Source organism: Oreochromis aureus, linkage group 15 (genome assembly GCF_013358895.1).
Source record: "Oreochromis aureus strain Israel breed Guangdong linkage group 15, ZZ_aureus, whole genome shotgun sequence".
Classification (NCBI taxonomy): domain Eukaryota; kingdom Metazoa; phylum Chordata; class Actinopteri; order Cichliformes; family Cichlidae; genus Oreochromis; species Oreochromis aureus.
Genome location: NC_052956.1, coordinates 9,546,149 through 9,613,053, shown reverse-complemented (window position 1 = coordinate 9,613,053; position 66,905 = coordinate 9,546,149). Strand labels below are relative to the sequence as shown.

General features: G+C 40.5%; 1 protein-coding gene across 1 annotated transcript; it reads right to left on the bottom strand.

Annotated features, from left to right (window-relative positions):
• Positions 1-11,672: 11,672 nt before the first annotated feature.
• Positions 11,673-44,660, bottom strand: LOC116314105 (steroid hormone receptor ERR2-like). The gene is made up of 7 exons (XM_031732003.2): positions 44,538-44,660; positions 39,843-40,258; positions 34,914-35,030; positions 25,728-25,838; positions 25,258-25,419; positions 15,288-15,557; positions 11,673-12,480 (listed from the first exon to the last, which is right to left on the bottom strand). The coding sequence occupies exons 1-7, from the start codon at positions 44,645-44,647 to the stop codon at positions 12,236-12,238; spliced, it is 1,431 nt and encodes a 476-aa protein (XP_031587863.2). The 5' UTR covers positions 44,648-44,660; the 3' UTR covers positions 11,673-12,235.
• Positions 44,661-66,905: the final 22,245 nt, after the last annotated feature.

The window sequence follows — 66,905 nt, the reverse complement described above, 5'->3', positions numbered from 1 at the left end:
ACTGGAGGTTATATCAGCTCACATAACACACCCCAGTCTCTGTGGGTCATGTTTACAATGTAATATTTTCCACAATATTTCCTAAATATTTAATTACACTCTGGCTTAAAATGTTCCAAAAAGATGAATAGTTCCTTTAAAGGGCTCAGATCTGTTATTAAGTATATGAGTCTAACGTTGTTCAATCTAAGGTTAAATATAGGAAGACAATAAATCTACACGGCTGAGAAGCTGGACCTGAGGACACGTCAGCATTTTTACTTGATCCCTTGTTCATCCTCAGCGGTAGCAGGAAATAATCTACCAATCGACCACTCAAATATCTGCAGATTTCATGATCATGATGCCCCACTGAGAAGATCTAAAATCTGTCCTGAAAGTACAGACGACAGCCATCAATGCTAGACTTGATCAAATGCTACTGCACTAGTCAGAGGCCATCAGTGGTCAAGGCACCCTCGTTGGCAGGATCTATTGTCTCTGTTTACACAGTCCATCCTCTTTAAACTGTGCTATCGATCTTGGCCTAGGTCATGGGTTTGGCATCAGGGTAGCGAGGAGGTGGAGAGGTTGGATGGAGGAAGGGTGTACGTGGGAGAGTAAGGACAGAGAAGGGAAGAAGAGAATAAGGACACAGAGGAAGACGCTTCCCCAGGGTGTTTCTTGTGCCAGTTCCTCTTATTTAGCATTTGACCCTGGTCTTGGCTTTACAGCTCAATGCAGCAGCCTCATGTTCAGCATATAGTCAATGCCTGCCAATACTTTGAATGAAGACTTGCCACTGCTTGTAACAAAACCTTAAAAATACTTTAAAACAAAAAAATGTTTTTCATCTGAGGCTGGAGGAGTGGGCATGTCTTTTCTTCCCAGGTCAATATATGAATGAAAAGTGAAGAAATTCAGCCATTCTTGTTTTTCACAATAAGGCAGGGGTTTTGTATCTACAAATTTGTTATTTAGTTACAAGATTTTATTGGTGAGGTCTGTTGCTGTTTTACTCCACACTCCAGTCCATTAGCAGCATTGCTGCCAGAGCAGGGCCGATAAACCATCTGGCCAGGCTCCTGAAAGAGATAGCAGTATCTTAATGGAGTGAAAAAGTAAAAGCAATTAATGTCACATTAGCACATCACTAATAAGGCCTGACCCTCAGTATGCTGCAGAGGGAATAATTGGTTTGTTCACAGTGGGCCTAACAACCGTGTTGAAGCTGATGCTGAGTCTTGAAAACGAATTCCACAAACCAATCACTTTCAGCACACTTGATGGACTGGTCCTTATATAGCGCTTTGGTACTTGTTAACACTATAATACAGCCCATGACTAAGGCTGTGATTCCCCTGTAAAAACATGGAATTCCAATGCATTTTATTTGAAATTACAATGTAATTATATTTACAGACAAATACTTAAAGCTAGGCACACTAGAATATGGGGGTAACAAGTCGGGTTTTTACAGGAAACAAATAAATAGTAGAAATACTAATGTTAAGAACTGCATCTGTAATTTTAAGTAGTGCATAATTTCCTGATAAATAAGTGGAAAGACAGACAATATTTCCTCATCTTACACTGTAAGCATGCTTTACTTTCTGGGGGGAGGGCCATATTATGAAATATTATACAAATTGTAAAAAGGCAAGCTTAATCCTCTCCATAATATAACCCGTGGTCCAAAAAGTACAGTGTACTTACAATGTATGATGGGGAAATATTGTTTTTCAACTAAATTACTAGGAAATTTGTTACGCTGTATCTAAAATTACACTCAATATAACTGGTGTCTCCTTTCCTGTAAAATAACTGGAACTTAGGGAAGGCTATGGCACACCATAATATGGTGTATTTGTGATATAAGATTTAAAAATATTGTTTGTTTTTCCAGTAAATTGCCAGGGAAAAATGTAGTTCTTACTTACACATTACTTAAACTTAATTCATAGTATAATCATTTCTTTATTGCCTGACTTGTTACCCACGTGTTCTAGTGTACCTACCTTAATGTATTTGTATATAAATACAATTATGTTGTAAAATCAAATAAAATGTGCCAAAATTTTATTTAATTACAGGGGGATCACACCCTTAGTCTTTGGCCATATTTCAAATTGTTACCTTCTACTCGAGCTTTCAAAGCACGCTGTACAACATGCCTCATTCACACAAGGACTTTTTCCTATTTCCAGGTCTTATCTATCTAAAATTCAAAATTAACTCGGGGTTCAGCATCTTGCCCAAGTACACTTTGGCATGCAGACTGGAGTACCTAGGGATCGAACCCCCAACCATATGATTAGTAGATGTCGTAGTCGACCTCCTAAGCCACAGCCAACAATGTACTGTCGCTGTTATTTACAATATGAACAGCAGCGACTGAGTTTTTGGTTACACAATGGCCTGTCTGACTTTTATTGAGTATTAATGTCTCATGGAGTTTTATTTTGGGTTTAACTAAAATAGATGTAGGTCCTGTGGTTGTCTGTTTGTTGTGCCACAACAGTATCTCGCCATATGGAACATTGAAAAAGTGAAAAAGACAAAATAAATAAATAAAAATAAAAATCAGCATCCAAAGTTTCGGGCAGAAACAATGTGCAGAAACAAAATTGTGAAATTTACAACAGACACCGGTCTGTCCTCTTTAACAAACTGTGTATAACAAACTATAATCCCACGCATTGTTGCCATGACCTCCCTCACTTTCAGCTCCTGTCTTTGAACTGTAATTCAAACTTCACACGGTGGCGGCAGCCGGCCTCATCTCTAGAGCTTTCCCCAAACAAAACATGTCCTTTCTGGCTTGAATGGGATTGGGAGGGTTTAAGATTTGGCTTAATTGTTGTCTTTTCCGGTGTTTAATTATAAAAACACCAAAGCACTGTCATTGCTGCCGTCTAATTCCACCATGTTCCGCTAATTATGCTGTGTTAATGTAGGCTTTTCTGTTACAGCGTCACACTCATTAACTTAGCGGTGACACTGCCCTTAATTGGATAAGAGGCCATTAACTCACTTCTCTTTGATTAAAATGATCGCCTGCTTTGAAACATCAACCTAGAGAGCATGAAACAGCAGCTTCCCTTATAAAATACTTTAAAAAGTTTGACATCTGTCAAATCTCTGAGTATAACTCCTGATTAGAAAATGCTTTCCCTGGAATTGCACATACCTGCAAAGTAAAATGGCCCCATGCATGGGGTGTCACTTGCTGCAGAGCATGTGATTGTTGCAGATCCAACCACTGCTCACAGGTTTAATAAGGATCAGTCTAGTAAGAGAAGCTCTGCAAACCTCCAAAATGTCAGACACTGCGGTATCATAACTCACAGCAAATAGGCTTCTTCCTCCAATTTCCACCTTTGTTTCTTTTTTGTTGTGATCCCCTGGGATCTTGTGCACAGCAGTAATGCTCTGAACTGTCCTGATGTAGAATATAAGACCAGAGGAGCAACAAGCTGATCTGGATTTCTTCTCTTGGGGCAGTTTTATAGAAGCACACTAAATGTATGTAGAATTCAACATACGTTACTTTAATATTAACTGACAACAAGCCAGCTTTCTGCTGCTGGCTGCCATGTTTAAGCAGCTCACAGTTAATATCAAGCAGACCTCCATTTAACTTTAGGCCCGGTAAAGACAAAAAGCAGGATGAGAGCGGCGTTGCTTTCCAATCTTCCGTACCCCTGTTCCCATACCCACACATGCCCTCAATTACCCTATGAGCACCGCATGTGCAACATCATTAATAAGATCCACTAATAATGGTGGCGAGCTCCATTGGCCGTGAGTGAGATTTGACTAATTACTGTAATTGTATTGGAGTCATGCTCATTAAATATGAAAATTGTGTTCTGTGAAATGAATGGGGTTTCATGATCACTCTTGTATGGACAGGCGAGAAATAAATTAGAGAACCGGTTCCCGTTGCACAATTAACCACAGTGCAGACAGCTACCTGCCACACCCCCCGGTCTGGTAATAGAATGTGTATGTGTGACTGTGTGTAACGCGTGGATATTTACCATTACTTGTTGCTAAGATTCTTTTTAATACATGCTATATGCATGACCTGCTTCCTTATGAAACGAGGAGACGTTAATAATTCACAGAGCATATAATTGCAATTGTAATGTTTTTCCCAGAGACGTTTCTCAGCTGGATGATAATTTATGGGGTTTTTTTGTCATTTGATTTGATATTAGCTTTTATCAAGTGCATTCAGTTTTTTGGTATAATTATGCTATGTAAATGTTAAACATGACACCTCCACAGAGTAATTTGCTGTGAATTTTATAAATATAAAAAATATTATGCTGTAATTATGCTCTCAACACATGGAGACCATTATCACCAACTAAGCAGGTATTTTGTGTCCATTTTGAAACACATAAACACATATACCTTTAGAAAAGTAAAACTACGCCCCTCCCCCAAAATTCAAAATTCTTATAAGGTGTTCTGGGTGCATAAATGCTACTAAAAAAACAAGTCATGTTGCTAAGTGGTTGCCAGGGAAAATGATTGTATCAGAATATAACATGGCTAACTGAAGTTTTGTGGATATAAATTAGATGTTACAGCGGTGACATAAAATGCTAGTATGCTATTATAAGGTGCTGCAGGGAAATATTTTAGTCAGTTTGTTAGGCGGTTGCTGGCCAACATGGTAAAATCATAGCATCTGCTATAGATAAGAACCTGCAAGGGACTACGATGTAGAAAAGGAAATACAATGTTAAAGTTTGAAAAAGATCTTTCCTTTTGCCTGTCACCTTTTCATATGGAAAGTAGGATGTTGTCGATGCTTGTAATGTAGATGTGTTACATTTATGGAAGCCATGATAGTGTAGACATAATGTACTTAACATTGCTTGTGTGAATGGCATATTCATATGAATCTTCCCTGCACTTTGTTCTTTCAGTACAAAAACAAAACAAAGAAAGAAAACACCTTTGCAGCTGAAACATTCAAACTTTGGATGACAAATGAGATTTTACAGTTTATGAAATAATTAATGATAAACCTCCTTTAAGAAGCAGGGGCAGTGGCTGCAGATTGCTTGGAGATGGTTGTTGTACCAGCTCGTGTTGAGTGTGTGGAGCTCTCCAAAATCACTCAGAAGAAAAACTCAGTTTCTGTTATAAATGTCTTTGCACACATCATTTCATGCATCTAAAATATATCAACAGTGATTAAACACTGATCGAGGATATGCTTAATTGGTGTTGGAGTTATGTTTGGGTGCGCTTTCCTTCCACTTGGCCCCTAAAAATTAGAGAACCTGAACCAAACCTTTTTTTAAAATCACAGATGTTGTAATATTGATTGGCTGGCAAAGATTAACATGTGCACAAGCATAAACTGCTAAATTCCCTCTTACATCAGAAACGTACAACCCATGAGCAATTAGTGAACCACTTCCACTCTGAGCAGAACAGCCCACTCTTCCCCTCACAAAACAGACTGTGCTGGTGACTCTTTACAGTAACTTTATTTCTTTCCACCCTCTCTTGGGATTTAAACAGCTGTCAGAACTCCAGATCCTTGATGACAGTACCTGGGAGTGGCTACGTCCCCGGGGAGCGGAGCATTTTTTTCACCCCCCTTGTTTCTGCGTGCTCAAGCTGCTTGAGAAATCTTGCAATGCAAATGTGGTGCTTACCTTTACCGCCCAGTAACAAAACTGTGTTACAGTTAGAGGTTTCTGTGAAAGCCCTGATTTTGTCTGAGGAGATATAGAGGTGAGGAGAGGCAGGTAAACAAAGCATAATGTGGAGGTCAAATGCTAATGAGAGCTCCATTTGTTACATCTGGCTCTCTCCAAAGGCAAAGCAACAACGTCAGAGGCACCCAGACATAATAAATCATCCAAATAAATAATAAACTTCAGAGAAGATTCAGAGAAGACATCATGATATTCATTGTGGCTCGTGGAATGAATTCACAGCCAAGTCCTGATTTCTCTCATGTGGCCTTATTTAAATTGTCCCATTTTAAGCTGCATGTACTTGAGACAGCATGATGCTTACAGGTCCATTTTCAGGCCTAACACCCTACCATATAATTTCCATCTGCTCACTGGTTAATAGGGTAAGACCAGCGAGAACCGCATAATGAATTGTAACTTGCTTTAGCAGAGATAGAGGCCGTGAGAGTTGAACAGATGCAGTGCCATGCGGGGCTTGCAGCTGTTGCGAGGCCTTAGAAAACCCACAGCTGTCCCCCTCTCCGTCTGAGTCCTTAAGTAAAAGGAGACTGCGAGACAGATGTGACTGATGAGGCGATGAAAAATCCAAAGAACAGGTGGAGTAACACAGGTAGTACAGCGCACTTGTATAATGTGCATCTAATTCTTTCTGTCTACACTCGTCTTTTCTTCATGTCAATCAGTTACTGTGTCTACCCATAGATGGCGCTCAACTCATTTTGAAAAGCACTGGCCTTCCTCAGGGCTGTCCATCACAAAGTGCCACAGACTGCATGGTGTTGGGGATGAGCTGCAGAGAAAGGCACCCTTACCTGTCCTTGAGCCAGGCGAGTGAGCGGGGGGGTGGATAAAAAAGAGTAGATTCAGCATGTATGTACAATGTAGCCGGGAGCCATAAATCATGACCTTCTTCAATTTACACAGGGAGCATATTGATGGTTTCCTATCTCCTTCACTCACTTTCACCCAGTTACATTGTCTAAGACAACACTGCTCTGAGTAACTGTGACTGACACTTTACAGCCTATTCTCAGTGGACTCTCACCTCAGTCAATGAATAATCTTCACCAGGCAAAGGAAGGAGTCCGGCTGCCCAGCCGTGGAGCTCAAGCATGTGTCGGTGATACACGGTTGCACTAAGAGTGTGATTATAGATTTAATGAAAGACTGAAGCAACAAGACTGGTTGATAAACAGACTACAGTGCGATATTGTGGTGACTTAAGGAGAATAAAACAGGGTTTCCAGGATGGAAAGTCACTGTAAGGACAGTGGGCCATGGCCTAATTCCCTTCTACATGATAGGGGAAAAAAAGATCTGCAAGTTCACAAGACACTTTTTCTGTAGCTTCTTTTACTTTGCTTGTAGTTTTTTTTTATCAGTCAAATGTCAGCGAGGAACACCAACACATAAAACTTCTACACATATAAAAGTCTGTTGATATAAAGTATAGAGCAAGCTACAAGTTAATACACAGTTATGATTTGCAGCAATAATGTGGAGTGGCGAGTGCAGCTTATGCCAGCATAATAAATAAAAAATGAAAAAGTGACAAGCCCATTTATCTGTTTAATTCAATCTTCTGTTGAGACATCTTTTCGCTGGACATCATAGCTGATTTTGTTTAGAGGAATGCTTTGTGGCAGGCTGATTAAACACAGACTTACCCCGACTCCACTCCGCCCCACCCCCACCCCGACTCCCATATTGGCTGAAGTTGAAAGCCCAGTAAATGAAATGACTTCCACAGGATTGCACCACAAAGGAAGAGAGTGCGTCAGATGTGCATTCAGCCGGCGTTGTAGCCAACGCAAGGTCAAAAGGGACGGCGTGTAGACAGTTAACCAACTGACAGCCGGGGGCAGGAGGATGCCGTTACACCCAGAGGCACCGTCTTGCTAAATATCCAAGCGCGCATAGACACATACACACGTGTAGACACTCAACTGGTCTTCCAGGCACTGCACATAAACTACCAGTTTTACTGCTTTACAACTTACCTAAGGACTATTCATTTTGTGTGCATCTGTGTGTAAGTTTGATGCGAATTTCATCTTATATCTAGTGCAGGTTAAGCATAGGCTGCAATTATAATGTTAGTAGGTTGTGGAAATAAAAATGTATATACTGTGATAGTGCAACAAAAGTCATTGTTGCTCATTTTGTAGATGTGGTTGCATCCTCGCTTTAGCAAAGGATGTTACTGTTGCACCCAGAGAGGCAACTTTGTTACAGAAGACATGTGAAAACTTTATAAAGTGCTGGGTGACAATTTGCAAAAAAAAAAAAAAGGAAACAAAGAAAGTTATAAACCACGATAAGCTTACATTATCAGTAAAAAACACTGAAGACCAAAACTAAGCATAGCTATGCAATAAAAATCCTGTGCAGCTGTTACATAAACCATGTGATTTTATTGTCACTGTACATTCAGTGCACTGTTAGACTCACTCCAAAAAAAAAGAAAAAGAAAAAAAGCATATATTTACACATGGATACAGTAGGCATGAACACAACAAACAAAACACAAGAAAATGCCACACAATACTGTCCAGTGAAACCCAGCTGTAGTTGCTTCTAACTTCCAATGTTTTCCCTTTGTCTTCCCAGGACTGTGCGTGCATAGTTAGCCTGTCCTTTCCCAAGCATAAGTGTATAATTAAAATGAACCAAAGTTCCCTTTTATCTTGATTCATATATTACAAATGCTAACATATTGCTTTTGAGTAGGGGAGGGTTAAACCTCTTGGGTAATCACATGTCTGTGGTACATACACCTAGCAGGGTCCTTTATACACCGTGGACCAGAACGGCCAGGGAGGTTCCTCCATGTTTTATGTAAATCTCGTCATCTCAGCGTCCGCGGAGTTAAGGTAAAGTCCGCAAATGGAACAGCGAATAAGCAGCTTTCTCCTCCGAGGAATGTGTTCCCCAACCGCCGTAAGTTCATCTACATTTTTTTAATACCCAGCCAGTGATGTCACTTTATTTCTGTGCCACAGATTCCCAAGAGGAACCCATGGCCCGCTTCCAAACCCAGTGTAATTTTCAAAAAATATGAATTGAGGTATAGGGTCTAGACGACTTTACTCGCTATACGTCCTGCTGTGCTGATAACCAAAATCGATGGTAACGCAGAGTGTGTGTGTGTGTTTCAGCATTGAGATACACAAAGACACAGAAGAAAAAAAAACAGAAAATAAGACAATATCTCACCATAGACTTACTTAAATAATTACCCATTGACTCAATACAGTGACTTGTATTATACAGGTTTTCAGTGGGTTCTAAATTTTGTTGCTAATCCAACATGAAAAACTCCCTAAATTGGCAAATCAAAGGATCATAGTTATAGTAACGAACAGCAGTCGTAGTATAGTGAAATATGCACATAATACATTTGTACAGCATGTCCACAATGTAAACAAAGAACAAATAAATGTCAGTCTGATGCTCCACAACACAAGGAACATAGGGTGGCCATATTTGCCTTGCATAGCCCAGTGATCGCTCTGTTATGAAACTATTACAGAGACCCATGAAATCGTCTTTGTAAAGGTTTAGGCAAACTCTTCCCACCATCAACCAAAGTAAAACGTCTCTCGTCCCCAAGGTAGAGCCAAAGCAGAAATTTAATTGCTCCATTTCTACTGAGAATTTCAGCTTAGGAGACAATTAGAGTTAATTGGATGTAGTCGAACCGTTTTAGAAGTCTGGAAATAAATTAAGCATTTTCTTTTATTTTCTTATATTAATTTGGGAGAAGGGGGGTGGAAGTTGGGAAACAATTAATCTGCTATCAAGTCTTCAAAAAGCATGGAGGAGGTGTGTAAATGAACTCTGATCAGGAGGGAGGGTCAGTTTTCCTGTTTTGGTCGAGCTGGATTGCAGCCATTTTCAGAAACACTCTCCTTAAATTAGTACAAAAAAAAATAGAAAAAGAAAAAAAATCCCTTCACTTTTTAGAGTTGTTTTATCTCAGAGTGAGACTTCACAGAACTAATGATCGATCAATGCCTGTATTGAGCGAACAAAAGAAGATAAAAGATTTCCAGCATGTTTTGCTGTCAGGTTTAGAGGATACAGAGCAGAAAGGGTATGCTCACCATTAACATCTGTATTTATGTGGAAACAGCAGTCAAGTCTGCCTAGTACTGCAGCTTTTATAACGTGTATTAAAAAGACAATAATGCTTTGGTTTGCTACTGTACAGAGGTGATGAATCCCTCATTTCAGCCAGGGACAGAAAAGCTGGTTAACAAGTGAGGAAGTGCATCGTGGGAATTGTATTCTCTAATGTATATGGTTATAATTATCTATGCATTACATTACAGTGAATCAGGAGTGTTCCTGTGGGAATCGTCAATAGTTACTGGCAGCTTGGCTTTATGCTTTATAATTGTTTGGGCAGAAGCTAATGGCACTTGACACTTTAAAGACTACTTTAAGTGTTCACGAGGGACAATATGTGTCTTACTAAAACCCTAAGAGCAGCTGTTTCATTTATTATTAGTATACTATTTTGATCATATGGTAACACGTTCCGTCTAACCTGCTCAGGTCATCAGGACAAGAAATAATATGTTCATAACTCTATCACTTTTATCCTAATTGAGTAATTTGGCAACTGGTTTACCACTGATAGATATTATGCTCCAAAAGACTACCATCACTTCTGGAATATACAGATTTATTACCTTAGTCTGTACTCCTTAATGGGAGTATGTTTGTACACAGTGCCTGTCTGAATATTAGCACCTTTATTAAAAATGAGCTAAAGACCAATAAAAGTACAAAACATCCGAAAGCTGCATCTGGTGGTCAGTGAGATATATAATTTTCCACTACTGTTGCCACTAAGAATGAACTCGGAAAGCCTTTCAGGTTGTTCTCAGACAAACAAGTGTCGTTATTGTGATTTGCATGAAAAGAAAAAGTAAGGAGAAAAAAAAGTGAGGAAAGTAAGGATCATAATGTTTCCTGACACTAGAAAATTTGGGTATAATTTTGCATGTTGCATATAAACTTTTTCCTCCCTTCATCTCACTTGCAATATGATCTTACGGTACAACCACAAATCGCTGTCTAGAAAGAGTCTTTTTTTTTTTTTTATCAGTTATCCTGATAACAAGTCATGTAAAGCATCATTTTTTTAGTTTAACATACCTACATCAAAGCACATGATGACACTTAGTTGAAAAAAAAAAGAGTTCCCAACAAACCAACTGGGGCATTATGACAAGCATGTGAACGCACAAATTAATAATATTAATTGACTGTAGCCTTTATATCGACACAAACGATGTTAGATTAAATAAAACTACCATGACATAAACCTGCAGAAACCCCCAAGGATGTTAGAAACTGTCCATACTTTACACACATATTCAATTATGGGCTATCAATATAGTGACACTTGTTGTATTGAGAACAAACTAAAACAAAGGTGGGCAGGGTTGACACAAGAAAAGGCAAAGCCTGTACAAAATATCACAATCTAGCGCACCATCGTCAACAAAAAGCTTTTGAAACAAACTGAATGATATTGTATAGTTGCTGAAGTCTTCATATTAGGGGTGTCAGTTTGCATTAAAGGGCGTATTACATTGCATTCATTTGTTTAACTTCATTCTTAAATATAGCTTATCGTTATCACGTGCAGGTTTCACAGTACGTTTAGTTGCCAATAGATGTGCATGAGGACAAAGAGAAGCGAAGGAGAAGTTTAGCCTCTAAAAGCAAAAAGGACAGACAGAGTGAGCTGATACAATACTCATTATTGCCACATTATTCATAGCTGTTCAGTGCAAACTCTCAGTGACCTCTGATCACCAGCCAACCACCGTCCTTCTGCAAGCACCAAGTTGACCGAACCACTGAGCTGATGAAGCTTCTACGAGGTAAATATATAATGAAGAAATGGAGAATCTTACTGTGACGAGTACCGCTGTCTTCGATGGTCAATACAAGAATATGTCTAACAGTTCTCCCCCCCCCAACCCCACGTGTCCAGTGCAATTTCACACAATATACAGTACACATATTATATGTAGACCAGTTAGAGACTATTGCTTTAACAACTTGCGATGAGAAAACGTGAGAGAAGGAAATAAAAACATGTAACGTGGCTACGTGGCTGTACAGTTCTTGAGGACATTTATATTATCACATTTCCATTTTGAGATGAAAATAAGATAAGAAACAAATTCACAGAACCTTCAGGTGATATAGAGCAACGGGTCTCTGGTTATAACAAGACCTCGGCTGCCTGATTTCTGTACACAACATCTTTATATACATCATCGTGATCCCCTGTCAATCAGACTGATAATTGCCCACCTTTTAAAACTATTTCAAGTCCCTTTTACCTTTAAGTTTAGTTTTGTTTAAAAGTGTTAAAATGACTCCAAGCTTCATCCTTCCGCTGTCAGTTGGCACCACCTTTATTTATTGATTTATTTTTTAATGGGCTGTCCCTCGCCTCGGACTGGGTGATGCAGCTGCGCGTCAAACACCCGGCCCGGGTGTCAAGCCTTGGCTTCCAGCATCTCGAGGAATAGTTTGTGCATGGGGACTTTGCCCTGCATTTTGATGCTGTAGAAGTGCTGAACGGCCTTGGTGGCAGTCTGACGGAGCAGAGGCAGGGTCATGAGCAGCTTGCCTGCCCGCCGGGGGTCCTCTGGGTGCTGGGAACCCTCAAAATCCTGCAGGGCCTCATGTAGAGAATCCTGGAGCCTTTGGACAGCCTCGATATTCTCTATGTGCATGGAGTCTGGAGCGAGAAGAAGAAAGGCGGAATGACAAAAAAGACAAATCAAATGTTTCATATCTATATTGACAACAACTGCATGTTTTGCAGCTGCATCATCTGGTTTTAAACTCAGTAGCTTGTATATGCAAACATGCAATTTTGCTTCTTAGTGCTTAATGACGCTCCTTAAATAAATGACTATGCATGGCTGGGAGTCTCGGGAGACATAGGCAGAGAGGGAAGTACAGTAGGTATATATAAATATACAGCAGGAGAGGAAAAAAAAGATTCATTTCTTTTGGTATCATGGACCACATACATCCCCCCTGCTAATGAATTCAGATGGCTGCATTACTAGGATATCGTTCAGCTGAATGATGGTGGCAGATGGGCTTCATTTCCATAAGAAAGAGCAGTTGGCCCCCTTATGTATAGGCTCTAAAATAAAACCAGTTGAGACTTATTAAAAACTGCTCTCTACGTATAAGTCTACATGTTGGAGGAAAAAAAAGAGAGAAAAAAAACAGGCTTGTCCTCCGAAGGACGAGCTGACAGCGAGCATTTTAATGGACAAGCAGTGGTTTGCTTTCAGCCAATTTCACTGCACTGACATACTGTGTCAGGTCTAATCTGTGTATGCATCATATCCACAATTCATTAACTCACAGATAAAGCCGTGCACAACGCAAATGCGAATTCAATACAGTATTATAATCAAATCTCACAGAATGAGATAAACTCGTCCTACCCTGGTAGTGATACGGAGTAGCGCTAAAGAGAAGGCAAACACGGCTGCTGATTGAAGTGTAAGTGAATGAGATCAGCTCTGCTATGTGTCATGAAAGTTGTGGCGTGAAGTAAGACCGTGTATGAACATGTAAATGAGGCAGAAAAAAGGGAAAGTACAAGGCTAATTATGTTCCTAACTGACTGATTAAGTCTCTTTTACCAGTCGCCTTCTGTGTAAATTGCATTTCTATCTTGGGAAATTAACTAGGCTATGTGGACCGCACATGTGTTCCAGCACTCTTCATTTGAAACCTTCATGTTAATGCTGATCTGATCCTCATTAGGCTGCACGATCATGTGTGTGCGCGTGCTCAGATGTGAGAAAGAGAGTGGAAAATAAGCAATATGTTTTTAAATGGGTGCACGCGTAAAGCATGAGTGTGTTTGTGCGTGTGTGTTTGTGTGTGTTTAAGGAGGCTGGGGCTGGGGGAGGAATGCAAAACTAACTTTGAAGAAACAATTTCCATGTAATCCGTCAGCAGCCTGGCGTCAATCCCGTCGATACTTTGCTAATTACAAAATCAATGGCCATGAATTTCCACAGCTGTCACACCCAGAGGACCACTGGAGCCGAAGCTCGCCGAGACTGTGTTCAAACGAGCCGAAGTCGCCCCCTCGCCCTCCCAGAGCAACCCCTCTGAACCCTAGCCTTCCTCTCTCTCTCACACGTCTTCCTTATACCTTTACCTCCCTGTCTTTCCAACACCTCCCCTCCTATTTATCCCCCACTTTCCCATGGAGTGTTTGTCATCAGGAGACTAAAGCTCTGGGCTCAGCATTTTTCATTTTTTTCAGTCAGGCAGGAGAAAAGACTCCTAACAGGCATTGATTAGCGGGGGACAGGCCCAGCCTCATGAAAAGCAAACTGTCAATACGGGCGCAGCATCTTCACACTGGAACAAACGAGGCCCGTCGCTCCCCGACGCTCATTCCACTCCACTTAACACATTTTATTGACAGCCCCTGTTTTTCTAATGAAATGCTAAATATATCTCCCTCGGCTGTGGCGCGCTGGCAGCTACTGTTATGGAGATGGAGAGAATGAGAGCGCAATGTGACAGTCACACACACACACGTGCACATGTATCTGCACACAAATTAAAATATAGCTACACACACACACACACACACACACACACAGAGACACGAAGACAAAGTTAAATTAAAAAAAATCTTGATCTTGACCTTTATGTCCTCTCTTATCGGGGATCTTTCATTGTGGGGGTGATGGTGCCACAAGATACCGATAACCACTCGGCATTTTTTTTCCCCGTGTTTTATTTCTTTGTTTGTTTAATTAAATGCCAACTGCCAGGCTTTACTTGAGATTTTATATAAAGATGTACCTTCCTGTCTATGTCATTACTGCGGAGAAAATAAAGGCTATTTGGCAAAAGTGACTAATCTTCCCACTTTATTAGGTACACTTCATTTTAATAAAATCAATAGCTTGACCACAAATATTACATGATTAGTTTTCGATTACTTGATTACAATAATTTAATTTATTTAAATTTTATTTTTTTTGCGATAAATTACAGTCACCTCAAGGTGCTTTATTTTGGAAGGAAAAGAGCCTCCAGAGAAAACCCCAACAATCAGATGATCCCTGTGAAGCAGTTGGCGACAGTGGGAAAGAAAAACTCACTTTTAACAGGAAGAAACCTCCGGCAGAGCCAGGCTCAGGGAGGGGCAACCATCTGCCGTGACTGGGTGGGGATAGTAGTCAACGCAAGTATGCCAATAAGTCACTACTATCTCTGGGAGTTTTAAATAGATGATTTTTGGAAAACTTAAACTGTTCGGAAGCCAAGTACAATAAACAGAACTTGGTTTAGGATGTAATCCCATCATTTTGACTTGCATTCAGCAACACGATCCTGCTCTGCCTCCTTATTGATGCACTATGATGTTTATGAAGATCCAAACCCACTACTCATCCAACATTTCTATGAATTTGAGCCTACAATATTTGTGCTGTTCACAAATTCATAGACTAGGATTGTGAATTTAAGTCCAACAGGTGGATGGAAGATTACCTGAGTTAGAGAGTGCAATGGCTTTGAGCGTAACAAATTCCTCCTTCTCCATGCGTAGCTTCTTGTAGCGTCGGACCAATGGCAAGATGGCAACATGAAGGTCCAGCAGGCCTGAGATCCTCGCCTGCTCCTCATCTACCACGTAGTCCTCCGCATACATTATCTCATCCTCGCAGGGCAGTGAGCGAAACACAATGCTCAGCACCAGGATCTCCATCCAGGCACTCTGCAATAGACTCATCTGGTCTGCCAGCGAGAGTGTGGAAAAGCCTGCAGGAGTATAAAGAAAATATATGTCACATTTGAACATTTTCTAGGTACTGCTGAGCCCTCACACAGAACAACCATGTGACATAGTAAGAGGGCAGCCTATTAACCCCCCTGCTCAGTTGTTGCCTCTTTCAGTCCTCTGTGTGCTTTATGGGCTATGTACAATTGCTGCGCAATCCTCAAAGAAGTCCGACTTGAAACAGAGACCGACCACTGTATGCAGTGGCTTTCAGGGAGCAATATAAATCAGTCAGGAGCAGAGGCCTTTGAAACATGAACCAGGGCTGCCTCAGCCATCAACTCAGTCCTTCTGCAACCCACCGCATAAGCACATGAGACCCTGCTTAGTGAGGACAAATCCAGACTTAACACTGATTATATCGTATCATTGTCAGAGTAAGGACGGGTAAATAGACATTCACTTCTTCTTTACAACAACTTCAAAGTTAATTCTGTCATTTAACACAAACTAAATTAATGTACTGAAAATAGGAAGGAGAAAAAAAGAAGATCGTGTGGATTTATAATTAGACTTCACTATTTTATAGTTTTTCACATTTTCTAAGAGACTTTTCTGGGATTCTTCCACCCTTTTCATAAAAGGGTAAAGAAAAAACTTTCAATCAGCATTCAAAACACTTCTGAATCAAAAACCTCTGTTTGCATCAGAAAGACCATCTGATGATTTTTTTTTCTTTTAAAGGAAGCAACTGAATGTACCTTTTATCTATAGTATAAGATATAGCCTACAGGTTTATAATACTTATATACATAAAACATTTACTACAACAAGAAACTCTAATAGTACATGCCCATGTTACGGTACTTTCTGACCTGGTTTTGCTGTTGGCCATTAAATTAAAATGATCAATGCTTTATATATTGTAGCCCCATAAATGCACAAATTGGGTCATTTCAGCCCACTGCCAGATGGTTGCTATGCAACATGATGATAATATATCATGTGTAATTCCACTTTTGTGGATATAAATGAGATGCTAATGTTGTGAATTGAAAACAATAGGATGATTTCATGCGGTATTGTGGATTGTTGTGCATTAAAGGCTAAAAAGGTAATTTTAGTAATTTGCAATATGGTTGTCATGGAACCTGAAGGTATCGTAGTATATCATACATAACTTAAGTTTTGTGGATGTGTTATTGTTGTGAAACTAAAACTATAAAATCCTTTTATAAGTTGCTGCAGCTTCAGAAATGCTAAAAACAAATCATTTCAACCTGTTGTTAGCTGGTTGTTGGGCAATATGATGACATCAGAATATCTGATATAGATAACAACCTTCAGGTGTATCAGATGAACCTGCGTACCAAGTTTAGTAGCTCAACTCCTGATTATGTAGGAATTGGCAGCAAAGAAACAAACATATGGACAGACATACACAGATTTGTGTATCATAGTAAAATGTCTTTTTTCCTGTGCATGCACAATCATTCCCTGTATATGAACATGGTGTCTCACCCTAATCCGGTTCCTGCCTATCACATTGTTCATATTCTTTGTTGGCATCAACTTTCAACTCTGCTTTTCTGGCTGTGGACTCTGAACTGGTATTTATTGGTTAGTTCATTCACAGGAATTTTGAGCCATCATGATTAAGAAACTGGATCTGCCCTGTGCTCTGTGGTGTAGTTCTCCCAACAGCATTTACCATCATGTATCACAAGTGTATTAATGTGCTGATTTTCAGTGTGTGAGAATTTGTTTAGAGTTTTGCAACTGGAGAAATCAGGTCTGTATATATACTGAATTAACATAATCACTGGGATTGGGATGGAATTATGAAGGGGAATGCTTTAAATGCAGCAATGTTAAGATCCAAAAACAAAGCACACATGCAGGCTCCTTCCTGTGTTGTTCAACCTTTTAAACTTGGTGTGGCAATTCATCCAGATCTGGAGGTCGACCCATCAACTTTCACCTCTAACATTCACACACACCACATCAAACACCTGAAAGGACCTCAATGGCCACAATACCTTTCACTACTCTATGGTGAATAGGAAGGTGATTGGGGGGTATTGACCAGGGCCTTGAACTCACCACGCTGCTTACTTAAATCTTGAAACTTGTATGGATCGGAATCGGACAGGTTGACTTAAAAGGGGTCCTCCCGATGTTTCTTATCAAGCAAATAGAGGAACGACGGGAAGCGAGAGAATGAAGCAGAGAGAAAAGAGTGGTGGGGGTGTCATTGATTAGTAGATTGTAATCAGTCCACCAAATGCGAAAGGGTATCGATCCAAGCCTCAGATCTGACAAACAGACATTTGATGGAGGACATCCGGTACATGTTTAGTGGGGGGAAGAGAGGACCACAGGATCACTGAATGTAGATATCAATGCTGTGTCAGGAATTCATGAGTTTACTCCAGATTCTCCAAAGACACTTCTGCAAGAGAAATGAATGGCCTAAATTTGGTGAAGCTTATTTAGAATAGTGAGGCAGGACAAAATAAGTCTGACAGTTAGAAAAAAGTAGCATAGTTACATACAGAAACAACCTGTTTAAATAACTGTAAAGCAAGAATACTTCAGGCTAAAAATCATGCTTAGCTGCGTTTAATGTAGCATACCTTTAATATACTGCCTCAACATAAAGCCACCAATTGTGCAGAATGCCCTCCCTTTGTGATGCCAAAAGCTTAGTTATCATGGGCATCCTGTAGTTTTAGGCATCAGGACATTGGCAACAAATGCTTTGAGTCTTGGGAGCTGCTGGGTGTGGCCTTCGTGAACCTGGACTGTTTTTGCATGTGGGACAGATGCTCAACTGGACTTTGTAGTCAAGATAAAGTCTTTGAGCTCTTTGTAAAATTCCTCCAGCTGCTCCTGTGCAATTTTGGAACTTGCGACATGTCAAAGTAACACCTGCACAGAGGCCAGGACTAAAGGTTTTCCCAGCAGAACATTGCACTGTGCTTTTTCATTTTGTGACTCATTGGTGAAGACATGCATACATTTCCCTTATTTTCCCCCAGCACCCCTGGCCCCCTTTTTCTTTTCTTTTTTTCAAACACTCAATTTACTGAAGCAATTTAGTGACTTCCTGGTTTCCCTGGGGTTAGCCTGGAGCTGGAAGTGCGTCACCTGGAGGTGGCTGAGTTAAGTGTCACTGTGGAGGATGAATCCCCCTGATGAAATATCAATATTTCACCCTAGTGATTTGATGCCGTTTGACCAAACATGACACAATACTGAGCAAACCAGGCGATGTCAGTATCTCTGTGTTTGCAGTCTCTCTGTATGGAGATGAAAAACATGAACAGCGATGCTGTTCTGCTAAACTACAGGGTTTTTAGAGTATTTATGGTTTACTTGTTAGCTGAATAAATCAAAATCCTTAATTTTACATCCTATAGGCTTTACCGTTATGCGTCTTCATAGTGTAGTGACTTAGACATCTACTTCACAAACAAAAGGTTGCTGGTTCCATTCCAGTTGAGACAGAAATGCCCTTTAGGGTTGCATCAGAAAAAAAAAAAGCTGAATTAAACATGGCGAGTGACCCTTGTGAACAAAGAAGCATCCGAAAGTAGGTTTAGGTAAAATTATTTTAAATTTAAAGTGATTTCTTTAAATGATTGAATGAATCTAGACTATTGGAAAATGTCTAAAATACACTTTCAGTGCAAGAGAATGATAAATACAAATTATACTACTTATAGGGCTTAATGAAGCCTAATTTTTGGAGGTTACAGTTCACTTCAATTCAATTACATTTTATATATATAGTGGCAAAAAACAACAACTATCATCTCAAGGTGCTTTATGTAAGAAGACCCTACAATATTTCATCAAAAACCCAACAACCCAACAATCAGACAAACTGCTATGAGCAAGCTCTTGGTGACAGTGGGAAAGAAAAAAACCCTTTTAACAAGAAGAAACCGCCGACAGAACCAGGGTCAGGGAGAGGCAGCCGTCTGTCATGACTGGTTGGGGGTGAGGGGAGGGAGACACGACAAAAGATATTATTAGTCTCTGGCTCTCTTCCAAAGCATAACTAATAATTAAATGCAGAGTGGTGTATAAACACAGAGTAAGTGAAAAAAGGTGAGTGAAGAAGAAACAGTGGTTCATGGAAATCCCCCAGCACCCTAGGCCTACAGCATAACTATGGGAGGATACAGGGTCACCTGATGTTAATACTAATCTCAAAAGTATAGAGGGCCGTTGAAAAAAAACATGTAAAAAAAAGTATTTAAGACTGAATACATGTAAATAGAGGGTTACTCAAATACCCATAAATGCCTAAAACTCAGAAGTTACTGCTAACTCTTTTAAGTTAAGTTTTGCTAACAAGGCCATTTTTGACCAAAGTATGTCTTTTACCTCTTCACTCTGTGCATTATTGCCAAAATTAGGAACACCCTGTCTCAGATACTAGAAGAACTAGTCCAAACATTTTTCATTTCCAGGCTGGACTCCTTGTTACAAAAATGCCACAGCAAGTATACCAACAGGGACTGGAAAGAGACACATTCTCTACTTTTATGACTAAGCTTGACAATTTTCTTTTTGATAATTAAACTGGCTCAGTGACCCAGAACACTCCATGCATTTATCTGCCTCTACTGCATGCCATTAAATTTGAATCTTCTCTCTCCTCTAGCTTGTGCTTTGTACTCTCTCTTTGCACCTCTCTGCACAAGCTACACATTTATGATCTGTAGTTACGAGCCCAACTAACCTGCTCAGTGTTTATAGTGTGTTATTGCTCAGCGCTCATCTCTTCTCTCGCCACTCCCCACAGCTGACTGAGGCAGATGGCTGCCCCTCCCCGTCCCCCTAGTTCTGTCTGAGGTTTCTTCCTGTTAAAAGGGAGTTTTTTCTTCCCATTGCCAAGTGCATGGCTACAGGGAATAGTAAGGTTTGTAACACTGAAAAATTTTGATCCAACTATGTAAACTGCTGTTTTTTTTTAGTGATCAAATACATTTTAATGTTAATAGTTAAAACAAGATTTACTAAGCTGACAAAATGTAATCAAAATGAATATTTTTAGCCTTAAAGAGAGAGACAGTAAGTATATAAGAAAATGCATTTAGCATTAAAATAAATCAGGACTATTTTTTTGCTAACTTTAAAATCAAAATTAGAAGTATTTTTGTTGCTTCTACATTCATCACACTGTCCACTGTTTTATAACCATGTTGTGCTCCGGAAACTGTGGAGCAGTTTTTGTAGTAGTGCATTGACCTGCAGGGGGAGGCTGTTGTTGTGCGTGTGTGTTTGTGTGTCTGTGTGGAGAGGGGTGTTGCCGTTTCACCAAACACATTACAGTTCTGTCACACTGTAAAAACCCATATTTAGCCAATGTAGCATGTGAGTCAGCAATATGTCTATTTCTTTAAAGGTCCCCAGGTCCCCAAAAAAGAACTATTTGGCAGGGTTCTGGTAATGCAACAAAAAAGTACAGGTGCGTGTAAGATAACTGAGGCCCTGCTCAGTACAGTGAGGAGACTGAGTGGTTGGCAGTGAAGCTTGAAGCTGTCATTGAGAGCGAGGTCTAAAACAGACAGCAGTTCACTCTCTATTCATTTAGTATCATTACAGGCCTCCTAAGAGCCCTAATGGGCCTAATAAAAAGACAGAGGTAATAATGAGACTTGAGGGCCCTATATGAGCAGGAGGAGTAGGAGAGGGAGAGCCAGGGGAACAGGAGAACAAGGAAGCCAGAGAGTGTGTGAAAGATATTATGGCAGAGGGTGCGCGGGACAGAAACAGAGAAAAAGAAAGGAAAAAGAACGAGCATTAGATAAAGTGAATAGAGGGCGCTGTACGCTGTTGGCTTGAATGTAGTCTACGCTTTGTGAGGTGGTCTGTGTGTGTGGTTATAAATCAAGGGCCACAATAACATGTCTCCTATCATGTTCTTGAAGCCAAAATGTGTGTTTTTGGTTTTATTTTTAAAAACTTCAATATTTTTAATTGGCTCATTTGCACACAAAAAAACCTAAACCAAACTAAACTGTGAGGATTAAAGATTGATCAAATTACTTCTTTCCAGCTGTAAAACACAAATATTTAAGCCTTTACAATGAACACATGTACCACAAAACCTAAGGAGTATTACATGTTTCTTCCCAGCTCTCCACATGTGGATGCTGAAGGACTTTTACATTAATGGAGCGATCTGCGCTAATGACTCCTATTACCTCATCGTTAAGGCCATTTGCGCAGTGGGCTATGAGTGTAATGGAGGGAGTGGACTGTTAAACTGTAGGGACCCCTTTTGTCTTAATCGTTACTTGGTGACACTTTGACCCAGTGGCCGCGGGTAAAATGTCTCCAGAGTGTCACGTGCCGGCTTTAATAACTCTGACAGATCTGGATTTAGATCTTCACACCATACAGGATCAATACTTTATATATATATACACAAATGTAACAGAGAATAAGGCAAAAAACATTACAGTAAAATTCATTACAGGCCCCATGGGGCTCCATTAAATTGAGGAATTTGACTGTAGTTACCCTATTTGGCTTTTTTTTGAAAAATACACCTGAATTAGATTTTTTCCCTTGTTCTCAAGATGTTGGATGGAAAAGAGGTCAGGAGCAAAAAAAAAACCAAAAAAAAAAAACTGTGCATTTGGGTCAGGGAAGCTCCTTTTGTTCCTGTTAACGCTTGTTTCTCGATGTAAACTCTAGAGTGGTGAGACAGCACGTCTGTCTCAAACCAAAGCAACTCTCCGCGGGCTAATCGTTTAATCAGGCTTCTCTTTTCGTTTGTAAAAACATTCATCTAAAGTTCAAAGGGCTGGTTTGGGCTCAGCTCATTTTGGCAAACATCAAATTGCCAAGTCCAAACAGATGACTTTCCCCAACAGGTAACTTCCTTCATGTTACTCCACTATGCAATTGATGCTGTTTTGAGACGGTTGTCCACATGGCTGACTGTAGATGAGGTGGCTAGGTGCCCCACAAGTGGAACACAACATATATTTGAGAACCACTCGTCTACAGCAAATTGACACATAATGTGGAGGAGTTGTCTCCTATTGTCATTCTCCATTCCTAAACTTTTCTTACCACTTGGGCCTCAGTTACACAGGACTGTCGACGACCATCTGGCAAACACAGGTCATAAGGTTGCTAGGTAAGGTCCCTAGTTAGTTGCCATGGCTGTCAGTAGTTTGCATGGAAGTTGTTGTCAATTTATCTGCAAATGCTTGCAGACATCTCTCTGAGCTTTGGTTAAACTTAAAAAAGTACATCGCAAACCAGAAATAAAAAATATTTACCTTTAGAGTAAATTTTCCAGCATCAGCCAGTACATTTCAAAAGCGGCAACTTTTACTTTGAAGGCAAACAACAAAATGACATATAAGTGTCATTATTTATTAAACAAAGCCAAAATGCAAAATAAATACGCCCCATGATGCAGTAGTTAGTAGAACCAGCTTTAGTGACAATAACTTGAAGTAACTGTTTTCTGTATGACTTCATCAAATCATTGTAACCTTCTTTATGGTACTGATTTAGCCCATTGAGACTTGTTTGCTCTCTTAAGGTCCCCTGCATGTCAATGAGATTGAGGTCTGGACTTTTACTGGGCCATTGCAACACCTTGATCCTTTTTCCATCTGTGAATGAGCTTTCTCACTGGAGTTCAATTTTTTTTTTAAATTACTTTAACTCTTACCAGACTGATGAGCAAGAACATTCCTATGGACTCAAGCTGGGGTCATAAATATTTTGTACTTGTAAATCAAATGCGTAGTTGTGAACTGACTTTGTAACCTTTTATGTAATTTTATGTTTGTGCATCTATAGATGAGAATTTGTGTGTGTGTGTAAAAAAGATTTGTGTTTGTAAAAAATATTTACACAAGTTACAATTTTTTTTGTTAAGGTCTGCTTACAGATACAAAATAAAAAACCTTGTGTAAAACTCTGCGCTCAAGTTTCCTGGCTGTGTGTGAGTTTCAACGTACAAGTACGAATTTTGACCCAATTTTTCTTCCTTTCAGCTGATTGGTCAATGTCATGTCAATCACAAATTTAACAATCCAATCAGAGAACAGACGGGTTTGGCTGTCGGTGGGGTGCTATACTGAGCTTTAGGTCCTGGAATTGACAATTTGAGCCCATACATTCCTGATATCTTTGCTCCTTGGCATACTACTGGATAGTACAGACCAGCAAACTGCCAAAACCTCAGCTTTCACAGAGGTGCTCACCCTCACTGATGATCAATTAATTAACTTGATAAGTAGCAGCTTGCTGCCACTTATCTTTCTGTTTCCTACGGAAGCAGTAAGGATGTATTTTGTTTACACACTTCTACATCTTTTGAGTTTTTGTCAAATAAATAATGACACGGGTTACAGGTCATGTGCATTTCATTTGAGGCTGTATTTACTTAATTTTAACCAGATAATTTTTATTATGTCTTGATATGTAAAGCCGCAAAATTAAAAGAGGCTGTACTTTCTTTTTCCCATGACTGTATTTGCCATCGTCTTATAATTACTCTGGGCCACTGCTCAGCAAACGATTCATAGTCTTGCTTTAAGTGTGGACGATGAGCCAGGGACAAATAGGACAGCACTGTGCCAGCCCAAAAGGAGACAGTGAAAAAAAACAAAACTCAATTGTTTTGGCAAAAATTCATTTTTTATTTACTCTGAATGAATGCATTTTTGTTTTTTTTTTACAACTAATTAATTGTGTTTAAGCAAGCACGAGACCTTTTTTGGTTCCTTACTCTGACGTAAGGATTTGCTCTTTCTTTGTTATCACTGTGAAGTAAATGCACAACAAAAGACAACTGAAGATAAAATTTGTGTCCTGACTGTTGCCATTTATTTCAATTAATTAGGAAACCCATTAAGAAATGCATCAGTGAAGAATATTGCTTTAATTGAATAACAATTGAATTGACAACACGTGTATCTTTTACATGCTTTATTTAACCAGATCAATGGCTTGCATATACGTTGAAACCAGCCAGTGCCCCTTATGAACACGCGGAGGTCCAAAGTGTCTCCTTCAGCCGATAAAGATGAGAAGAACGGAAGATCTAAGAACATTTGCATAACAAGTCTTATTTAAGAATTCATCAACAAGGAGAAGGGAAATCCATCAGTATTTCCCTAAATAAATCAATTTCACCACAGGCCCTGTGTAGTCTCCTTAAGTAAGTAAGAGGATTGCTTTCTTTAAGTCTGGGATTGAAATGGAATACATTGACATAGGGGCGGGTCCCCCCCACAGACTCTCCCACCCCACTCCACCCCACCCCAGTCAAATCAAAGGTTTCAGCTGCTCTTTATTGATTAGATTTTAGAATATGGGACTAGCTTCTCCCTTAGGTGCAGATGAGTAGCAGATGTTAATTATCCTGTGTGTGTGCATGCGTATGAGCGGGAGGGGGTGGTGTGTTATGTACAGCAGTCGGTGAAGTACTCCAGTAATCTCACACTGTAACATTTCAACAAATCAAAGAGCAAACGGGAGCAGTTTCTCCTCCGCTTTACTAACAGCAGAAGACCACACGTTAACCTCTTTTTTTTTTAGCAACTTAATAGATGACCCTACTTCTGTTTCTATTTCACTGTAGAGCAAATCTGTATAAAAAGCACCTATGTCTGAAATTTCACATTAAGACAAGTGTTTGGAAAGCCAGAGCCCTGATGACAGGTTCAGTCAAGAGCAGTCACATGTGTCTACCTGGGATATGTTTGGCCCAGCCAATGATGACCACCAGCTCGCGGTCAGCCAAGTCACACAGCGTTGTCAGAGCCTTGATGTCTCCGTCCGGCATGGTGGGGTCAGGCATGGCATAGATCTTCTCTGGCTCCACCACCAGCAGATGAGAGACGATCTTTGTCACTAAGAGGGGGAAGAGAAAGAGACAGACGGAGGGCGTGAGAGGATATAAATGTACTGTGGTGTGTGACGGTTTTAGGCAACACTGTTTGCCTAAAATATGATCATATTGTGCCACATGAATCTCATCTTTGGATGTAGATAACAATGCTCTCGCCATATTCCTCAACGGGATTCATTTCACAGCTTTATGTCCCATCACATTAACTAATAAAGTTAATGCTTTCTGTAATGCTCAGGTAATATGCACATTTTCACTGAGTGAGATTTTTAAATTAAAAAAAGAAAAAAGCAACAAAAAAGCGACTCACGTGGTTTTTTGGCTGGAGGGGGGAGGGTGAGGCCGAGGTAGGCGCCGTTTTCAGCATCCAACCGCCGCTTGTACTTCTGACGCCCCCCTCTCACTCGATCCAGACGCACGCCTGCAAAAAGAATATCACATATGCATAAAATAAACCAAAGCCACTCTGACAAATCCACAAAACTTAATGATTACATAGCAAAATAAAATAAAAGGGAACTTTTCACTTGTTATGTTTGGAAGTAGGCGTTGCTGCTGACTTTCTCACTTTCTTTTTATATGCTTAATTTTTGAAAGTTAGATTCAGTTATAACGACCTATTTTATGGCATCGTATTTGCTACTATTCTTCATATAATATACATTCCAAAAATTGGAATTGCAGCATTTTTCTGTCATGCATCTACATAAACAGTTATTTTTAACCTTTCGACCATCAAGCAGGACTTCCGAGTGGAAGTTTAAGCGTTCACATGTGGGATTATCTTCAAAGCCATCACAGAGGACGCGGGCTGGATGCACCTTGTCTCCTGAATTGATACGTTTGCATTAAAAGTTGTTTGAGCACTGAGGGAGAGCAAACAGATTTTACATGGTCAAGTGGAATTAAGTCGTGTGAGATTTCCCAGTGACTCATATAAATTCCTTTGATTCCCCTGGAAACAAAAGAATCCGATTAGGATGGTCTTTCAATTTCCTGACACCGACTATCCACTAACCTAATTACCCACCGTGCCCAGAGGGAGCTCATTCTTCCCAGCAAACACAGTGAGATCATTTTATGCCTGGCAGATTGAAGCTAAATCGAGAGCCCCTCTCCTAACACAGCTTTCCATTTGTACGCCTTAAAGTAATCAATAAGGCTTGCAAATAGACTTCTTGTTCTTTGAACACATGTGGATGCGGTTTTAATTAGTCAGTTAGGCAGGCAGGAGCTGGGTTTGCGATAGATGGAGCTTTAGTGGTTGTTTTTAGCATTACTCTTGGTTAAGTTAAATTTAAAATGATAAATTGGGCTTCAGGAAACTGTGTGCATGTACTCCAGATATTAAATCAGTTCAGGAGCCCCTCTCTCTCTATTTAATGGTACACAGAGGCCTAATAAAGGGTTATGCAGTTAGTTAAGCCTTTCACAATAATAAGCTTGTTTAATGCATAAATATATTAAGAAGGTACCAACTCCAAATTCATGCAGCATGTTCTTGTCAGGCTAACTGACAGTGAATTGTTGCTGCTTTTGCCCCTAACATTATCAAGACACACACACACTGACACACACACACTAGTTTCCCTGCCGTGGGCTGCTAGGTCATGTAGCTACGACAAGCGACAAGTGACCAAACAGCCAGAGTTAGAATTCCAAGATCCGCGGGGGCTGTTTGAACTCGAACATCCAACTGGCCCATAATTAATAGACGCTGACAAGAATTAAGAGCTCAGCGCTAACCAGTTTCAGTTTACAGCTTAGCGGCGCTGCAAACAGCAGAGACCCGAGGCAGGAGGGCAGGGACAATGACGAGGGAAAAAAACAAGGGTTAGATAAGGCTGAAGAGTGGGAGGGTTGGAAAATCAAACAGAACAATCTGCTGTGCTTGGATGAATATATCTGTTTTCTGATGGTTTCTTCTTTCTCAGCTTGTACATCCTCTCCCTGTCGGCCCTGCCTGTTCCAGTGACCACCTGATCTCACCAGTGCGGGATTATCTCCTCCCCATGTGATATGGAACAGTACTGAGAATATGACCACAACAAGACAGCTGAATGAGGCCCCTGGAAGAGGGCCGGAGAGGGTGGGAGGGGGGCTGGTGTGTCATCGTCAGCACCACATTCCTAACCTCAGGCCCAAAACCACATCGGCCTCCGCGCTTCAAGACAATGCGGGTCCAGACGAGAGCCTCTGACATGGGTTGGGGGGCAGCGGGTGCCAGGCGGGTCCACAGATCATCTTAAAGGCATCCAGATCCTTTTTTATGGTTGCTGGCCTTTCATAAAGTGTGACAGGCAAAGTATGGATGCATGGGTGAGGTTATGGGGTAAAAGAAATATGTGTGCTGGATAATATGAATTCACATACTACAGCACGCTCATAACTTTGTGCTGACTGCGAGAAAGACGGGCTGAGATACTTGGCTGAAAGTCTATTCTTGCTATGTGAGTGTGTTTGTGTGTGTTTGTGTGCATGCACATGTGTGTGGACAGACGATGAGGCATATTTACATTGGAGCAATCTTTACAGCCACCTGATCTGTTTCCCTTTCACATACACTACATTTATTGACCTGTTAAAACGTTAAGGCAAATTTCTCATTAAAGTGACAGTGTTTCGCTTTATGCGCTGGCCACGGGTGCACCGGGTGTGTCCTGCGGATTATTTTGTTCTGCTATGCATTTATTATTTGCACATAAAATCAACAGACATCTATTTCACCATAGCAGCTGCCAAAATATTCATTTTATCCCCACAATGAAAAAAATGACAAAAAAATTACACAGTAAGTAAAACGGCCCTTAAGAATACATAATAACATTTTTAAAGTCCACCTTAAAACATAAACATCAAAATGAAATCTGAGTTAAGTATGTGATTACATTTTCTGCCTAAACCCCCCACCCAAATTGTCTAAATCCACATTCTTCGCAATGCGGTCAGAGACATCGGTCTATATGCTGAAAAACACCCACGTCAGCAGTGTCTTCAATGTAAAACTGATGCCAGAAAAACAGAAATACACAAAGGAAGACAGAAGGTCGAGCAAAAACAAAAAAGTGTCCAAATAAAACATTGATGATATAAGTGAGAGTCATTCTTCTGGTGCAAAAAGAAGCTCTACAGAGCAGCTATCATCACTGAAAGGTGCATGTGTCTCATATCGAGACTGTGTGTTACTATGTGAACATGTGCTCGTGTGTACATGCGTGTTTAAGCTTCTCACTCTCAACTATTTTCAGCCTTTCACCTGTCAGAGGCGCTTCTTTCGAGAGAATGTGTCAGAATTGGCTGGCTGGCTAACGCTGCCAAAGGGAGATTAGGAGCTCCCTATTTTAGCTGGGAAAAATCAGAGGGATGCGGCGTGCAGCCCCCTCCGACGCGGCCCGCTCACCCTTTGCAAAGCGCAGCCGCTCTGCCCTTCCAGGGCTGCCTCTGAACGTCTGATCTGGAAAGTTAGAAAGAGCTACAGTAAAGGCTGTCATCTGGTTTTTTTCTTAAGTCTGGGTGGGCTGAAAATAAGAAGGGAAAGGAGAAGAAAAGACGACACAAAAAGTTGAAGGGGGCTGGGTTGGGTTGGGTATTAACATGGCGCACCATCTGCTGCAACCCCCTCCCGGTGGCCTGGCAATGCTGGCACTGCTTAACCGTAACTGCTATGGCACTTGTATCACTCTTTATCATGTTTTACACTTTACATAAATCTGAGCCAGCGTGTCCGCAAAGGGCTATTATTTTGTCTCGCAGTGCCGCCCTAACCACAGATGCAGCTCTAATCAAAAACATCTGCAAGGCTCGAGAAGGGCCGGGATCATTCATGAAGTTGAAGCTGGTGCAGTGGACAAAATAAAATAAAATAAAAAACCTAGAACGGTGTCGGTGACAACCACGGGACCTCAAGGAGCGATTCTGAGCCCCTTGTCAGGGGTGATATACATTTTGACATGTGTGTCGGGAAGCGAGGGCATGTATAGAAGGGTTGTTATGAGGTCAGCGCTTCGCTAAATCCTCTTCTTCGGAGGAACACGTGTTAGCCTCCGTGTCTGATCTATCACCTGCCAGACAGTGAGGACAGGCCAGTGCAGAGCCTCTGGGTGGGCGCTGACTCTCAGCTGCATTCTGCCAGCTACTCTGACACCCTAAAGAGCAAACAAGCCCACACACATGTGCTGTTAGATAGACAAGTTTATGGTACAAGAAAAACAAGTGGCAAGGAGGGAGAGGTCCTTCTGACTTACAGTTTAAGTACTTTGAATAGTGCAGAGCAACACACGCTAAAAATTCTGGTTCTGAAGACGCCCACAGAGTACAGACTTTGGGTATATCTTTATTATGATGATGTAATCTTAGCATATAGATTGGTTTCTGATTTAAGCCTATTGATTGGGAAGGGACCTGACAGTCTGTGATATTGGATATGGCTTTACTAATCTTTTGTGTATGTGGCCGGAGGAAAATAAGGCTGTAACATTACCCTGGTAGCCACGTTCGCTCAGGAAAGACTGCTGATCCCTATCTGTGGTTAGGAGAGGGCGAGACAGCGGTGTAGGTTGCCAAAATAGTCTGGCAGCTTGTGTTCATCCACCACATTACAGCGATGTCAGAAAATCCCCGCAAGCAAAGAATAAACCACAGAAACACAGAGCTAACATCACTGAACTAGAACCACCAGTACTGACTAAAAGAGCAAACTGTAAGCACCTTTTATGCTCGGACCTGTTTCTTCCAGGACGGTATGCTTCTGTTCCAGTGGGACTTGGTTTTTGAACACGATAATTTGTTAACATGATGATCGGACACCTGTTCAAGGACCAACATAGATACCCATGCTTACTGGCACAAAAAAAGAAAAAGAAAAAAAGAATCCATCTCTCTTCTTCAGCAGGATGTGACTCAAAGCGGAAATTGAAAAATGCACACGCGGTAGATTCTTGCATCATTTAACACCGTACAGTAATGCTATGGGATATTAGCGCTGCTATTAGCTGGGGGCACTGACTCCTGGCAGTTGTGACTGACACCATACCTTCCGTGAGTTGTAATTACGTGAGAGTTTTTCCACTGACCTGTGACCTTTCATCAGTCTCAGCTGGACATTTGAGGGGTCAGTGAATGAGGCCGGCTTCCTCGAACAGCTGCCTGTCGCTGCCGTCCACCCGGCTCATCCAGGTGCTCGGCTGTGACATAGCAGTAAAGCCGAACCAGGAGAGAGGCCTGTCATCTATAATATTTCTTTGATTTTCTTGGAAAAATAATAATCTTCTACATCTTAAACAGACAGCTTAGCTCAACGCACCCTTAAGCATAATCCATAAATTCCCTTTGCATTATGTTGGCACTGGCCACAGCTAGAATACCTGATTTATTTAGACCCCTAACACACCTGAAGCCACCAAACCAAGTTCGAAGAAGTAAAGTCAGCTGATTAGTGGCAGGTGGCACACAGCAGAAGGGTTTTCCCCACCCACTAATGGGGCTCAAAATCCCTGGCAGCTACCCTTTAAAAGTCAGGATGGCATGACTGGCACGAGGAAGAGAAATATTGGAAACTTCTAGAGCGACTCATCACAATATATAACTCTCACAGCACGCGAGGGAGGCGTTTCTTAGTAAGCAACTGCCAAAACGTGAGGGAAATTTGCAATGGGAACAAATGAATAAATTGGAAAAAAACCCAAACAATATCCAGTTTTTATGTATTTATCACTGTTTACCTGTTAATAGCTGAAGATTATAATATTTAGAATAGAAACGTATCTGGACACATTTTATTAACTAAAAAGTCACAATGGTTTCATTTCAAAGGAAAGAAGTAAAAAAACCCACAAGCCTGCTTAATATTGACAAGGATTGCTACGAAAAACGAAATTTGCTTAAATAATAAAATCAAATCTGTAAACCTTCAACATAAAACCATTTTTCTATTTGAACACCGCAATCATGACCTCACACCTTAAAGATCTGTTTTTAAGCTGGAAAAGCTTTCAGTTAGTCAGCTATTTTTTATGTCAAAGACCAAGGTTTAAGATCACCGTGATCTCACAAAACATATTTGGGCCAAATTGATTAGGTCTGGCTTGGATATGGATATAAGATACAAGTTAAATGGTTTCTGGTTTCTCTGTAAATCTTGTATTTATCACTACAATTGTGGGTGTCTTCAAAATATCCCAGTAGACGCTCAAACATTCATCTCTGTTGGTTTAAAAGATTTTGTGTTTTAAATCTGAGTCTGGATAATTGTGAAGATATTAGAAACCTTCTTTATTAAGCTAATACTTTAACACTACACTTCCTTATTCTTTTCAGTGTATCAATCTCCTGTTTGTGGAGTGTGCTGCTGTCTTTAAGTCCTCTGGATTCATTCCATGCTGCATTAGTTATTATTAATCTCTGGCTTTCTTCCACAGTGTATCTTTTGTCCTGTCTGCCCCCCCCTTAACTCAAACCAGTTGCAACAGAGTCCGCAATTTTTTAACTGTTAGTTTTTCCTTCCTGTCGCCGAGTGCTTGCTCATAGGGAGTCGTCTGATTGTTGGGGTTTTATCTGTATTATTGTAGGATCTTTATTTTACAGTAAAGCGCCTTGAGGTGACAGTTGTTGGGATTTGGCGCTATGTAAATAAAATAGAATAGAACTGAACTGGATCTATGAAATAATCCTTGCTAGTGTTTTCTAGATTTTACCCACAATGTCAATCCGCTGCTCGTAGTTCAGGGTCTGCATGTGTGCCTTCTGTTACTAGTCCTCCGTGTTTGAACCTGTTGATGATATAACTAACCTTGCAGGATATTAGAGTGTTAAACACCATTCAAGTTAACATTTTAAGAAATTACACAATGTAATTATTCCTTGTCGGTGACCAGCCCTTGGTCACTTGTTGCAGGGTGATCTCATAGCATGAAGCGAGGCTAGCCGCTGTCCCCTCCCCCCTACTGCTTCCCTGATCAAAGTCCCCCTTAAATCTGTAAGAGGCCACGCCACTGCAGTATGCCATGATTAAGTGTCCTTTTTACTCTTAATTGAACACCATCACTTTTAGAAAATCGCCTACTGTGCCACATATTGCGGTGGCTGTGACGCTGCGCCTCGCACACACACTGGCCGGCTTAGCTTGGCTCTCCGCTGACAATACCCCACAGTTTTCCTTTAAGCATGCACTAATAGTTTCAGCTTTATTTCTGAAGCAAATGTGTTGCTTTTTTTTTTCTTCTGGCCAAGAGTCAAAGGCTCACTGTGAGATATTTTGGCCAGGATTAAGACATAAAAAGTGGCTGCATGTATAAATAGTAGCGTTATGCCAAACAGAACGGACGGCCCCTCTGTCTGAGAGGAACAAACGCAGCTACGTCACAGTGAAGCTGGGTCAGTGAAAGTGAACTAAAAGAGACACAGTCTTGTGTTACTGGGACAAATTGCAGTCAACTTGTACAGGCTGCTATTACGAGACGTGTACAAAACTATATGGCCATGGTTTTATCTTTAGGAAACTGTTATTTTTCTCTATTTGGAGATCATAAATAAATTTATAAATCATGTGTTTCTTTAATTTAGGATTCAGCATGGACTATGAAACACATACACACACATACACACATTAATGCTATCAGAGCACACATTAAGTCCTAATAAAATGTACTATGCAGTTATTCCTCTAATCAATTACACTTAAACTTAATGTTGGTAGAAATAAAGAAATCCTAATGTGTGAAAGAAATATTTTAAAAATTCCTTTGCTTCTTTTTCTCTAAATCTTTATTTTCTTATATATTTTATGCCATTAACACCTATAGAAAGCCTACACTTCTGCCTTATTTCAGCACATTATTCAGTTAATTTACTGTTACTGTCAGTGTGCAGTTATTCTTCTATGCAGCATTCGTTACACAGTTGCCCAAAAATTATTCTTTGTTTCAGTATAAGACAAAGAAATGTAAATAAAATAGGCTGTATTTCAGCAATTTTGAGATTTTGTTTCTCATGGACATCTGTCCAGAAATGTTCACTGAAGTCCAAGCTCAGCACATTAGGTTTGAAAGCCCTCTGTGTATAAATAGCATGATTTAGACTTTTCATAGACTTTGCATTGGTGTAGGATAGTTCTTCTCGCTCTACAAACTGAAAAGATAAAAAAAAGTCCTCTTCCCGTGGAAAGAAAAAAGAAAAAAAGAAAATCTATCGGCTAGATTTTCCCTCTGTACTCCCAGAGGACTCACACTGGAGGAAAAACAACACGTGCAGGAAGTGAGGTGGGATATTCGGAAAGCATTTAGTGGATCAATACGGCAGGCAAGAGAGGGGAAGGGAGACAGACAGACAGGCAGAGTGGGAGATGGAGAGAGAGACACCCAGAGCCCAGGGGAGAGGGAAGTCTTGGGGGAACAGCCTGTGCTTTTTAAGAGTACTGTTACACATCTCAGTCGGTCTTGGTAAGAACATCCAGCTCAGCAGCTTTTTCCACCCGGCTGAGTTAAACACTCAGAGGCTCGGCAGTGTGAGGAGAAGTAAGTAAGGCTTGTGGGTGATGTCACCGGTGTCTCCCTGAGGCCACAGCTGGCTTTAATATCACGGACCATTCCTCTAGACCGGAGTGACCATCACAGATCCACAAACATTGAAAAACAGACAGCTTACTCTAACATATAGGCGAACCTCCTGATTTAAGCTTGATCATAAAAACTTTACACCATCTAATGCATTTTAAAAGATAGAATCACAAGACAATTTGGTGCCATAGAGGAGAATCTAAAGTTTATATACTAATAAACAGAGAAAGCCGCCTAAGAAGAATATGATCTTTACGATTTTGATGTGACAGTTAATTAATCTAGACAGATGCTATTAGCACCAAGGTGTCAATAGCCAACAATGCTATTTGCACCAGTGGGTGGAAAAGTTAATGTGGCTATTTACACCAGGGAGTATATAGCATGGCATATACGGCATCACAGACACAAGCACCGCGGTGTCCGTAGCCAAAAGTGTTACTTGAACCCAAGCACTCATTGCCAGAAAGGCGTTCTAACACCTCAACTATAACCTTTTCCTGCACATAAAGAGCTAGTTTTGTTACCCAAGCTTAGCCACAGTGTGACTGAAACAGAAAAAAAATATCAAGAGAAAATAATTAAGTCTAAAAAATACATGCGTGTGGTTTTATAAGGGACACAGACTCCAGACTCCTGGACAAAAGTCTTTAAAGCATTCATCCACTGCAGCCCTCGCCACTCTGCGAACTGTGAACTGTACTGCTTCACGCTGCTTCCTATGTGATATACAACCATGCATACAACAGTACTTAGATTTTTTTGTAGTGCTGAGGAGCAGCACTGAGTGTGAGCACTGACTATCAACAGGATTTAAACAGACACCCCAAATAATACAGCTTTGCACAAGGGGTGGAGTAAAAATAAAAGGATAAAGCAAACACAGACACACACACACATATATATATCTGTTGTGTGAGCTTGTGTGAAAAACCAGTACTCACCCTCTTTTAGCATGCCAACTTTAAGACATTTCATAAAGCGGCAGGCCTGGCAAGACTTTCGTCTCCTTTTGGTGATCTCACATTCATTGGTAGCTGGACAGCTGTACTCGATATTCCCTGGAAAAGGATTCGAAAAAAAAGACTCCATTATTCTGTGTGCTTAACAGATATACATCAGCAATTAGGAATAATTTGTTTTGGAATTATTGCGCTGGAAAGAAGATCAAATCACACCAGGCACGGAGTGACAACACTGCAAAATACACAACACGTGTGTGCATGTGTGTGCCTGTGAACGCACACACACCTGTCCCAAGGTGACCCCGTGTGACACTCCTGAAGGAGAGGAGGGTTTAGTGGCATTTTGATGGGGCATGTAAAAAGCACCTACCCGCCCCGGAGTCACACTCCCATTTTGATTCACAGATAAATTAGCTTCATTAATGCAGAGCGTCCTCTCTGCAATGCTCACCACGACCCTTTCCAGCCCATCCTTCTTCACCTAAAGGATGATGGGAAAGCTGCCCTCCCTCAACAGCACGGGGCTAAGAGACGGACGCACAGCTGAGCACTCTGCATAATGTTCTCCAGCAAAGACCAGGAGCTGCTGCTAGACTGGACAATCTAAGACTGCGATATCATGTAGCAAAGCTCAATGTATTATTCAAGTCGTCTTGACGGTTGTTGGCTCACTATGGAAATATTTCCTATGCAATTTAATCACTCAGATCCAAAAACAGCCAGAAAATGCAGACATATTGAATCTGCTGGAATTTAAGCGCTGCCCGTCTTTCTCACCTGATTCCGGTTAAGAATTTTTTAATTTATTTTCCCCCAAATCATTACGCACACACTTCAAGAGTTGACACGACACCAAGAATCCAGTGACAAATCCTCTTTCCCAAGTATCCGTGACCCCATGATTGACTGTTTGAACAATGTCCCGTAAGTCCAGAGATGTATTAATGGTACCTAAAAACAGCAAACCAGGTGTTGTCTGTTGCAGGTCTGCCAGAGGAGCACACAAACACATGCACACACACACACACACACACACACACACACACACACACACACACACACACACACACACACACACACACACACACACACACACACACACACACACACACACAACCCCCTGTTGGTCAAGGAGAAGGTGCCAACATTTGTCAGGATCCCTGGCATCGAAAGTGCCAGCAGGGTCACACGCACAGTTAGGGGCCGAGGGCACCACGCCAGCATGTTGGCAGAGGCTGCTGCTGGATTCGGGGTAGGTAAAGTCTGTTAAACTGAGAGGCATTAGCAGAGGGGAAATAAAGTACACTGCAGCGCTCATGTGCAGAGATGCACGCCATGTACCTTACTGCACACTATACTGCGACCTAACTGCATGCAGCAAGAGCGTTATAATATTTGCTGTATTAATATATAGTACTTTAGTTTTATTCTCAGTGCGAATACTAGAGGTTAAATTCTTATGGTAAAAATTACATAATCTAATGAGTACACTTAATACTTTTTAATGCACAGTAATGTCCCACAATTCACACTAGAGACATTTAAGAATAAATGAACAACTAAAAGAAAAAAAATATATATATACATTACTCTCACAGATATATGATGAGATTTTATATATGATGCATGTTGTATACATAAAGGAAATCTAATGTTAAATGTTAAATCACATAACCGCTGCTCTATTTTGCACGAGCACAAAATGATGAAAATGATGTGATACGTTGAAAGACATTAATAAATCTCTAAGTATTTTCATACTTAGAGATTTATTCCAGTTTTACAAAATGAAACAAAATAGTTTTAATTTTTTTCATCTTTCTTCAGCTGCCTCCTTGACATCTGCTGTTTGTTCTATTGTTGTAGAGCACTGAGCAATATGTTATTTTTCACTAACTGAAGGCAGTGATTCTGAGCTTTGCCTCAACAAGCAGACAACATCACATTTTGCTGCATGCCTGAAATGTTGAACTTATTCTCTGTACTACATACATGCAATATTTTATGACCTTCTGAGGTTGAAGAACTTGCTTGGATATCAAATTTTCTTCCCTCAAAACCAAACAATAATCCAAAAAATAATAGGATAGGTCAAATATGACCTGCATGTGTATGTTTTTTGTTGGGTGTGGGTGGGTAGGTGGGTGGGTGAGAGGGGGGTCCACAATAGACTTAAATTGCCTACCTCTAAAAGCTCACTGTCGGCATACCCTCTTAGTTAATCAGGTCTTGTGTCCACCTTTATTTCTCAAAGGACATTTCAACCACTCTAATATCCTTCCTTAACCTCTCTTATTTTCCCTCTAAATTTTGATATATTATTATGCTATGCTATTATCCATGTGCTCATCTCCACTCAAGTTGGACCTCTCCTTGTCCTCCTCCTTTACCGAGGCCGGGACCCCCCTTCCTGATTACCATTCCATTAAAGTTGCTTCTCCTCTATGTGAATGACCACCTACCCCGTCCCTCGTCCCACCGCCTTTATTTAGAGGACTCTTCAGCGTCTCCGTCTCACTGTTCCCGTCCTCTGTTATTGCCACCACAACACGTGCCTCTGCTTCTAATTGGACCCCATCTCCTTCCCCTTGGGTGAGGGCTAGAGGGGCCTAGGGGCAAGGAATGGATGCACACCTCCCACCCTCCTTTCTTGACTTTCTCCCAATGAAATGCCTGGTTCTTAATTACAGTCACCCAACACTGATTGTTATTGACTGAAACTCCCGTGGCTCAGGACGAATGACGGACAGATTAAGCTCATTACAGGCCTGTCCTCCAAGAAGGAGAGTGAAAAGAAGAAGAAGAAGAAGAAGAAGAAGACTACAGTGACGAGGAAGAAGATGAGAAGGAGAGAGAGAGATCTCAGCAAGACAATGCAAAGTCACACATCAGCATTACTGGGGCATGAGCAGCCTTTTAACTACCAATGACTGGTCATAAATGGGCATGCAGGATTTGGACAGAAGGCCAAAAACATTCAGTAAAACCCAACAAAGTGTAGCATGCGGACTGAACAACAGATCATGTGTTGATGACTTGAAAGAAAGTAGGGGTTTCCTACATTTTCTGATGCTCCCAATCCAAAGATGTTTTAGCCTCTTGTACAAGAAATGTGAAAATGCTCTTATGATAAAACAATCCAGCCATTTTCATATAGGCTAATTAAGCCAGGAAAAGCCTTCATAAAAATGGGCAGCCAAAAAATACGTAAATAAATAAATAATAAGTTTAGGAAAATATGTCTTTGCTGTGTCTATTTTTTTGCGTGTTTTTTTCTTTTAGAAATGTCTGATAATCAATAATGAGAAATAGGACGTGTGAAATACCCCGGCTACCCCCGAGCCGTATCCAAACATTTCTGAAAAAAAAAAAAAAAAAAATCCTCGCTGCCAAAGAAAAATAAAAATGATATACATCAGGATCAGACTTGGTATATTTGTCACCATCACGTTAAGAATTATTAGAAAAAGTCCGAATTTTGTAAACATGTGAAGCAATTAGAGAGAGTGCCGAAGAGCTTCACTCTTAAGACCAAGTGAGGTAACCAGCTCTCACATCAGTCCCACGTTTTCCATCTTTATTCTGACAGTAATGTGCTGTTTTGGATTTTAACAAAAGCTAATAAAATAAAAGGAAAAAACAGTGCCGAAAGATGCTTGGCTGTTTCTTCGTGCTTGGTAATTGAGAGGGATTTAGGCAGAATACTTTTCAAATTTGCCTGCCTTAATGTGCCCTCACTCTGACTCCATGTATCCAGACACAAATGCTACAAATCAAATTCAAAAAATCTGCATCTCGGCTTGTGGCGCATTATCTCTGTCCAAAAGATTACTCTGGAACGGATCCCACACATGGCAGATTCAGTGCCAGATGTATGATTCGCACGCAAAGACATCAAAAATCACAAACTAGAGCAGATTTGCAGTCTGGGCCTAATGCCTGCTGTAGACACCACATCGTATTAGCCCCATGAAAGCACTGAGGAACCTGTGACACGCACGGCCACGTATTCAAGTGAACGTAAAGTATTTACAATCATTAAAAAGTAGCACTTGTCTATTGTGACAAGAGTGAAAGTACACCTTGCTTAAAAGTACTGGTGGAAAGTCAAGAATTTATTGTTTTAAGTATAATTTTATTTTTGATTAAAATTCAGTTTCACTACATTTCACTGAAAAATATTAATCTCTTTACTTCAATGCTTTCATCTAACAAGCTTAGCAATAATGTACTTTTTAGAATAAAATATTAATAAATGCAAATCATTGTTTGTTTATGGCCACTTCAAGGGAAAAAAAAGATAACAATGTAACATTTTTATCTGGCGCAGTTCACCTGTCGCTGTTTTGATATCTGTGAGTTGGTAACACCTATCAACAAGTGGTTTTCTTTTTTGCTACTTATTTTGAAAAACAAAAAAACAAAACAAAAAACAGAGGCCGTCAATATAGATTGATCTGATAATCCACAGAAAAAACCCATAAAAAATTAAATGAAAACTGTATAATTTTTAAAGTGTGTGGGTTCTTCATTTCTCTTCTATCAATCAGTTCTCCACATCCTCTGATTTATCTGGTTATCTGTGGTGTTGTAAATGAATGTTATTGTGTCTAATGTAGTTAAAATAAACCAGTACTTAAACAGCTACGAACGCAAAGATGCATAAATGCAGTGCATGGTCTGAGCAGTAAATGGGAGCACCACAGAGCATTTTTCTAAGTATTCATAAGTTATAGTTAATCCAAACAGCAGACATTTTTACTCATATTTTCTATTGCTGCGGTTGTACTTTTACTTGTCTCCATTTGTTTCAAAAATACAAATAACCCACCACCTAAAACACAGTTTTACTGACAGCTCAGGTGAGTCAGTGAAATGTGAAAGGAAAAGTGGGAAAGAAAAAAGTACCTTGTATCGTTCTTTTGAAAAAGGCTTTGCAGGCCTCACAGGAGGCCACCCCGTAGTGATACCCCGAGGCAGTGTCGCCACACACCAGGCACAGCCTCTTGGGAATTCCATTGAGCATGTACTCGCACTTGATTGGCGAGTCATCAGCCATGCCGCCGGAGCACTCCTCGTAGCGGCGTAAGCAGGCGCTGCCGCCTCCCAGCATTCCTGGGTTGAACATTGGGGGGGAGTCCAGGGTGTGCGACCGTCCGCTGCCAACGTTAACGTAGCCGCCACTGGCGTCAGAGTTGCCGCTGGGACTGTGGTGACTGCCAGTGTCTATGAGCGAGGAGGAAGGACTGGAAGGCTCAGTTTTGACATAAGAACCACAGCTCGAGGATAGGTGCCGGTCCTCGGAGGGCATTCTGGTTAGTAACCTGGAGAAACACAAACAGAGTCGGAACGTTAGTCAGTTTTGAGACCGAATTTACAGGGAACACAATGGTTTTCCAAATTTTTGGAAAGAAATGAATGTTTAATTCAGTTCAACTCTTTTTTATGTCACCGCAAAGTGCTTTATACTGTACAGTAAAGACCCCACAGTATTAGAGCGAAAAACTCAACAATCAGACAACCCCCCTATGAGCAAGCACTTTGCGACAGTGGGAAGGAAAAACTCCCTTTTAAATTGGAGAAACCTTGAGGAGAAACAAGGTTAGGAGAAGGGCAGCCATCTGCTTTGACTGACTGTGTGTGAGGAAAAAGAGAAAAGAAAAGGAGAGCATGTGGTGATATGTTGGAGTTTAAACCACTTGTTTTAAAGCACATATATAAGTAGGCAGATGGACACCATGGTTTGTATTGTTTTTAACTTTTGTTTCCACGAGTTGTTTGGTTGGATTTAGGAAAAAAATTGTGATTTGGATTCAGAAAAAACAAAACAAAAAAACCGTCATATTGGCATAGAAACCACATTAGGGGACACTGAGCTTTGGCATAAAAATAATATTTTATTACACAAACTAATAACATAAATGCAACATATCTCAGTATTAATAATTAGCAAACTTTTTAAAAATATTAACTGTTTTACCCCATTTTCTTCACACATTTTTAAAACTTTTTCTTTAAATAAAAAGAACGCAAAGGCTCACAAATACCCCCAAGTGAAAAAACTAGAGGACCAAACAACAGAGCACAAAAGCTTCGGATGAAATCATCGCCGTGACTGTACCGAGTCTTGCCTGCTACCATCATCCGCCACTCATTCTGCGAGAAATTCATCAGCCCGTTCACCTGAGTTTGATAGATTGCCTTACACACACAACCATTAATGCGCCAGAATGCCAAGTGATATAGTGCAGTAGCTCATTCCTCTCAGGCAAAATGGTAACTAACGACCATGTCAACAGATGCCCCATACATCTTGCAAACAATGCCCACAATTGGTTGGCTGCCAGAAGTAAATGAATGAATGAAACTTCAGAAGGCTGTTAATGGACAAAGAGAGGTGTTACACTCAGCATATGGAGGATTGCGGGTAATACATGACCCGATCAATAGTCCCGGTTATTTTGCCAGTGGAGGTGTTGGGTTACAGCTGGCAGAGGAAGTGCCTTATTCCAAAAATTTCATCATAAAGATTACGAAGGCAGGATTAAAGAAAAAATATATTGCTAAAAAATCCTCCTAATGCTGGGTAGAAGCTAAAGAGAGTATTCTTTATTTGCCGTGTTGGGCTTTATAAGAAATTATACACTTTGCTTAAAGGTGTTATGTTATAACTCCATGAGTATGCTTGTTTACTTAACGACTACTGCTACTGGTGGGTAGTCATTTCTCTTTGAGGCCGCAAAGCCAGTGCATGTTGCGCTCCTTGCTGTAATTCAATAATATTCTCTCAAACGAAGCATGAAATGAGGCCCGGGTCGGTCTTAGAACTGCTGGCTCTGTCTGTCACAGTTGGTGTTGATCTTACAGAACTTCAGCCCTTAAATTCTTATGAGTCATAAATATGCGGTGAGAGTGGCGGAAAGGCGTGATGGGAATGTCTGAAACTAATAGCAAGCTAATGCTGCTTTACAGTCTGAACTTTTTGGCTTTTTTTACTGCCAGGAGCTGTCTCCATTTTTTTTAAAAATATGGTGTTGTGTTTCAGAATGCATTTTCCTTCTTTTGCCTCCTTTGCACAAGTGTTTATTTAAAGCCAAGAAACCTCTGTTTTTTTCTTTTTTAACTGCAAACGGGTAGTGAGAAGAAGAGAGAAGGAGGAGGAGATAGCCTGTACCCCTGGGCCCAGATCAGATCTATTGATCCTCGGCTTCCTTCCTGTTCCAGATGAGGCATGAAAAAATAAACCCTCCTCTTACGGGCCCCAGACATTCCTTATGCATTTTTAATCAGTCGAGACTGTTAACATAGTGCGAGATTGAGAGATACAGCATTATGTTAGCCTTCATTCTGAGGATATTGTGGCTTATAAAAGACTCAGATGACTCATGTTAAATCTTGTTAGCAATCAGCATTCACCTAGAGTCAATTGGACGATATATTTTCTCCAAGCTGAAGTGGAGAGAGACCAGCGTGGTAATAGTTAATACATCATTGCAGCCAGATAGGGGGGGATTCCCTATGGAATAGCACATTGTGGCATACGTAAAAAGTAGTTCATTCCACACTTAGCACACGGCAACGCTGGGGAGATGTTTTTTGTTAGGTTTAATGGAAATTTCTAATGGGCCCTTTCAAATCTGTCGAAATGAAATAATGGCACGAACCACCAATTCGCGCAGACAGAAATAGCTTCATAGTTTCATAATTTGGTCCCCCCCCCCCCACGCCCCAATATAAAGAGACATAGAGTTTTCAAACCACAGCCTGACTCTCCTCAACCTGTCCCACTCCCTTGGCAAAACACACACACACATGCACTGCACCTAATACCTAATGGGGTAGTGTTTGCTCCGCCGCGCAGAAAAATGGTACAAACGGAGCAGACAAGCAGGACTCATCAGACAGACGTGAAGGTCACCTGCCTTCTCTGTTCTGAGAGGCCCACACAGTCCCACAATGGACACCACGGAGCAGCAGATGCACGCGTTCCAGTCTGTCCACCACACGTCAAGAGACTACTCTGTACGAAAAACCATGTTTAACGCGACGGGAATGTGATGCACGCTCAGATCATTGACCACTTTTTCTTTTTTGAAGCTAACATGAGATAGGTGCGGAAAATGTCCCGACAGAGCAGCTGAAATCTCAGATGTTTGCATGTGCATGTGTGTATTTTGGCATGCCTCCTCATGCTGGCAGAGCCGCATATCCCCAGCTTCCCAACATAAATCCCGAATCCATCCACCTCTTCTCCATGAAATATGTTGTCTAGCCTCCCGAATTTCAGCACGATAAATTTACACCGCCACTCAAACACGAAAAAAAAAAAAATGAAGCATATTTAAAACAGTTCTCCATAAATGACCTCATGCTGTCCTTGTCTTGGGTGAAGGAGTGAATATATACGGCTCTCCAAATTTTTACAGCGCACTTTTCCGCATAAAGGAAATATTATTGTTGAGCTTGGGGTTAAGCTTGTAGCAGGGAACACAGCGTAAATCACGGTGCTGAACACACAGTCGAACATGGAAGCACAGAAGGACAGAGGCAAGGAGCCATGCATGAAATTAGTTCATTAATCTTTCTATGATAGGCTGTCCTTGTTTGGGGCAAACTCTATCAGCTTTAAACGGAGTGCCCCTTCCCGCCTGACACATAGATTACACTGTTAGTCAGTGGCCGCGGTGTCTGGGAAATGAATGGTCATGCGAGTGGGAAAATGGGGGTAGCGTGTGTCTCCAAGTGTTAAGTGGTAACAACAACATGCGGGTGACACAAATGAAGGTCATCAAAAATGTGTGTTCTTAAATTTCGCTGCTGCGAATATCGCTTTTTTTTCTCATATATTTATAATGAATACACATTTAAAAGAGCTATCCCTGTAATATGCTGATTTAATAGAAGCAAACACATGAAACAGGATTTCTAATAATCTTCTGCTACAACCTTGCAGATTCAGTCAAGAGAACACAAACCAACACTTAAACGTTGAAAAAAAAAAAAAAAAATCTACTAACTACTTAAGTAGCCTCACATTGTAATGCTGCAACAAGATTGCACTTTTAATTCATTTAGGTTTAACCTTAAGAAGTATTTTCTGTATTTGCCTCTAAAGGGTGAAGGTTTCTTCTTTTCGGAGCATCTTATTCCTGAAGTTGTTCAGATTTTCTTGCATTGTTGTGTGACTTATTTATCTATTCCCTCATTTTCTGATAGATTTGAGCTTATGTTTATGTGCATGTGTATTTAATATGTGTTTATGCTTATGTTCCACCATGTGCATTCCCCACACAGACTTGTACATAATACTGAGTTATTCTGGTTTAAAGTGTATCAGATTTTATTCCTTTGCGACTGCTTTAAAACCACAGTTTAAAGCTTGACGATAAGTTTGTGGAACCAAGCATATCCTTCACTTGTGCTGCAAAGGTGCTGCAAAGTCATTCTCTAAGTTATTTTGTTCTGACATCTTCATTTTAAAAAATATTTGTTTTAACGTAGTTTTATCTCAGGTAGTAAGTCCCAGCACTAGTTTTGCATCACATAGATATACTTTGTTTCTTTTTCTCTATCTCTCTAACACACTCACACACATGCACATACCATACAGAGAATTTCCAGCACATGGCCTCTTCAATGTCACTGCCACGAGGAGAGACTGCATAGATTTCCCACATGGATGATGTCTCCTTACCTGGAGTATCAACCCCCATCTACATACACATCCAGCACCTCTAGGAAATTGCTCTCTCTGCAAAGTCAAACACACCCCTAACTGCCTTTTAAAAAGAGACAGAAGAAGGAGGTTACGGGGGAGAAAGAATAAACGAGCAGAGACTTAAGCCGTCATTGGGAATCAGAGAAGGACTCATGAGGGACAGTTACGATATTGATTTCATAAATAAACAGAGATGGCCATCGATCCTAATGTTATTTTGCATTTCAATTACTGCCCAGAAACATAACCTTCAAACGTCTGCTTCTCCACAGTAATAACATCCACTGATAATCACAAGCGAGTCTTGTTCGGCACAAATTGGCTTTTCTCTCACCCTCCTACCCCCCCCTTTTTTTCTCCCCCAAATGTGTAAATGACACAACTTTGCATTTGCCTAATGGTATTAGAGCATGGACTGAATTTCAAGTGAGACTCAAGCTGATACAGTAAGCGCTCCGGTCAATTGACACAATGCAAATTAACGTGGTGAAGAGGAATTAAGTTCACAATGTGAGACCTCGTGAAGCTACGATGAGGCCCATTAAATTAAACATGCCGGCTGACCCGCACTCCATGATTAGATGCACACTGCTTCTTTCCGCGTGTGTGTGTGTGTGTTAATTTCATTTGATCAATAAAACAAACTCCTTCTAAGAAGTCCTCTCTCTGCTGCTTACACTCAGCCTGAGCACTTGAAAGGCACATTCATGTTTGATTGAACAGCATGTGAAGAAAAAAAAAGGTGTCCATCTCCAGCCTGATGAATTCAGAGTCCTTGACAGGCTACCTAAAGGATATATCTATATCAAGAGGGGCGGTCATGACGTGTGATGAAGCTATTTCTCCCCTCATGCCATCACACAGAACCAACAAAGCTCGGCTCGTAAGGAGTAGCCACTGCTAACAGTGAACGCGACAGTCATGAGAAAACACAGCAGCGACTTCACACGTTCAGAGCTGTTTTTATCTCAGCCAGTTTTTGTCAACTTTATGAAAACTCAAAGCTGGTGGTGAAGTTGGAAGGAAGCAGATTTTTTTCCCTCCCTCACCACAGTTTCAACACAATGCAGCACTTTCCCACCACCTGCTCCCTCCATCCGTCAGTGGATTCTTTTGGCTTTCCAGTCAGTTCTGCTGGTCAGATCAGCCAACTATCAAACAAAGTTGGTAGAGATCACAGCCCTCGTGTAAGATTTGGATCCTTTTCAAGCAGTCTGACACGAACCAAACGGTGACTGGTGAAGTGCGAAAAGGTGGCCGGGAGCTGTGAGTACACATCAAGTGAAATATTTAAACTCCAATTTACTCTTTCGAACCTTGGACAACGCACGAAAGAAGCAATGAGAGCAAGATCGATCAGGAATGGATGGAAATAAATCCGCCACTACATGTTCTATGTTGCAAAAAACACTGATTGCAGATGGCGAACTCCACTCACTGCAAATTTGTAATGCTTGAATTGCCCTAAACAACAGGCAACTTCAGGAACTATTTTCCTTACGCTCAGGGTTTTAAATACTCCGTTGCAATCAAATTAATTTAACTCAAGCATCCGTACGTGACGCCAAGTGTTTAAAAAAAAACAAATAAAGAATAAATGGTGGGTGCAATCACAGCAAGACCTGTGTGTTAAGCGTAACAAATTACAGATACAATGTATGATAACATGATGTGCTCCTCTTTAACAGACACAGTCAGGTGTTTCCATGTATTGGACGGCTAAAATTAGATCCCAGGTCAGTGTGTGATTCTTTGGTCTACATGAGTGTGCATATGTCTGTCTATCTGTGTCCGCATACATTTGGTCGCTTATGCATTCCTGTTTGTTTACTTGGGGAGGACACCTGTGGGAACAGCAGGTAAAACAAGTTGAAAAAAAAATTTGAGCAAGCAGAATATTTAATCTTAATAAGTATTAGAATTTCTATAATTAAAAAAATAAAGTTATTTTAAAAGAAGAATAAAGCAATATGTTTACTTTACATGAAAAAAAAACATGTAAAATTACACCATGTCTGACACGACTTTTAATTCAAAACTGCCTCCTTTAATTTTAAAGCAGATGGTTCTGACTGACATGAAAAAGTGGAGAGCACCTGTGGAGGCTGATGGAAATAGTAGGTCATATACAGTTATGTACAGCTGTATGTTATTTTGATTTTGGTTCACAAAATCTCAACACGATCCCAACGTGCACATTTTCATAAAGAATAAATCACAAGATGTAACTAATTTTTTGGTCTCTTGACAGAGCAGGTATTTGCTTTAGCATCAGAGATGTGGTTTGACAGCTGGGCACTAAAATCCTTTGACCTTTCACCTCGGGCCAGTATGATAGTTGTAAGGCAACAGTCTCCAAGGGTTTAAAAGCAGAGGCAAACCTAACTAATCACAAATATATGTGACACTGAGCACACAGATTTTCAGCGTGCGACTGCTCGATGTGGGAAAATGTAGGACAACATGGTTAATGCAACTTTAACGCTGACAAATACATTTTTAAATAAAAAATTCTATGTGTAAAATCATTCATCTCAAGCAGAAGTTGGTTTTAACCAGTAAAAATATGTAGAGTTGTGGTGTTAGTGTAGTGCTGGCCTATCAAATATGACCTAACAAGTATTTAAGGGTGCAGGTATAGCATGCATAACCAGCTACTCACTTGTCAGCACACGCATGCATATTTTTATGTGCATACATAAATGCAGACACACACACACACATAGATGGACACAGACACAGTCTGGGGTCATGATGGGTTAATAGCATCATATTGTAGGATTTGTCATTTTTAATCATTTCTATTTGGCATATTTTTTTTTCTTTAAAGATGTAATTAAAACTTCAGAGTTTGTGTAAAAATGAAAGGCTTGCGATTGCGTGTCTTTTAAAAGCCCCACGAATTAACTGTGATATTAAAAGTTAGAGCCTTCAGAGACGATGCTTGAAACAGATGTATTTAATTGAGATCTGTTACTTTTATGTAAAATATCAAAACAATTGACAAAACTGTGGTTGAAGATTCCAGCCTGGAAATAATTTGCATCCTTTTTAAAAAGGAATTTTATGTGATTCATTTGATTACAATGAATAAATCAAATTTATGCACATCTTTCAAGGTGTGCACGACACCTTTGACTGAAGTGTTGAAGCGCTTTGAATCATCAGCAGCAGCAGCAGCAGCAGTGTAGACATTTTATTTTGTGAGTGATAGAACTACATAGATTTAACGCCCAAATTAGCTTTTTTTTATGCATATGCAAAGTGCATAAAAACTACACGCATTTTTACTGAGTGAACAGCTTCTAACCAAAGCTGCTTTTTCTGAATACAAACACGTTTTGTCATTTCGCTTGCTCAACCAATACAAACTGATAGGATCTCATTTATTCTGATTATGTGCAGTGGCAGCTCTGATGCAGTTACAGCAAACACTTATTTAACACTTCGGGAGATGCTCCCCCTTTTTTTCTTAATCGCAGTCCTGTAAAAAGTGCTTAGCAGATTAAACCTTTCCAATCCCATCTACAGATTAACATTAAGAGGATCCCAGTGAATGCAGTGAACGGTTTCCACTGTCCACTCACATTTGGATATAAGATAACTATCTTTCCAGGTATCCAAGAACTGCAACAATGATAAAGACTGGAGCTCCAAATGAGATTTAAGAGTTTCTTTAACTTTTCATTTGTTAGGAAAAAAGCTGCTTGATCCCTGCCTTTGTGCTAAGAAAATGCACAATAACCATATATAAGAAAAAAGAAAAAAAAGTTTTACAGTGCACATTTTGTTATTTGTATTAACTGCATTTTACTCACATACTGTGCCACATTTGGAGGTGATCAAATTTACTAAACACTCTGTGTTATTTAACTATAACCACCAATTTTATATCAAAAACTATAAATGACAATAAAACAAGACGAGCTGTATCAATAACACAGACATGTATCTACTTCTTCAGTTACACACTTTTCTGTGTCACTCTTACACAGTACAGTCACAGCTAACTTTTCCTGGGACACCGGCTGCTGCTGGAGGACAGTGTACAGGATACTGGCTGCATTAATCTGCCTGTGACTCTCTTCTATGAGCTGAGTTTAAACCCTGGATCCTGATGCAGAAGTAGACAGCTGTACAGAGACCAGCTCCCCGGTCTCCCTGCGGGCTACGCCACAGCAGCCACCGCTCAGCTCTGATGTCCCGTACATGAATGAGCGCAACTCCCTGTCTTTGGAAATAGTTTAGTTTGCTTTTTAAAAAAAAAAATTATAACATTTTTAAACAATTTTTATCAACTTTGAGTGACAGAAAAGTTTAGATGAAAAGCTAACCAAGAAGGGAAAAAAAAGAGATTTGTATAAAGAAGCACCTACTGGTTGTGGTAGCAGAGAGGGTCAGGGATGCACAGTTCGGAAACATCCATCAGTCCTCGTTAAGCATTCCAGATGTTGCAATTTAAAAAAAATTCAAAAACAACAACAGATAAACAGCTGGGGAAAAGCTGAAGCAGGAGATCAGTTCCTAAATCTCCTCATATTCTCAATAAATATTGGTCAGGTGGTCCCGGGTGTTGCTTCCCCTCCCTCCTGTGTTCAACACGCACACTTAAAATTAATAAAAAAGGAGAAGAAAAAGAAAAAAGAAAAACCTTCTGCCTCGGCCCAACAAACTCCAGTCTGCACAGGTGCCGCACGCTCGGGCTCAAGAGTACGGCCGGTGAGAAGAAAAGTGGTGGTCCGAGAAAGAGGAGAGAGGAAAAAACAAAAAAAGAACCTCAGGAAGAGATGAAGAGAGGAAACGGTGATCAACGAGAGGAGGTAGAACACAGATGATGGGATTGGCGGACAGAGAAAGAGAATAAAAGATAAGAGGGATGGATGGAGAGCAGCAGCACTGAGAGCGCACTCAGGCTGCGTAAGTCGGCGAGGGGGGATTGAGTCTCCATTGAAGACAAGGGGGCTCTTTAAGAACAGGAGGGAGTGGTTTAGGTGCATATGGAGCGACTGTCATTGGCTGGATTCAGGAAGGTTGTCCTGCCAGCAGCCAATGGTGATGAAAGATTACTGAGATGAGACGGGCTAATGGGCCACTAGTCGGCCTCCATTCACAAGGGAGCGCTGCAAAACAGAGAAAGAAAGAATAGATAGATAGATAGATAGATAGATAGATAGATAGATAGATAGATAGATAGATAGATAGATAGATAGATTTTCAAAGTAATGAGGTAAACAAAAGTGGACAGCAGTAACTGACAAGCAACAGAAGTAGCAGCACGTTCACTGAGGGTGATTTGAACAGGTCTGTTTACGGTGCTTTAAAGGGCTCAGTGCCAGATTATGGAGCTAAACGGTTCCCTTTAGTCTTTTATCCTCTCCACCATGGATCTGGCTTTCCACAGCCTGCCCTCCTTTAAAGTAATGACAGCTGCTTCCCACAGCATTCCACCAGTCACGCTGTGAAGAGAGGGGATCTACCCGTCCTTAGCGAGGCAGGATGTAGGAAAACTGAGAGTGATAATGACCTCGGCAGGAATGATAATAATGATGACGACGACAGAGAAGTTTGAGTGGATCTTTACCACGTACGTGAAATGTGGCAGCCCATCGGAGGAAACCCAAAGCCCCGCCACCCACCCCTCCAGCCCACTTCATCAACCCACATTTTCCCGATCGATACAAAACCCATCACACGCTCCTATTGATCACAGCGTTGCCGTGTCGCCACAAGCCTCAGGACAGACTCCCGTTTCCCAACCGTCTTTTAAATGAAAAGGAATTATACATTTGAACGTTTTCTTTTCATGTCAGTCCATATCAGAGTCACAGGAGCAAAAGGCTGATTGCTTTATTAAAGCAGCTGTGCATTCTCCATTACATTTTTGATCAATATTTTGGCATTTAATGTACTTTCCTGCGAAGGAAAATCCGGCTATTCCCGCTGATCCGATTAAGACATCCAGACATAATCAATAGGGGGGATATGTTTATGTTTTTAATGAGACCGAGAAGACGAGAACTGATGTTCAGATGACATGTAGGATTTCACATGCAGATAATAGAGCCAATGCCAGTCAAACCAAAAAAAAGTGGTCTTTTGGTATTTTTAAGACTGAATAACTTTATGCAAAATTTAAAGTGGATGTCAGACTACCTTAAAAAAAAAGACATTTTTATTTGGCAATGCTAAATTCCAAATTTTTTGCACTTTCCCGCTCCGCTCTTGTGTTGCCAGTTTTCGGAGGTGGGTACATACTTGCGTCCAGACCTCATTTGTCTCCATTCCTCTGCGCAGGCCTGCTCACACAGAGTAGAGACACAGGGTTTCGTGGCATCTGACAGGAAATCTATTGAGCGCACAGTCTGTGTAATCCCACCATCACGTTATCTTCAGACGAAGAAACCGTAATCCAATCATTAAATCTGTATTTAAGCAAAAACAGATTTTCGGCTCTATGACCGTGACTGTGTCTCTTTAAGGAGATCAGTGCAGACCAGCCTCGCACCACCCTGCATTTTCAGGCAGCAGTTTAGGCTCTCATTATAGTTTTGCTCTCATTTGCCGTTTTACATTCTCAGTGCTGTAAACTCCCAGCACGGCTGTAATTTAGAGGAGAACAGCTGAGTAGGAAAGGGAATTGGGGTTTATTTTTGGAGTGAAATCTGGACTAGTGTAAACAGTGAGTGCTAATGAATGAAAACAAAGACGAGAAGGATTGTGAGAGAACATTTTCTGTGGAGGACCAGAAATTTGCAGATTTCTCAAAAGTGCAGAAAAGACAAAATCGTTACGTGTCAATAAATAGTAATGACATATTGTAGTGGGCTGAGGGACATGGTCTTCCTGTCACGCTGCTTGTATGTAATTAAATTCTTGATTCACGAGCAAACTGCCTGTTATGTCTGACCTTCTGACCTCGCCATGAAGAAAGTGTATCAGCAAGAGGAAGTTCACTTTGTACGCCTTCCTAAATGTTCTGGGCATTCAATTCAGTCTCCAGAAGCTGGTACAGATGAAACTGTTTCTTATTGGTTCATTTATGCAGGCAACACGAGACAATAACTTCAGTTTTCGGAGCCGGTGTTTGTAAAGTTTCACTTCGCCACACGCCACTCTAACAGCGGCCACTTTGATGAACTCATCGCGTTGCCTACAATCATCAGTTGCTTTAATCAAATTACTGACATAATAAGAAATCAGTGACACGGAAAATAATCAAGCTGCATGAAGGAAGAACCAAAAAACTTGTGGTTTTCTTTTAAAATATAGAATTATTATATTTATTTTTGCATTACCATTACATTTGAGATTTGTGCATTTTCATGCATTTGATTGTTGTCATCAAGCACTTTGTGATTGTTATCAGGAATAGTGCAATAAACTGTATATACATGTGACTTACCTTTTGATCATGTTGTAAAGCTGCTTTATCAGTGTAACCACATTTCATATAAATCTGATAAAATAATAATTTAGTGTTGCATTTAAGTGCATATAATTATTTTTTCACTTTACACTAGTTAAAAGTTTGTTGTACGTTGCTGTCTGAAAACACACATACTGTTATCTCTTTCATCTACATGCAATAAATCGATACATTTATTTTCATCTATTTAAACCCACGAGGAATTTGTAACTCAATCCAGACAGACATTAAACTGCTGACATTAAACTTCTGCAAGTGCAAAAGCTTCAACTCCACTGCCACAGCAAAACTGACTCAACAAACCCCGTGTCAACATTCGACTTCTTACACAAAGCTCACGAAACAGACACCGAGTCCCACAAATCCATCATTTGCACATTTTCCTTTCGCTGCCGCGTACTTGTTTGGCTCGTCTGCCGGAGGAGTGTGGAGAGGGATAATTACTATAGCCACAGGGCTGCATTAATCAGCTGGGTGCATTTGTTGGGCTTTATTATGTTCCACTCCCCTCTCTGGGCTGCGCCGACTGAACCACGAGGACGAGACAGGGCTGGTGGAGGACCGCTGTCGCCCCGCTGCCCGCTCACGCTGGGTTAATAAATGCTATTACCCTCTATCTCTTGCCTCTTAATTTCTCATTTAACTGAGGACGGTTAAAATAAAACTACGTGAGCGCTTGTGTAAATGAGAGACTTGTTGCAGGGCTCCGATATCGTTGATTGCGAGAGCCGGACTCCAACAATGTGACTGGATTCACTTTTTTTCTGCTGGTTCGTGCTGTTAAAATCAAAATGTCCATGCAGTCAACTCAAAATTCATCATTTACTATTGTGGGCTATTGATGTGACATCACTGATAGTAAGCAACAGGCTGAGTGTGACCAAATGTGAGCATACAGCTTCTCCAAAAACATCTTTTAAGGTCCTGCAGGAGTTTATATTGTGAGCAGATGTATTATAAATATGTAAGGCTGAGAGGGATGACACCCAAATTAGCTAAGCAGCCTCCATCAGACCTTTGACTAAGTATTCAGTGCAGAGTCTGCATCATAATTAGAGAAATCCGTTGTTATGAACTCTTAAATCACTGGCTTCTTGGTGCTGTTACGTATTGTGCTCTTTGTTAAATGTTTTCACTCATCAGAAGTCACTTTGGTTAAAGGCAATCACCAAATGGCATATATTAACTTAAGGACATTTCTCCAACCTGCACTGCATCTTTGAAAGCCGCGATTGTGATTCCAGCGACAGCAAACGGTCTCCGCTGTGTTTAATCACATCACATATAAACAAAATCAATTTTACCCCCCACGCTCTAATTTTAAACGACTCCTTGACACCGCTCGAATCCTCTGCGACTCGCCCACGTCAACTGCATAACACAAGAGGCTCTGGGATGGAGTCACCTTTGAAGCAAAGCCAGGTTGTGTCATTGCCGGATCAATACATTCATCTCAAGTTCATTCCAATATGGAAGCTGGCAAAAAAGGGGAGCCTGGTGCCATCAGCTTTTTAAAGCCTTACGATGCTTGCGCGCATGTCCGCGTCTAGACCCTGCCGATAAAAACGGCTAGCCCAAAGAGAAGTGGGTAACGCAACTGATTGGACAAAAATAAAACACACAGGAATGCATACGAGCATCTAGATCTGCATGATAACAAATGTGCACATTAGTCAGCCTCACTGAAAGTGTCTGAAGGAAGAAAAATATAGCACGTTCTCAAATTCATGTCACGGAGCTGCCATTTGGGCTCATACCGACTTGAACGTCTCAGAACACCCACAGGGCACTAGTGACTCTTCAATTACGAGCTTCCCTCTGAGGAACGGTTAACTTAAGTGCGAAACTTTCTGTTTTAAATGAGTGCGTTTGATAGGGAAATTATCCTCTTCGTTCGTCCCAAACCCACAAGGAAAGAAGCTCTTTGTGTGAATGAATTACCTCCATGGGCGAGAGAATTATCAAAACAGTTAAGCGGAGAGTCGGTGGCGTAGCCTGTTAAAGAAGCTTCTGAATATTAGTTTAGCTGCCGAGAAATCATCAAGTTAAAAAAATAAATAAATAAAAGCAAACATTTATGCAAAGCAGCCTCATTGGCAGCAAATCTCATTTCGGAGAGAGAGGCTTGGTATTCCAGGCTCGGCTGCCCCAAGATCCAGGGATGACTTTCATTTAGTCTCACCTCTCCCTCCAACTGGGGTCACCCCTGTTGGTATAGCAAGCACAGCAGTCACATTGCTCCACCATGCACACAGATTGCTTACTAGACCCGCCTGGAACCTTTCATATTTCCCAGTCAGCATTTTTACAGGATAATTTTGGCAGCCTTTAAGGATATCGCTGCCTTAATAGAGGATAAAAATAAACGGGTGGTGGAAGGGCTATATCAGGCCGGTATAATCTTGTATTCTACACTGTGTGGAGCTAAACGTCTGGCTTTGGCTCCATTCAATGAGATTAAACTTCTCCCCAGCTGATTCCAAAAGACCATTTGTCCTATTTTTAAAACTATAAAGAGCATTTTGAGCCAAGTATATCTAAAAAGGCCAGTTAAATTGATTAAAATACTATGGTGTAAATGGCATTATAGAGCAACTTCTAAGAATGTCTTTGGTCTATATCCCATTGAGCGACTCTGGTCAGCAGATTTCTACAGATGGTTTGTCAGATTCAGTTTGCATTTGTAGACGTGTGCAATCTTTAATGTGCGCTGTCTGTGCATATACATATACAAACAGTGGTGAGCATGTGTGTGTGTGCTGTATGTGCCTATAGCTTTGGGCGTTTGTGTAGTTATAGCAGTGACTGGCTGCGGTATAAGAAAGCTAGTCAAAGTGTCTCAAAGAAGGAAATAGCTTAATTCAATCAACGCTACCGCTTTCAAGACCACAGGGGAGCTGGCTAATGGTGTTAGAAACTTGAAAAGTTGGAAAAATAAGCTTGAGGAAGTTCTGACTACCTGGGAAAGAAGTCTGTTCCTTGAGGCTTTCCTATGCTGTATGATAGTAAAAGCTCCACTCTTCAGGGCCTTGTTGCTTCTCTGTGAGCTCAAATGCTGGATTTTAGCTTGTGCTCCTCCCATGAGGGGCAAAGCTTTGCAGAAGTTGGAGGAGGGTTATGTGAAGTTCAGTGGAAATGTTTTTCGAGTACTCAGCCAACTTTTTAATAAAAGACAAGAATATGGATCAAGATGTTCTGCACAAGCTTGTTTGGAAGAGAGTGGATAGGGAGTTGGAAAATATAGAGGTTCGGTTGAGTGAAAAAAAAAAAGTAACCCTTCTTCTAAATAGGCATCCTGTGGGCATTGCCTTATAGAATTATGAGAAAGAGACAAATATTATTGCAGAATCCTGAGAAAACATGACAGCCTGCGTCTAAGACTGTGCAGTGCAGGAGAAAAGCCGTGGCTCGATAAGGCGTGCACCTGGTTTGTTTTGTGCGCCCTTCCCCCTTCTCCGACATTCACCCGCATTAATTCTGTGATTGTGTCTTCCTCTCATTTTCTCCCTCGTTATGCATTTAATGTTTCCAATTTGCCATCATCACAGAAAAACGCCACAAGAAGCAATAAATTCTTTTCTAATTCAAAATAATTAGGATTACACGGACCAGTGGTTTTCAATCAGTGAGATCATCTCGGTGATAGATGGCAGGATAACTGGTCATTGCCGAGACATAAATATTGTGTCGTTCAATTAATCTGGTCTAATGAGGTGTCAAAGCTGCCACTCATCCATCAAATACAATTAGGAATAAACACATATGCATGGAGATGGGTAATTAATAATTAGCAAAGCAAAGAAAACAGTATTGGTTTCAGCAGCCACATTCGCAGAGCAATTTACCACAGCTCTGTCTTCATCTGATTTTTCAAGTGACTGAGACAACGCCACATCAAAGGAATTTGAATCAGTTTTTTTATGCATTTTCGTGTCCCATGTTTGCCCTGTGATTTTGCTAGGACGTATGTCAGTTTGCAAAACAGCGTCAAACCTTTAATGGGCTTTAAATGACAGTTTAACCTTAGAAAAATCCACTTACCTTTCAGCCAAATGAGCAACATCTAGCCCTGGAAATAAGAGCATGTTTTCTGTAGGCGTGCTCTGAAAACTCGATGATGGATAGAGGTCTATTTTTTTTTCTGGACCAAAAAGAAAAGGGAAAAACATTTATTCTAGATCTTGGGAATTAGGGGCTGTCATCAACAGTTTGTCTTCATATTTCTCTAAAGCCCACAAGGCTCATTGTCCTAAAAAAAGACATTTCATACAGAGGGCTCATCGTCTTCCATTTTCAAAAGGCAGCCAAGCATCCTGACAGAATTAAAGTGTACTGACGAGTCCTCAAGTATGAAAATAGCGGTTTATTCTGCTCTGTTCAAACACAGTGTGAAACTTTTTATCACCAATATCCGAGACATAAAAGGCAAAACTATTTGTGACCTGAGCATGTCACCTCTCAGGGAAAAGGTCCCGCTCATTAAATCTGTCTGTAGCACCAAAAGCTGGCACCTGTCAAACAGGAGCAGTGAGGCAGTGTGCTTCAGACACATCGCAATTATCGGGCTTCACCTCCAGACTTTTACTCATGCTTGTTAAAACCACTGAAAAACATGACAGTTACATGACACGTAAGTTACTGTGAAGCACTGATCTCAAAACACAAAATAAAAATTTAGATTTTATCTCCACGTTTAATGCATTTTTTTTTTTTGCCTAAGATTGTTTATTATCTCAAGAGTTTCAGGTGGAAATCACATTTTATCCTCAGCAGAAATGATGTGTTTATATTAATTTTTTTTAACTTATGTTCTGCATCTGAAAAGTGGCAAAGTATCCATAATAAAAAATAAAGCTCAGTCGAGGAATAGCTGACCAGAAAATCAAATGTACAAATTTCTCTAAAGTTGCCCGCGGTGCTATTTATTCATCTAAATTATTTCACCGTGTTGCCTGACTTTTGGAAACAACTGCTATAAAAATATTGGCCTTCTCTTTAATATCCTGACACCAAGTAACCATTAACCTAGTACTAAATAAATGATAAATAAATAAATTAGTTTTGAACTATCGGCAGCAATTCTTTCCAAAAATCACGACCTCAACAACATCACTTTGTGGTGAGTGATTTAATGCTGGTGTTCTGACAAACCATCCTACTTTGGCAAACCGTCCTACCCGTAGGATAATTTTATGGTGATGTCTGACAAACCATCCTACTTAGCTGCAAATTCGATAGTTTTGTGCAAAAAGCAGATGGCATTTTTCACTTGAAAATTAACAAACATTCACAATGGCGTACGAAAATCAAGTATCCACGTCAATAAAGTGCTAATACTTAGCTATTTTCCAAATATGAAAAAGGAGTAGCGCTAAATCACAGGCGGATGCTATCAACTTGCGTTTTTGTGTTGTGCACATGCGCAGAAGCAATAACTTGAAACTAGACTTGACCAAAGCTGGAAATTCGATTTTGATAGTTTTCTGCATTAAACAGATAGCTTTTCACTGTACAATTAACATTCACGGTGGCTTAAAAAAATCTAGTGTCCATGTCAGTAAAGTGCTAATACTTCTAAAGATGATAACGGAGTAGCGTTAAATCACAGCCGGATGCTAGCAACTTGGGTTTTTGTGTTCTGCGCATGTGCACACATATGTAGAAACAAGGGGAAGGATGGTTTGTGGGGTAGGATGTATTTCCAGAACACCGGGGCAATTTTCTTTTTACTAGCCATAAGAAATGTGCAGGTCATCAATGTAACAGCTCAGCCAAGCTGATTGGTGGTGCCACAAAGTGACGTTGTCATACTGTCACGAGCCTCTCTTTATGGGTTGAGAGACCCTTACTTCTGCAAAGTGATAAGACAAGTGTAGCTTGTGATAAAGAAAATAGTTTCTACATAAAACTGTAGGCATCTGTACAGCTGTCGATCTCCAAACTAGATGGCTCAAAGGCACAAAAAAAACCCAGAGGAAAAACATACATACGATTTTGAGGTTTTTCTTTAAAGGGATGTTATCAGTTGTTATTACTCTCACTGTTATAGCTAACAGGGTTTCTCTTCTACTGTTTACTGGGCTAAGCTTACTGAATGGAGATGGCAGCACAGATCACACATATATGTTTGCTGAAGTAGCAAAAAATGAAACCTTAGATGGTGGTGTTGGTGGTGGTATATGTCACCAGATGGAGTTGTACTCATAGTTTCTTGTCCAGGTTTTCAAAGTTGTCAGTAACTGTTTAGTTTTAGCAAAAAAAAAAAAAAAAGAAAACGTTTAGGGAAAGATCATACTTTGGGTTCAAGTTGTTGATCAAAACCTCTTTTTCACAGCAATACAAGCTCAAAACACAACACAGGGTACTCTAGTGAACCAGTAGGATACTCAACAAACGCTTTTCCATGATAGTACGGTGGACAACACTGGACATGTTATGCGCACTTGTGCTCCCCTTATGTGATTGTCAATGACAGAATGAATGATAGACACCTCCTGGCTCAGGCCTCAATCATACAGGCCTAGACACTGCCAACTGACCCCCTGGAAACCAGCTGATGAGTGGTTGGTGTCTGTCTGTGGGTGAAATCGGTCACTGCAAAAACCTCATCGTGAGTGTTTTGGTTGGTAGCACATTGGTGATTGTACTTGTGGCTTGAATGGAAGAGGCTGGAACAATACAAAAAAATACATATATACTATTTATACACTATTTACATGAAATAACAGAACAACAACCTATCCTCCAACCACAATCCCAGAGATTAGCTCCTTAAAGACAGTCACAGTTGACCTTTGTATGAGGTCACTTGGGAGATCGTTGCAGAGTGCATCGTGCAAACCCCTTTTGAAATAAGCTTCCCAATCGCTCTTCACCATTACAGGATCTTTAAGAGTTATTGGGGACCTTGTTGTTGTTAAGAGAGTCTATGGACGCAGCATATGTAACGTGTAGGTGCAAGACCATTTAAGCCTTTAAACACTAACAGTGCCACTTTATACTAGATTCTGTGATGCACAGGGACTCGGTGCAAGGCTGCCAACACTGGAGCAATATGATCTCTCTTCTTTTGATCCAGTCAGTAATCTGGCCAGAGGACTTTGGACTAATTTCAAATAAGTAAGAGATGATTGATTAAGTCCAGTGTACAGTGCATTACAGTAGTCCAGTCTAGATGTAACAAAAGTATGCATTATGCTTTCCAAATTTAAAGGTTTTGAAAAAGATATTAGTCTAGAAATCGCAATTATTCTGGCCTCTCTGATGCATGATTATGGGAGCAAAAGCAACAGTTATTTACTGGGCTGATCACACTCAAAAGAGGTGGCAAAAGCAGGTTTCCATCCACAAGTTATTCATTTTATAGAAATGAATAAAAGTTGCATTGATGAAAGAAATATCTTGGCCAATAAATTAAAATTTAGAAAAAAAAATTATTCTCAATATTTGCTGGTATTAGATGAAAAAGTGCAAGAATTGTATATATTTTTTTTAAAAATATACAAAATATACAAGCTAAAATTTGTATCAGAATTGGACTGAAACTATAGGCCATATTCAGAAAACACTTTGTTTTAAAAATAGGACCAAAATAAGGAAAAAATCTAAAGATGTTTCTGATCTGAAAGTAAGGAAAAAAATCTAAGAGATGATTGAAGAAGCCTCCCGGAGTCCTGGGACTGTAGGTTGCACTTGCAGTCCGTCCAACTGTGCAGGAAACTTAAGTGTTTTGGATAAATATGGAAATAAAATCAACACTATAAAAAGAAAATAACTCAATGTTAGAACGTGATCTGATCTACTTTGTCATCTATACAACAGATTCAACCCCATTCATTATTTAGCGAAGTTAGTAAATTTAGTAACTATTTAGTAAAAGTTTCATGCAGCATGATTAAAAATAAAATGACAATTAATAACTAAAACTATTCAAATACAAACATATAAACCGGCTCCTAATGGATTGATATTATACCAACAAACAATTTCAAGGTTTCATCTTTTAAATGTATTGTTTTATAAATAACATTAACATTTTTATTCCATTTATAGAATCTGAAATGTTTCCTAATGTTTAAGTTAAAGAGAGATCTGCAGTGGTCCAGCTGATGGTGGTGAAGACACGTAAGCAACGTGAAGTTGTCGGGGTTGTCTTCCACGAGTCTACATAACGGGCCAGAGACACTGAGACACCCTGATGGTTCAGTTCAGCTGTAGCAGCAGCAAAGAGGCAATTACCCAGAGTCATCGAAGCGAAAGACAGGAGGAAAATCAATACATAATTTCAGCATTTCAGAGGGTGTTTCCTTCAACTGAATCAATGTCTCAATTCACCACTCTGACTTAGTTGTTTTGTGAGTTAGGCTCTTTTTGTGTTTCTTATTGTACAATGAAAATAGTTAGTAATAAATAATGATTTTCCTCTACTTCCTGTTGTGGGTTATATAAAGTCACCTTAAAGCTGCTGGATGCAAATAGAGTTTGAATTTGAAACTGCTAAATGTGAGGTCTAGCATTACTAAGAACTGACAGCACACTGCCGTGAATTTTTAGTCTAAAGTCACAAAAAAAGGTTAAACAGACACTTCTGTGCATCCTCTAAGTGGCCCAGCCGAGAGAAATTCACTTTACCCGACCCGGGGTTAAATGTCCAAGAGGAGTTTCATCCAGTCCTTATGGCGCAGGAGCGTGGTGTAAGTTCACGCAAAGTTTACGGCTTCCACGCTGTACCATTTTATTACACTGTCACACTGTATTATGGAGGGCGGGCAGATGGGCAACCCCTGCTTACACCGAACCAAGATGCAATGGTTAAGTGACAGCAGCCAGACACAAAAATGAAACAAATCAATAGTGGCGTCTCTCATGGAGAAGACCAAACCATGGCACAACATGATAATGACCACAAAGCCACTGAAGCGTTGAGGCTACCCTCAGAGAGGCACTTGTTTAAATGAATCTAGGTTAGTATGATTGACTAATCGCCGAGTAAATTAGAAAAGACAATATCATACAGCTCTGTGCTGTATATCAGAGCTTTGTTCTGCTCTTAGCACCCATGGCCCACAATGGTTGTCTAACATAATGGTACACCTTCCTCCATAACCTGGCAATTATGCTGCTTGCAAAAACTTCAGGCATTATCTCCTTACAAAACAGTAAAAGACCCATTTTTAGGATTAGATATGGCTAACTTTTATGTTGTGAATTTGAATATGAAAAGGAGACTGGTGGGGCGCACAGGGAGCCCATGGGACCCAAACACAGACTTCCTCTAAAATGTTAATCGTTTAGCTAATTGAAGGTATGTTCTTTGTCGGCGCTGCGTTTTGGAGGGTCCCTTCTATGGACCGAGCGAGCACAAGGTAGCAGCGCTTTTAGATGTTATTGTATTTGACTGCTGCTGCACCAGGGTGCCAGTGGATTTAGGTGCTTTTAAGATAAGTTACGGGAAAAACGCACCCATACCCACAGATGTGAATGAAGACACACAAAAACCTGCACGTATACTCACCCACACACCCACCCGTGCAGCGACACAGGCACGCACACACACTCGCACATGGGCATGCCATCATTTGCATTTCAAAAGAGCATAATTGCCCAGGGCGGCGACAGGGGGAGTGTGGCCTCAGGATTCCCCGAGAGCGCCTGTGAAGTTAACGAATCATAAGTCGAGATTCAGCCGAAGCTCCTCTTTCATACAAGCACATCCACACCAGCGTCCTCCGGAGTAATAGGCTGGTAGAGCAGCCGTATACCGTTATTCAGGCAACACATTTAGTGCCTTTTGCAGTTCAGGTAAAAACCTTGAAGTGATCCTTTTTTTTGTAAAAAAATATATATAAAAAGCTTTTTTTAAACATAATTTTAAGTTGTCTAAAATGTTGAGCCCAGTTTATATTGAGCTGACCAGCACAATAAATACATGTAAAATGAGACATGCATTAAATTATTGCATTTTTTTTCTGTTAAACACGATATTTTTTTTAAATGAGGCTCATTTTTAAGGGTTGCTTTATTTTATAAGTAATAACATGACAAATTTACTTGCAAAATTTTATAACCAGTCTTCTGTTCAGCTTTAGAAACATGCTGCATTCATTTCAGTTTACATCAGATGTGAATCGCTCTGGATACAGCTCTGAGTAATGGTCTCCCATTTCATCCCTCAGCACTGCTGTCAGCGAGGCATTTTCTGTGCGGTTCCCATGGTTTATTGTATACGCCTCTGCACACATTCATTTTAATGGTTCCGTACAAGGTAAAATGTGTAGTAGAGCCAGTCTTGAGCCAAAGTTTGTTTATCTTATGTTATGTTCTGCACGATGAGACCGCGAGAGTTATGACACAAGAAATATATACGCTAGTTTTAATGATTTTATTATAATTTTAGTCACATGCAACCCAACTGTGCGTAAAACTGTCAATTTTAGTGAGTTTTTATCCAGTGTGGAGAATCAAATGTGAGACAGCTCCCGAACAAAAGGAAGAAATTGCACATTTTTAAGTTGTAGAAGTTTTAGGAAGGCCACGGAAAAATGGCAGATCATGTTCTGGGGATGTTTTAGGTGCGAAAGGAGGTGTCATGTATGGTATGTGCTCATATTTTTGCACTCAAAAAATGATTCTTCATGCTTATAAACATAAAGTGATCAATCTAAATAAAATGCAACTGAAATATATAAAATCAAAAATCATCCATCCATTCATCTTCTGCTTATCCGGGGCTGGGTTGCAGGGGCAGCAGCCCAAGGAGAGAAGCCCAGACCTCCCTCTTCCCAGCCATCTCCTCCAGCTTGTCTGGGGGAACACCAAGACGTTCCCCGGCCAGCCGAGAGATATAATCCAGCGTGTCCTGGATCTGCCCGGGGGCCTTCTCCCAGTGGGACATGCCCGGAACACCTCATCCAGGAGGTGCCCAGGAGCATCCTTGTCAGATGTCCGAACCACCTCAACTGGCTCCATGTAAAGGAGCAGTGGCTCTACTCTGAGCTCCTCCCAGATGGCTAAACGTTTCACTTTATCTCTAAGAGATATGAGAAGAGATATCTATGAGAAGACCATCGAGGGAACAGTTCACCCTGCCCGGGATAGGGTTACTGGGGCCCCGCCCTGGAGCCAGGCCTGGGGAGGGTGCCCGAGGGCAAGCGTCTGGTGGCCGGGCACAGCCCGAAAAAGGGACATGCAGGCCCACCACCTGCAGGAGGCGCCGTAGGGGTCGAGTGCATTGTGAGTCAGACGGTGGCCAGCAGCGGAGGTCCTGGCGGACCGATCCCCGGCTACCAAAGAATTAATCATCAAAGAAAATATTTTTGGGATAAACCCTATAACAAATTGTGTTTGACCAACTTCCATTAAATTTAAGATTTTACATTATACTCATGGAAAATTTACTTGTGGTTAAATTACTCAAAGTCCAGATTTTGGGGTGTAAATATTTTTTGAGTGTGGCTTCAAGATAAGTTTTGTCTTGTGTTATAATTCCATCCCACAGCTATTCTTTACAGCTGAACTTTTCGTTCAAGAATCAGAAAATATTACTAACAGAGGCACAGCATCACTAAACGTACACTATTTGCAAGGTATGAGCTAGTGCTGCAGGTCAGGCTGCTTGATTGCCTTCTGACAAGTTTTTGTGGGGAGAGCTCAACCGATTTATCAAGCCAATATTATCACCTACCCATTCATCCTTATATCCAACTCAAGCTGGTGGGGCTTAAACCTAGCTACCATAGAGCAGGAGGCAGGGTACAGGTCGACAGTCTGTTTCCCATGCTGGCCCCAATTAGATGGTGAATTCGAATCCAGTGTGAGGGAACAGTGCTAACCACAGTGCCCCTGTGCTGCCCCAATATTACCTATTAGTTGGTACATCAGCATTGGCATTTCTAATGGTTAGTACATAAAAAAACAAAAGAAAAGAAATGAAAAAAGAAAGAGATCAAAGAAACACCATTCAAACATCTGAATATCGGCTTTTAACCTAAAAAGCATTTTTATCATAGTTCTTGCTTTAAAAGACTTCTATTTATCTTGTTTTATGTAGCTGATTAAATGTTATTAAAGTCACTGTAGTGAAAATCAACAGACAAAAAACATAGATGTCTTGATTCAGCCCCGCGTTTAGGCAGAGCACCGAGGACAAGTCAGTGAACATGAAGCTGAGGTGATGCTGAGTCTGATACTACATGGACTATAGTCAAGTGAAAGGTAAGCTGCCTTGTTGCTGGAAAGAGTGATGGCCTGGCAGAAGTGTTATTTGTCTTGTATTGCTGGGTGAGCCCTCATGTCCACTCAGGAAGAGATGAAAAAGGGATGGACGTTCTGTCTGGGAGAAGTGCTAGCAATGTGGTGGAGGACAATCTGTCATCAGCAGTCATCACTTAACTCAACCCAGAGCTGCACCACTCACTCAATGAAAATCTCACCAGACTAAAATGGGAATGCTGGGCAGAGCCAGAGAGAGATATGATTAAAAACCCACATGAAATGAAATGCAAATCCTTTTACTTTAGTGCTGGCCTCAGAAATCAGCGCGCAAGACACATTTAGACAAATCTAGAAAACATTAGAAAAAAACAAGAAGAAATATTTAACTTGATGAGCTGCTTTGGAAGCATATCCTATGTTTTCACTAATGGTCAAGTATGCCATCCATGTTGACACCTGATTGCTTAAACACAAACACAGTGTAGTACCTAACAGAGGTTGGCATTGCACGTGGAAATGAAGGACATGCGGAGTGGCTGCCCTGTCTCATGACACAATAAATGACTATGATACAGATTCCCCCCAAAACAAGGACTGCTTTTCAATTCCAGCTTTTTTACCCCGATGAAAGATGAACCCTGGGTAAAGTGTGCAGAGCTGTGGTATTAATATACATCACAGGGCAGAGCGCCACACTAAATCAGAAGCCCCGGTGCATTTGTTATTCTAATGACAAGCAATGGCTGCTCAAAGTTGGGAAATCTGAAGTTGGCAAGAAGATGAAAATTTAAAAAAAGACTAAAGGGTTTAATAAAAATATAGAACCTTGTGACATTAGTCAGGTTTTGTTATTGCCACATAAATTTCAGCAGCTTTTTACTTAACCAATAACTAAAAATTGGAAATTAAATGAGTCCAATGTTACATTCATCTATTTAAACCACATACAAAAGGAATGTATTAAATTCTCAATTAACAATTTCAAACAAGGGAAGCCACTTTTTAAAAATCCCATTCGGGCCTCGTTACTTCATATCACTTTTATGCATGTCCAAGGTGTTTTAACCAGCAGCTGCTCATCTGACCCAAAAGATCATAAATCAGCTCTCAGAGGAAGATTGAGTGAAAAGGGGAGGAGAAGATAGATGACTCTGCTGAACTCTCGGGATTGAATAATCAATACTGACAAAAATAAATGGCTTAACTATTTATTAAAGTCTGTGGTTAGCGCCGCAGCCCAATCCCTGTAATGTATATTTCATATACTTTTATACCCATTGATTAGCTGCCTTGTAGTTTGTAAATTACGTGTATATTGATTTGCTCATGATGCACTTGTGACTTTTACTGTCGCCCATTTGTGCCACTGATAGAGAGATCAAGATCGAATTCTGTAATATAAATATTTAACCGTTTTCTTTCCTTAGTAAAATAGGAATTTATGTGGCATTAAAATATTCTATATGTCTATAGATTAGAATTACTATCAAGAGCATGTCATTATTTGATTACTTACAGAAATGCATGTGTATGATTGTTGTGAAAATTCTTTAAAGAGGAGTTAGTAAAGTTTTTTCATTACAAGAATATATATATATACATATATATTGTTACAAACACTTAAAATCTGTATAATTAAAAAAGGAAGTATACTTTCTGGAGTTGTTATCAGGTACCTGATGTGTTACGTGATAACAAAAACATTAAACAAAAGAGCACTGCCATTTTCTAACACTATTAGAACTTACGTGCATATTCCAGGGAGGGATATTAGAGTCAAAAGATGTCCCCCCTGAATCTGAACAGATTACAAAAAGAAAGAGTGGAACTGTAGAAGGACAGAGGCTAGGCTAGGTTGGGATCAATGGCGCCAGATCAATTATCAATAGGCCGCTCACACCAATACACTTCCTGCTGACGCTCAGAGCTCTGGTTACACAGATGAAAATGGGTGGGCAGGTCCAGAGTGTGATGATGATTTATGGTAGCGGGGCAGATGTGTTATTTTGTGGAGAGACCGTCTGATAGAGATGCCTGAATGTCACCGCCTGGACTTTGGGAGAGTGAGCGAGTGTTTCATACCAATGGACTGTCGCTGGCATGCTTGAGATACTTTAAAAGTCCACAAAGTGGTAGAAACTCACAGGGATGTAAAAAACACTTTTTAGCAGGTTTGGAATATTTTTTTTTTTTATCTTTAGCCAAGAACTAAGAAGGGAAAAACACTCCAAAGACTTCTGAATTATTTTGTACTATTTTTAAATTATTTTTAATGTTATATATCAACACTTGTCTTGGCACAGTTTATGCTAGTTTACTCTTAATCATCCTGAAACAGGTTTAAAATTAAACAAGAGGCACATTTTTAAAACAAAGCTGACCCTCACTGTGTACCAATAATGACATCATTTTTTATATTTGTATAAAATAGTGCAAGTGCAAAAATTAGATCACTTTTATCAGTGCTGTCTTTAGATGATCGATAGATGCTGTCTGAAGTCCAAAACCGAATGGCTGTTGATAATAGTTTAATCTCGTTGTATGATTATATTTCTATTCATGACTTGGTATGTGACGCTGGAAAAGCTGCACACTCACTTCAAATAAAAAAATT

Coding starts and splice junctions, on each gene's coding strand:
- LOC116314105 (XM_031732003.2), bottom strand. CDS start 44,647: ATGGGGGTTGATACTCCAGGTAAGGAGACATCATCCATGTGGGAAATC. Junction 25,839..34,913: donor AGTTGGCATGCTAAAAGAGG/GTGAGTACTGGT, acceptor TTCTTTTTGCAG/GCGTGCGTCTGGATCGAGTG. Junction 25,420..25,727: donor CCCTCCAGCCAAAAAACCAC/GTGAGTCGCTTT, acceptor TCCCCCTCTTAG/TGACAAAGATCGTCTCTCAT.